Raw genomic sequence first — 72,089 nt, 5'->3', positions numbered from 1 at the left:
GTTCCCAGGGCACGTGTGATATTTATGATGTACTAAAAATGTATTTCTCTGGGTACAGCTGCTCATATGTCTGTGAGTACATGGGCATTATCAGAAGATGCTTCTCTTCCATATGTTGATGGAGGCAGAATTTCAGGGTGGCAGGAGCAAGCTGGGAAGGCAGGAGGAGTCCTTGCTCCCCTCTTGGCAGACATTGCTTCAGTGTTCTGCAGAGCACTTATCAAGATGAGGATGGCAACTCATACAGAACATCGGTTCTAGGGAGAAAACATCAGTTCATGTCGCTGCCAGTGATACAAACATGGTAAGAGATTTATCAGGAGAAGCCTGTCCATTTTTCAGAAATGAAAACTCACTGTTTTGAAGTAGAAAAGAGAGTGAGACCTATCTATCTCTTCAGGGAACTACAGCTGCCAGAAGGAAAGGTGTTAGATGTAGTTACCAAACCCAATTCTTTTAGAAGCTTCAGTGGTATCTAGGGAAGGGGAAGAGTTGAAAAGATTTGATTGGAATAGCATGTGTACAACATCTCTGAGAATAAAGTTCAGACCTTGTACTTTATTTCACTTAAAGATGTACTACAGAGTTTATTTGTGCAGAACTGGTGAGGTAAAGCTGTAGTTTTAGAAAAAGCAAACCATGGATGGTTCCTATCTTCTTTTGTTTCATACAACTCTTTGAAGTCTATATGATATTTCAAATACTGAGCTGGGATTCAGATGCCAAGCTCAGGTTTTAATACGCATTTGAATTAATAGTTCATATATGTAGAGCTAGACTACTGAAAACCTTTTCTCACAACAATATTTTAATAATGAGATCAGCTACGACCCTACACTGCAACCCCATTGAAAGAAATACCTACACTGTGCTTTAGTCTGAAAAAAAGGACATATTCTTGCTTTTTAAAAGCAAGTGTAGTAAAATTTATTTAGCACAATCATAGATTTCTTCTTTGCAGGGCATGAGGCTGCCTTATAGTTTCACCAATTTTATCTGAAGGGTGTGGAAAATCAAAAAGAGACGAATAAGCAGATAGTTAAACTGGATGGATAGACTGACTTCATCAGACAATGTTTGTCTGGCTAAAAACTCCCTTGCATCATTAAAAGAGTTCATATCCTCACCCTGTGGAAGTGGTTAGCTTTTAATTCATTCAAGAGATGCTAACGAAAAAGAAGGAGGTATTTTTTACAATCCCAGCCCCAAAATAATACTGCTAAACAATACATAATTCATATCTCTTCAGAATTCTGAATGTGGTCAGAAATAAATAGCAGCACAGCCATTTAAGAGCTATTCTCATTGAAAAAATGTAATTAATTGGTGTTATGCACAAAATATTTCTTTGAGGGGGGGAGCAGCATTGCTTTAATTACAAGTAATTGTTCTCAAAATCATGCAGCTCATAAGTTTTGGAGGCTAGACAGTGATTATGCATCAATACACTAATCTATCACCTTCATTATTTTCGTCATCTGGGTGTGATCATCAAGTTTTGGAGTGTAACCCAGACAAGAAACCAGACATATCTCATGCTTATGTTCTTTCCAAATCGGTTTGTTTTAGAAGCAGTTTGCACTGGTCATGCAAATTGCAGTGCTTTTCTTTCAAATAAAGACAGTAACTTAAATTCCCCTTTGTATATTATTAGATGATGACAATGGAAAGCATATTATTGTGACTGCACAATGGCCTGGAGGGCATTCAGGAGACCCCAATATTTCTACATTTTGCCACAGACTGTCTTTGTAGACACGAGATTTCCCTTTATTAATTTTGTTCAAACTGGCCAGTGAGCACACAGGGAACCAGCTACTGGACAGACCAAGCAGGCTGATTATCTCGTTGTTTTCTTTATCTTAGGCACCACAGTTGTGTGATTCCCACACTGTTCATCTTTAGGTGCTCTGTTACCTTGGGTGAATGGCCCAAACTTCCTCCCAATTCAGGAATGTAGGGAGCCTTAAATCATTATTGTTCGTGCAGCTTACTATTTGATCAATTTAAATGAAAGTAGCTACCTAGTCACAAATTATTGTTGTTAACGTTATTGCTATTAACATTACTAGATGAATGCAGAGCTCTATCTGTTATTAATTGAGGCAGGGCTCATCCCAGCCTTTAGTCATCCCTATCTGAGATACCACATAAGCACCCATGTAAATCAAAGTTAAGCAGAGGATTAAGTGCTGTCCTGAATAAAGGTGGTTTAAGTACATGCTTCCTGATCGGGGCATAAGCTGTTATTTTACTACCATCTCTGCAGTACTGCTTTTTCTACCTCATTAGAATGAGAGGATGTTTGCATAAATTTCTCATATTGACACACAAGACTATGCCTGTCTCCCTGAGAATTTGGAGATTTCTTTCCCTTTCCCCCAAATTAATAAGTGCTGTCAGCTGCATCGCTAAACACCAATTTGCTGCTTACCGCTAACAAGACCTCCACGTAACGTAGCTAACAGTAGTATCTCAAAAATAGAGCTCTCCTGTTCCCAGCATGTCTGACAAGAATACATTAGAGGCACCTGTCTCTGGCACCAATATTTTGTTTTCTCTTTATCTGCCTGGGAAGAAAGAAGTCCAAAGCAGTGAAATTTGCCTTGAAAACAAAGCTAATGTGAGCATGGGAATCTGTTTCCCCATCCTGCATCCCCTATTTTATTCCTCTCCAATTGTATGGAGATTTTAGAAGGTAAATAAACACTAACATCATATCCATTTGAGTGAAAAGCTAAAATTATCTTTTTCTTAATAATTTTCATTTGAAACAATCAGGGAGCAGGAAATATTTTAATTATACTTGAAACTATGAGACTGGCTCTGTGCTCACCATGTCAAAGACATAAATACTGCATTATACTGCAAATATACTGAAAATACAATCAAGCTTAAAACAAGTTCATTATACCCATTATTTATCTGGGTCAAGTCCAGTAACAATAGTACAATAGAAACTCAGAACTGTAAAATCTAGATATTCCTCACCCCAAAGAATATGAAATGGAACAATATGCTTCTATATCCTTTCTTCATATTACAAGAGTAGCTCTTATCCTGGTTTAAACTTGGATAGAGTTATCTTCCTTCCTAGTAGCTGTTATAATAGACTGTTGGATAGATTCCTTCAATCCTTAGTTTCAGACATTTTTCCTCTATACTTTGACATCTCAGGGTGATTTCTTGAATCCCTTCAATATCAGCAGAGGGAAATCAGTGTTTTGAAACTCAGTTCATCAAGTTAGATGTAGACGCCAGCCACAGGAGATGCTGAGAAGGTACCTCCTAAAAATGCCTGTTTCTATGTATTTACTCCAAAAGGAGCCTTAAGTGATGTAAACATCTGGATGGAAAAAAACTATGTTTAGCTAGACAAATTCCAGGATTCTGGGAGCTCAGATGAATCCTCAGACTTCACAGGTCTACTCAGCTGCTTTTATTAGGCTCTACCTCTGTCCCTGGGCATTAGTTTTATTTGGATGTCTTCTATTCGAAAACAACTGATTTGTGCTTTTATCCCTGTGAAAATGACACCGTAAGCTGACAAAGTACTTTCATTACATGAATGTCTGTCCTATCTAGGATACTTTGTGAATTTCTTTCGGCTTTCCCTAGCACAGAGCAGCAGATTTGAATAATCTTAGACATGGAGTTAATGCTAGATCTGACTCAGTGGGGTTTGTATTAAAAATATCTAAAATATATCCATTGACCAACAAGGAAATCTTGTTGGGTCTCTTAAGTGTGCTGTCATGAAGACACCAAGGAAGGCAGCACTTAAATCAATAATATTAATTTTGATTAAATCCATTGACAATACTTGGGAATATAGATGTAAAAGTATTTCCTTTCTTATTCATCTGAGAAATTTCACATGCTATAAGAAAGGAGTACCCAAACAACACATTTAGGGTGGGTTTATCCTATAATTTTTTGGTGTTGCTGTCATGTGAAAAGACAGACAGTCTCTTCATTCTCCTTATGATTTATATGGTGAGTCGAGTAGAATCTATTGTTTAATGATCCCTCTTATCCCAACCTGATGTTCGAATAATGACCATTTGTAAAAGGCAGCAACAAAATATATTGACTAATCAAATCTTCCAAAAAGATTGTTTAACAATTGTTGCAATTAATTACTATTTCATTATATATGTCTCTGCTCAGCTTTCTAGCAGGATTTTCAGACAAGAAAAGTGGCTTTCAAGAGCCTGGCAGTTCTAAGACAAACTTTGTAGAACTAGCTCCGATAAATCTTTGTAAGGTAAATACGTAACAGAATGACCTCAGACTAAAATTTCCTTCTTGCCTGTTTTCTTGAGTAAGGATCTAAGTTTGAAAAAGCTGCCTTGTTTAAATGAGGAGTTCACTTTATAAATAATAAGGTTGTATCCATTTTCTTTTACCAAGTTAGTCATCTTTTGACAATTTCATCTCCTCCTAGATCATGTCGCAATAAGGAATAAAGACACTTTATGGACCTAATTTTTCAAACACTTACTTCACTGTACACCAGAAGCACCTCCCTTGTAGTCATTAGGTCTGATTTCTCTCATACTTCATTCCTTCCTGGCTTCCAAAAAACATGGGGCATGGGAAGGGGCTGGGGAGCTTTTCTGACCCTCTCTTCAGGCCTCTTCAAGTTATGGCTTACAACAGTGCTGCCATCCTCTAGGCTCATGCAGGTGGAATATGGCACCAAGCATAAGGAGCCCAAGAACTGGAGAGTCCCTTTTTAGAATTACACACATTTTACTTGTGAAGAAAAGAACCCCACACATTAAAACTGGCCCTGTTTCTGTCCATAATCTTCTGTGTTCACAGTTGCTAAAGAAAACAGATCAAGTCTTCAGAAAAATTTAAATTTGATGAAAAAAGAAAAAGCTGCAGTGAAGGGACATTTTGATTATATTTAAAAACGTTTCAGTTGATTTAATGGTTGACTTTAGGCATTTTTTTTAACTGTGGAAATAGCAGTGCTTTTAAGATAATGAACATTGTATGATTTCTAATGAAATCCACATATGCATACATACATATATATATATGTGTGTGTGTGTGTGTATGTGTGTGTATATATATTTATATATGTGGTCTTTCTGCTATACATTTATCTGTCTACTACATAGATATAGAGTCCTCTTAAGCTTACTTAAAAAGAAACCAAATGTGAGGGAAAGCATACTTTTCAAATGTGGCTCTAATTGTCTTTTGTGTTCTATAGATCATTACTGATTGTTTACAAACCTTGTGTGGAATGGCTTTATGGCAATAGAGGGGGTAACATACCTTCATTGTTTATAAAATGACAGCTCCTAATGGACCATATTAGCTTTAACACAAACTACTAAATCCTTTTCATTAAATTATTCTGCACTCTGTTTTGGAATCTTGTTAGCTCAGGGAAGTAGGTGCAAACTCCTAAGGAAACATGAGCACACATTGAGACTATTATAGATAATGTTTATTAAATAAGCCTCTGAGGATGTTTTTCTTGGGTTGCTCTCAAGCATTTTGAAGGAGTCGTGTTCCATGTTTGAGGTCCCATGTTTCTTCCTCTTAAACTATGAGCAGCTGTAGCACATGACCTACTTCTGTAGAACCCTGTAATGATTTCCTTCCTTCAGTGGCTTCAGGAGTCCCTCTTCTGCCCTGTGAAAAAAAGGGACAAATATTTTAATCCAAGCAAAATGCTAAAGCAGGTTTTGTTGGTTTCAGGGAAGAAACTCAATACAGCTACATCACCAAGCGTAGGCCTCAAATTGGAACCATCTGGCCTGCAGAAGCACCATGAGATCGTTGGGAAAGGCATGGATATTTTTGCCTTGGGCTGTAACACATACACCTGCAGAATGGGTAGACATGTTGGCAGACAAGCTGGACTCGTGTAGCAATACAAGCCTTCTCTCACAGCACTGTGGCAGTGCTGGAGTTTGGAAATTTCCCACATATGTTTAATAAATGCAATCTCTGTACTCCATTCTCTCTGGATAGCAAGTATTCATCTGTGCTTGCCATTAAGTTAGTTCATACAGGTCTGCAATCCAAGGCACATGTCTTTTCACCCTCCTTGCACAGATAGCACCTTTGAAGAAAAAATAAGGACAAGGGAAGGAAGACAGTGAGCAAAATCATGCACTACATCTTAAGGCTGCCTCTTGCCTCATGTGATATTCATGTGAACTGGATTAGATTGAGACAAAATTTTTGTTGGTAAATATTACAGCTCTTGGAGAACACAAAAGAATGCAGGAGTCAGTGTAATCCATCCCCTTGGTGGAAGATTTATAAAATCTCTAAGCTAGATGCAGAAAGAACAAGAAGCCACACACAGACTCTAAAGGTCATGACTCCAGAAACTGGCAGAAAGAGGCAGTGTCCCAGCCCATCCAAAAAATGAAAATGCATATCACAGAAGCAGAAGGTGGTATATCCTTTGACTGGAATGTTATTAAATAATTAGGATCACAAGTTTTACCAGAGCTCTGCACAGTGCCCAGTTTTTCTGCCTGCAGGCTGGGGGATGGCAGAGCAAAAGACCAGAATGTGGCATTTGCACCTTTATGATCTGTAGTTACAAATACTACTTTGCACCTGCAAATTTGTACCCTGCCCCTACAGGCACTCTTCAGAGAAAACTCTGAGCAGTCCCCTGGGGCTAAAAGGTTAAGGCCCGTAATAGCTGGACATTATTACTGTGTTATTCTTCTTTCAGCAGTATAATGTATACAACATCCAAGGCAGAATATCTGCTGCTGGGTTAGAGAGTGTGGCTGCTCACGTTAAGCAGTAAATACACTGAAAGGGAACAGAGTTTCCCCCAACTTCCTCTCACTCCACCTGAAAATCACACTGAGTGTATCAAGCTTTCAGTGGGGAAAGTTTACACCCTGAATCTCAATCTGTACTTTCCCATACTCCTGAAGAAGTCCAAAGAGAACATTTCGGCTCAGCTCTGCTGTCAATGTACTCTATATTGCTAGCATGTGGAGTCACGTACATGGGCTATCCCAGCCCCGAGCCAGGGAATAAAATAGACAGAATGTGCACAAGATTGCAGTCTAGTCCTTCACAACACTGTATTCTGAGCACTGCTAGTTCCCTAGTTGTCTTCTCTTTAGGAGGTGCTGAAGTGTTTTCAGAGATAAATCCTCAAGGTGACTTTTTAATTGTTTCACTGAGAGTTACTCAGGAAGAGATAAAAGAATCCTATGTCCAGTGTGTAAATATCAAGGGTGAAATCTCTAGCTCTCCTCTCCTTACTCCTCTGTAAGTGTGAAGCAGCTCTACAAAAACCTACAGAACAGTGCCAGAGTAAAACAGATGATGGAGAGAGCAAAATATTTTTTCTGAGATCTATGGAGACATTACAGAGATTTTGTGGGCAGTCAAATACAAAAGGATGTAATACATAAAATGTAAAAGTGGAGCTATCTCAAAGGATAGTGGTACGAAATGACTTCTTCTTCAGTTTCCAACTCACTCTTACCTGATTTTGGGAAAGAAATTTGATGTGATTTATTGACACATAAGAAAGAGGGGGTAGAGTACATATTGCCGTAGACAAACTTCCTTTTGGACTCATATTTGATTTCCTTTTGCTTTTCACCATACCTTGGTTCACCTCTCCTCACAGCAGCTTCTCACTGCTGTCCACACAAGCCAAGGCAGCTTTGCCTAATATACATCTCCAACAGTTTCCAGTGCTGTTTCAGCAACAAGATGAGAGTTAATGAGGCTCAACACACTTCCTACCATACTTTATGGGGAAAACCCCTTGAGTAAGAGCAGGAAATCCATCTTGTAAGAATTACAACGTGGTCTCAGTTCCTCAACTAGAAGCTGAAGAGAATATTGACATTTTTCAAAATACCAAACATTAAGTGTGGGGGTTCCCCAGCTAAATATCCCTTTGGTGCAACAGGACAATTTTTCATTTCAGTGTCATTTAGATTTCTGAAATAATTTATTATGTACTTGAAGAATATTTCCCTAAACCAGATTCTACTACCTCTATTTATGCAGGCTGTGCAAAGGCAATTCCACTTCTGACAGGAAAAAAAGGTGCAGCTTGCTGTGAGGGAAGGAGGTAGGGCAGAATCTGACCCTTCTTAAAAGCCTTTCAAAAGATAGGGAAAAGTAAGAGGGCCCAGGTTTCACTTAGTGCATTTTGACAAATAACTAAACTACCTTGTGATCTCAACCAGTAACCCAGGGAGGCTTACCATAGCCTCGGCGAATGCCTTTAACAAACAGGAATTCCTCCATCACATTCTGGGAATAACAACAACAAAAAAAGAAATCTTTATGAGAGGAAAGCAAATGCAGCTGTGAATTTGGGGGCCAGGAAAAAAGGATTTGCAAGAATGAAAAGAGAAAAGTACTTTCCCTTAGCAAGTTTTTTCAGCCATCTGGCTCTTCCCGTTCTCCCCTCCTCAGTCCTGGGGGTGATGGTCCTTGCCGCACGCGTTTCCAGACACGCAGCAAACCTGACACATGGGCTGCAGCCGCAAGCCAAATGTCTGCTTCCAGATGTGCCTGCCGGCCCCAGCGGAGCTGCTCCCCCATCACACAGCCCACGACCCCGGGTTGGCAGCTAAACTTTCGCGGGGTACCAAACAAATAAGTGACTGCCCAAATCCTGATCCTTCTTTAGCTCTGCCTCTGCTCTCGTTTCAAACAAACATGGGAGAGGTGTTTCCTGCTTGCCTCGATCATGTTTCACAGCACTGGCTGTTCCCTTTCTGTCCAGACACAGGCATTTTAATTCCTGTGGAAACCACAGCATGGGATAGGAGAAGGAGGATCCATCTACACACAGGTCTCATCCCTCCACACAGCCAGATATTGCCAGAATCCACATCTGAATCCAAAAGCTCGTGAGCACTTGTGGCCCCATGATTTAGGTGTTGCTCAAGTGCTGCTAGAAGAGTAATGTATACACAGTTTACAGAAATTGAGCTTTTTTATGAGATGCTTTTCCCTTTCCATCAGTAAAGGCAATAGAGGGCTCTTTCTCCTCTGGAGTTTCAGGCCTTGGAGTTCATTTTGAAATGTTCCCAGTCTTTTGAGGTTGACGGAGTTCCAGCTATTGATTTTCTTGACTTGTTCATATTTACCATAAATATCTTGTTGAGAAAATGAAAAATAAAAACACATCTTCAAAACAGCAGAAGCTGGTGAGATAATGAACTAGACACAACTTTAAACAAGACACTTTAAGGACCATTAAACCTTTTTCCCCCTTTTTAAATTAGTGGTAAAAATTAAAAATGAAAAATAAGTGCCCCTAAACCTGAAGGGTGATAAGCAGTTTTTATGGTTGAGTTCATTACTGTGGTTATTTTGAAAGAGAAGACATTTTTTCTCTTAATTTATGAGCCAGACATGAGCTCTTTGGAGGCTGCAGTAAAAAGATCTTAAAAATGACTGCTAAAAGATGACTTTGCTAGAAAATTCCAGCTGGTTCAACCATATTCCAGATGCCTGAGAAGCTTGATTACAGCTTGACTAACTCTCACCTACCCTCATCAAAGAACAGCCAAGACCAGGATTTCCTAGGAACAAGCACCCCACCAGCAGCAGCACAGCAAGTGAAGCATGTGATGGGCTGGAGCACCATAAGCAAAGGCAATGGCTTTGGCTGTGGGGAAAGGTTGTGTTGCTGCAGCCCAGCTGGTTGCTAACACAGAGCCCTGGCTTGCTCCCCTCCAAACTGCAGAAACTGGAGCTCAGTTTGTAGCCCCAGTGTGGATTTTGCTAGTCTGCTGGTCTGGGGTCCCACACTTGCTTGTCACCATCTGCTCTGGAAATGGCAGCAAACCTCACTCACCCCCTTCCCATCTCCCCAGCCCCTTGCTGGGGAGGGCTGCTGACAAACTCACCGACAGGGAGGGCAATGCATGAAAGAAAACACAGAGCCGACAGAAAAACGAAACGCACATGGTGGGGAATAATATTTCATTTGTGCAGTAGCAGCCCTGCTCAAGCAGTGTAAATAAAGCAGGTTACCGAGATGTGAATATACCACTGTTTATAAATACTAGCCCTTCTGCCCAGAGACGTGCGTGAGGAGAGCTGGACACTCGTGAGGTCACCCCACCACATTTTATGATTTACATAAATCATGTCAACACCGTGAGCAGAAACGGCAGGCGAATGGTGCTGCATGAAGTGAACCATTCAGCCTCCTGTCACAGGTCTTAAAACAGGTAGAAGCTGTTAACGGGCCCACCAAATCTCTTAAAATGCAGAGGGGATGAGGGGATAATCCAGTCAAGGAAACAAGGCATTCACCCACCCCATGTATCTCAGCTGACAGAGACCTTCCTGAGCTCTGGGGAACAGAAAGCCAGCCAAAAATAGGGTGCTAGCAAAGGCCAGGAGCTAAACTTATGATTAATATTCACCTTCACAGAGGGTAGTGTGTCCCACCAGGCAACTGCTCTAATGAAGAAAATGCCTGCATGCCTGGCAAAAGTGAAGAAAACGCCCCAGATTTTGCGGCGTGTGGGACACTTCCTCCCCTTATTTACCAAGCACATTGAAAATGTGATTTTTCTGGCATAGGAATCAATATTCTGGGATTAAACGGAAGTCCCTCTGTAGGTTTGCCTTGCATCCAAGTACCTGTGGTTTGGGGGCCAGAGATGAAGGCAGTGGGGACAGATGCAGGAAAGCAATGTGCAGCTTCCTGTGAATTTTGTTCAACTCCCCAACAGCGCTATGTCTAAGTGGGATCACACTACACAAGGCCAAAGATGCAGCTAAGCATAAAAGCAGCGGTGACAAACAATTTCCTTTTCCTTGCGACTTCAAAGTCATGGATCTCTCTGGGGTTGTTCTAATTTCAGTGGACAGTAGTCCCTTTTGGTCCAATTTGCCTGTCTCAGGAGACAGATGATGCCATCAGGGTGGGTGCCTGAAACACTGAGGATCTGGCTTGCAGTCTTTAACTATGTCCAAATTTCAGCTCTAATAACATGTAATTATGTAAAATAATTGTAAAAATTACAATCACACATGAATCGTGTATAATTATGCAAAAGAAATGTAAAAAATGTAAAAGCGGTACAAAATCCTTATGATACACTGCTGGTATATGGACATGTGCTATTCACTACTCTTAAATACAAGTTGATTTAAAAATATTATTTTGACCATAAATCAACCGTGTTCTATGCGATTCCTGTTGGTCTACAGCTGTGACACATTCTCAGAGAAGAATAGATGTAAATATTAGGCAAAATTGGGAAGTGTTCCGCAAAGTGTTTTTCACTTGAAGATGCGGATTTGTCAAAAGCAAAGCCTTAGGCAGGAAATGGGATTTTTAAAATTAAAATGCCATATTCAAATACAATTGGAAAATGTTTTTAAAAATTATCAGAATATCCTCTTTCTGTAACTTTCAAAAGAAAATATGCAATTTTCACACTGAAAGTAAGTTTCTGTTTTGAAATTTAAGTAAAATTAGACCAAAAACATCAGGAAAAAAATACTTAAGTCAAAACACTTCAAGACTTACCAAAAACTAACATTGCAGAATTTTCTATCTGATACAAATTTTTGTGTTTCACTCTTTAAATTCAACTTCTGCACATGCAAAAATTGATAAATGCAAAAACCTATTTTTTTCACCTCTGCAGATCTATAAAAAATGTGTTTTCATCATTCAGATCACAGACCACACAAATGTGGTCACAGACAGATCATACAAGCGTACCTTTTCCAGAGAAGCATCACCCATCAAGAAGGCGGCGGGGAAGAATCTCAATCCTTCAGCCCTGGGTGTCAGGAAATAATCTCTACTCTGTTTCCCCAGTCTCACTCTGGAGCCCAGCAAAAGCTTTTTTTCCCTAAGGAGAAATGCAAAGGTGCCTTGCAGCTGGTGCCTTCCCCCTCTAGTCAGAGGTGGCACCACAGTGGGATCCTTTCTTGCACAGGTGGGTGACCTCTGTCTTCTAATCTGGTCAAAGTCACAGCTTAGAGAAGCAGGTACCTGCTACCTGAAATGAAACCCTGAATGAAAATGAAAATATTTGGGGATTGATACTGTGCCTTCCTGACAGTGACGTCTTTTCAGGGGCAATTAAATGCTAAGCATCAGTCTGTTAAATTTAGTGGCAATTTCAGTGGTATGTGGCATCAAGTCAAGGACAATTTCACTTTCAGGGCAGCTTTTATTTCATGTTTTGAAACTGCAAGTGCTTTTCGTTCAAGAGCAGCTTTTGTTTGAAATAATATAGCCTAGCTGTTTCTCTGTGGTCCTGATCCTGCATCTCAGAAAGGACCTCCCTCACATCCAGAATCCTACTGATAATCAGGTATTTTCAGCAGGGAGACTGATGTGCCCTAAACACAGGCTGAGGCCTGCTGTGCATGTCTGTCTTAGTGTGGGGAGGTTTTTTAAGATCCAGAGTTTTTCTCCTTCTAAGGTCCCCAACCCACCTGTTGGCAAGACTGAGAAGAGTCACCCGCAGGATTTGACTTCAGACACAGACCCAGATCAGAGGTTTGCAAAGGCATTTCATTCAGGCATACCATTGGGTTCCCTGTAGGAGAGGGTTTGTGTACCCACTCATCCATGTCTGCATAGCCATATTTCATCTGTCTACAGGCAACAGATTCCCTGAGTTGCCTTCCTTAAGACTCAGGTTTTATATTACCAGGTAAATTTCCTTTCAGTTTGATTTGCATGGAGCAAGAGTGACATTCTGTGGCCAGTTAGATTTATGGCAGTATTTCCTCACTCTTTTTCCCATCCTATAAATACCTCGGGGTATAAACCATCCTCTTTTGTTTTGTTTGTGGCTTCTATCATAGTTTGTGAGAAATAAATATAGAGGAATTCTCAAACACATTTCTGTGGCACATAATCCTTAGGGACTGCTTTACCATGAATTCCTGACAAATTCAGATGTCTATGTACTGATTACTATTTTATGAGAGCAATGCCCGATTATAATGTAAGAAACCAGAAGCATGAAGAGACTATGACATGCTCCTCGGGCTCCACTCTAGCTGGCTAAGCCTGTTGTACTTGGAAGGGATGAGGAAACCATGTTCCAAAACCCCATAAAAAAATAAAGCGGAGTGCTGTTAAAAACAAAGCAGTGGGCTTTTTAGGCACTTATGTGCTCCAGATAATACACCAATGACACTAAATTGAACTCATTTAGCTGTAAACATGATATTACATTTGACAGCTTCCAGTGGTAAAATCCCAGACAGTCCATGCTGAGGACAAAAGAAACAATATGGAAGGAGAAAAACTCATCAAAAAAGAAGCCACAAAAGGGCCAATGGGGAAAAAAAATACCCAACAAAACCCCAGCATTTTTCAGTGGTTACAGTCATAACTCAGCACAGACACGCATGGTACCAAAAGCAACCTGCCCGGTTTAAACAGCGGAGAGCAGGCGCTGGAGTTTATGTTGTTCCCCTGTTTATTAAAAACGGATGGGAGCACTTGACAGAAAAATCAAACTTCTGGTCACAGCTCATTAATCTCTGTTGTATCTGTCAGATATGTGTGTCTAGAGTTTCAACAAGGCTCTAGAATCAAGATTACTGCTGAGCTCTGTTGTTTTCTCTAATTTTGAATGAGGGGAAATGCTGCCAATCACCCTAGGCAAGAGGCGAGCGCAGGGCCATGGCTGCAACCCTTTGCAGCCGGCATCTCCCTGCCCAGTCGTTTGGATCTGAGTTCAGAGGCAACAACTCATCTTTCCCTTCCTCACCACAGCCAGTTTTGGCTGGCTGCCTCCCCTCCCTTTCCCCTGAAAACCAGACTCATTGCCCACCACCAAAGCACACGCCTGTCAGTGTTAAGGTGATGACGAGGTAGATCTGAGGCAGTGGTGGATGCTCCTTCACCCCTGAATTCTGCTGTCATACACAAAAGTGGTAATCCCATTAATCTACTGAAGACAGTGGAGCTCCTCCTGTGTAAAACCAGGGTAAGTGATGGGCTCAGCAGGCCTAGAGTGGGCTCAGCAGGCCTGAGACTAATATGGTATGAAACAATTAGCTGCAGATGGTATAGGAATCTCGTTTTCTGGAAATACAGATTTTGCCTGGAGATTTTTCTATATATATTGGATTTGTCAAACTGATAATGACTTGAACATTTGGAGGGAGAGGATAACCCACCGCAGGGCCAGATGCAGCTGTGATGGGGAGGATGGAGGATGTATATTAGCCTCAAAATGTGTCTGTCTCCCCATCACGTTCCTATGCCAATCTATGGGGTAGGAGGATGGATGAGGCCCTGAGCAGAGCAGGGCAGAGGAGCTCACCCGCTGCCTCCCCTTATGCTGTTACTTTTCTTGTTTGTTTTGGACATTGCTCATTTCTTCACTCATTCTTTTCTTCTCCCCTTTCTTCCTCTTTAAATTGTCAGTGCTGCCGTTTGCAGAGACAGAAAAACTGATGGGCACTTAGAGGCTGAGGCAAAAGATTTAGCAGTGGCTTCGCTTAAATGCAAAACACAGGCAGTTGTTAGAGGAAGTTTCCAGCTCTGCCTGCCAGAGGACAGGCTGGGGATTCCTTTCAATCTTGATACCACAAGCACTGTTCTTCAGGCAGGAACAGTGGACTCACACAACACAAGCATAGACACAGACAGAAAAATAGCAAAGAAAATATGATGTTTTACCACTGCAGGTACTCCACTAGCAGACTGCCTGACCCTCACTGCTCACCAACTGTATATGGCAGTAGCAGCACTGTGTAAAAGCCACGCTTGCCAGCTTCCTTCTCAATGAAACACATGGAGGTTTCCTCCAAGGGATGTCTCTCCTGCCTGCCAAAGTCTGCCCTCAAGATCAGCCCTGCCTGCTGTGCCAACTGCAGGATTGCAGGCATGGCAGCCACATGGTGTTTCAGATCATATGGAAAGCCATATTCCTGGGGATGTTCAGACATGCCAGAGAGCCTGTCTGCATGGCAGTCAGCTGGATTGGGAGTGGGCAGTAGGCAAATGGCAAAGAGCAGCACTTACCCTCTGTGCTGCAGCTCGCTGTTTCTGAGAAGCACAGGCACAGCCCAGTATTTCAGCCTTAGGAGAGCTTGCCCATGCAGAACATTTCCCAAGACCATTTTGAAGATCAGATTTATAAAGCTAGACCTACTAAGAAACAGAATGTCTTACTACATCTTAACAGACAGGGTGAATCCAGTTGCCTGCTAATCTGCCTGCAATGTGGTGGACCCTGCTAATCCCAAGAGCAAATTCCCATTGTTTTAATGTTAGCTCCTATCACTTAAAATATTTTCCAGTGGGTTTTTAGGAATCCGGGTTATTGGACCAAGAAATCTGGGTCTCCTGACCCGTTTATTCCTGCAGACATGTGAGTGGCTATTCCAGTTACTATAACTTGCTGTTGCTCAGACAAGACTGTGCATCTCTGTCTCTCTCTATACACATATACATATTTGCAGCATTTCTGAAGCTTCTCTGTATTTAACACTTAATTTTTTTCAATAAAGGGTATATGATGTAGGAGTCATTTTCTACAGCGACTTCAGCACTTAAGCCTGGATCCTTTAAGCTATTCAAGCAGTTATACATATATATATACACACATCTCAGCAGGTTAGATGAGTAGCTTCCAGTGAAATCTGCCCCGAATTCCAGCTTTGCCTCAGTTGCTTAAGTTGTTCTCTTTGGATTTAGACACTGAGATGACAGGTACCTAAAACATGCAATAGCTGGATGACATACATAAGGTAAAGATGGGTGTTTGAACACTGTAGGATGCAGGATCATCTTTAGCTGAGGAACAGCTTAGGAAAAGCCCTCCTAGGTATCCTTGGTCACAAATAGCCCTAGAGTAAAATTGTCAGTCAGTATATGCTGACAGGTTTCTTGTTACATGCTTGGGTATGCAAAATTTCTTGTGCAGATACAGAAGGCACAGCACAGGGAAAATCTCCTTGCTAGCCAGCTTATTGGGAGCCAAGTCATAGTAGTGAACCTCTACTGTGAGCAGTGCAGGTCAGCTCAGGTGTAACCGAGAGGAAAGAAGGGACCCACACATCAACCTGGCAGAAATAAGGGCTGGTTTCATTGAAATAGTGGGGGTATTTTTAACGGCAGCCTGTCAGGAAGCTATACTGTATTCCTCAAAAAGCAGTTGTAACTGCTGCCAGATAGGGAATAGCTGAGAGGGCTTGTTGGGCTGTATCGCTTCCTGACTTTGTGCATTGGTCAAACAAAGTCACTAACTATGGACCCAGGATGTGTTATCTTCTTCCATCCTTTTAAGTGTTAATTTTTTTTTTTCTAGGAGACATAGAGAAAGCTGAGCTAACAGACCTGCTCCAACTCTACTCCTGTCTCCAGGATATAGACAATACAGGAGTCCTTAGTGTCCTTTACTGCATGGTGTGACAGCAGCATTCCCTTTATTCTCAAAAAGACTTTGTGTCTCCTTGGACAGAATCACAGAATCCTAGAAGGGTTTGGTTGCAAAGGATCTTAAACGGTCATCTAGTTCAATCCCCTGCAATGAGAAGTCAGGAGGTTCCTTTGGTGATGTAATTTGGTACTGCTGTGTACCAAGAATAACATTTTTAAGCATCCACCATGTCCCTTGTCTTCGCAGTTTCCTTTCTTCTCTCTTGTTGGTAATTTTTTTGCATGCATCTGTTATTTGAACAAAATAAAATGTTTTCAAGTGAGTAAGTATATAAAATCAAGTTACTTGTAGTATGCTGGAAAGGTTAGTGGAAGGCAATTACAAATGTTTTAACGCTTAGCAAAATATAGCTGAAGATGTTATTTGCTTTGAACTGCAAAATCAGAAAGCACAAACCCTTTTGTTATTTGAGATGTGTTACTAAATAAAAAATCTTTTTATGAAGGGAAAGCTAAAAAACCCAATGATATTCTATTCAGTTACTCTGAAACTGCAACCTTTCCCTCTGCATCTCTGTTTCTACCATCAGCCATAAAAAGCCCTTCTTCTTAGCACAGAATATATCAACTGCAGGTCTCCAGTTAACTCAAGTGTGAAATGTGCTTGATACCAAATGAATGGATGATCATAAAAACAGCGTTCCTTTTTCCTGGAAACAAAAAGCAGTGGTGATACATATTGCTTCTGTTTTCAGCCAAAGACTATAGTACCAGATGGCTAACACAACCGTAACAGCTAGCTGCATCTGGATTAAAAAGTTTGAAGGGTGTGAGCTAATCTTTAAAAAATGCCAGATAACTTTTCCCTCTTTAAATCATGCTACTGCTCACACCATCCTAGGACTGCTCAAACATGCCTTAGTCATGTTCATTAAGCATAAATAAACTGAACAAAAGGCGAATAACTATCTTGGTCAAGTCAGAGGCCATCTTTTGGGATATGATCCAAGATCCACTGAAGGCAAGGGAAGATGTCTCACTGTTTTTTGTGGCCTTGAAGCAAGAGCATAGTGGTTATTTTTCATTGTCCACATTGATTACAGCTGCAGATAAAACATATACTAGTTAAGGTTCTTTTCCAACTTGTTTCTTTACATGACATGACTTGGCTTTTCAAACTCAAATGTACTTTTTCCCATGACAGCAAGATGTTTGGGTAACAATGGTTGTAATCCGAATACTGATCAGCTAGAGAAGAAATATATCTTTTTGCTCTATATGATTATGAGATACCTGAAACAATAACTTGTAGTGATGCCCTGGGCTTAGCTACAGGTACTTGCATTGCAACAGTAATGTACCATTTCAAATTACTTTTATTTCAATATCTTTCATAATCAGCTGGGAATGAAATTAATACACTGTTGGACAGGAGAGTTTGCAGTGGCTTTAAGGAAAAAAGCATTTTTATTTTGTGAACAGCAAGGCTGAAATGTGTGGATGATGGACTCAATACAGAGCCACAGTTCTTTTTTTCCATTTACTGTGCCAGGCTACCAAAGTTCTGAGTGCTAGCTCTTGGGCTGGTTTTGCTTTTCTTCCCTCTCTCATTTTCTTTCCTGTAATAGTAGCAGCATACCTCAAAATTCCACAATTTCTCACCCTAATCTTTGCTATATTGTCAGACAGTCAGTGGGAAGAGTTTCACAATTGTTTCATGGTGTTAAAATGTCATAACCATTCCAGTATTTTTTCATGTGAGAACATCTACAAAACTTCATGACTCACCCTACCAGGACAGAGAAAGAGAAGAGCCTTGCAATACCTTATGCCATTCCTAAAATGTTGGCTATCCTAATGCGCTCAGCAGTGACATTTGTCTTGAAAGGTACCCAGTAATAGCAGGAAGTTCGCACACAGTCTTCCTCACAGATGGTGAGACCTGCCAGCAGTTTTATGGCTCAGCAGTGAATGGCTCTGCAGCTGTATGGGCATACCTGCTGGAAGGCTGCCTGAGGGATGCAGACAACATGTGCAGCAAAAAACCCCAGCGCCACTGGTGGCTTCCTTTGTTTAATCTTCCTCCAGCAAACAAAAAGTGACGTGGCTTCAAAACAATGGGAGGGAGGGAGAAAAATAAGGGGAGAGGGTGCTACTGAAAGATTTAGTTAAAGTCTATTCTTCTCTGGTATTTCTCAGAGTAGGGGTCAATGGTTTAAGCACAACAGGCTTGATTCACTGCCTGGATGAAGCAGATGGGGCAGATCGCCAGGCAGCAGCTTCCAAATAAAAGCTGAGGAAGGCAGCTTTAACTTTCCCTGCAGACCAAAGGGCCATTATAACAGTGAGAAAGTGGGACCTGACCTGACTCAGCCTTCACTTCCATCTGCTCCAGAGAATCCTTCATACAGCGGTTTGGGTCAGAAGGACCACCTGGACTATCCCTTTCCTCCTCCACCAGCATCTTGGAGATCCAGTAGAGGAATTGACAGACGATCTGCACAGGAGAATACAGTGATTGCCTAAGACAATCAGCCCCAGTGTGTTGATTTATACTCTCACCTGGAGCCCACAGTTTACTGCAAGAAAAGGTGCTGCACCAGCAACTCACAAAAGGTCCTCTTGCCTGAAAGAGAAGAAAATCTAAGAATGAAACTAGAGACAGCATTGGGAACACAGACACTCAGAGGGGAAACACAAAGAAAACAAGAGCTGACATTGTTCAGCATCATGGCCAGCAGCCTCACTGTTGCTGTAGGGGTTGTAGACCTTGAGATGCTTTTAAAGCAGAGAATGAGGTAAGCTTGCAGACATCTGCTGGGAATTCTTCCTGAGAGAAAGATGAGCAAAAGGGTAAAAGTACTTACTTGGAAGTGCAATAAGTGGGTAATAACTGTGGTTTCATGGGACAAGGATGCAAGACTTAAAACAACACTAGGCAGTGAAGATCCAAGAGACTGGAAACAAGCAGCTTTGTATCAAGAACCAAGATGGAAACCAGAAGAGAGAAGCAAAAATACTATGTCAATATGCAGTCTAGAAGAATTATTTTTTTCAGTAGAAGTCAAAATATGCTTTTGTGGCATTCAGCTTTCCATGATTTAGCTATGATGATTATAGCTGTTTTCCAAGGCTCATTTCCCTTCTCAAACCTGGAATAGACCCTAAGAAATCCCTCAGGGACCTGATAGAGGAGTACCTGGAATTAACACACACAGACAGCTACTTCTTTTTGAGGTTTTCATCATTGATGATCTTAGTGTCACTATCAGTCTACAGAGAAGTCTTCATTTTATATTTTTTCTAGGTTTTAGAGACCTACTTTGAGCCACTAGCACCCATGCTGTTTTCCAATCTTTTGTGAATCTTGAATTATGAGTGTGCATGGTGATACGCAGCTCTGATGAAAGGGTATTGTACAAATTCCTATCCCACGTATGGAAACGTGGATAAATCTTTCCATGTCTCTTTGGGCTCATGTATCATTAGCAGATAGTGTGAAAGAAAAATAGTTAAAAATAAAGCATTCAACACATTGTGTGTCCAGAATATTCTACTGTCAGTAAAGTAACACATATTTCTATAATATCTTTATTTCATTTGTTGATTGATAATTTTTTCAGTTCTCTCACACCAAACTCTCAAGTCTCTGAACAAGCACCACATAATTACCTTTCATATGTCCAATATCTAGCACTGCCTGTGCTTTTCACAAAGTTTCCTAGACACCAAAACAAAGCATTCTTTAGTACGTGCTCAAGAGCTTTGCTCTCATACATCACTAGCTGGGCATCTAGTTCCCACATAGTTCTCCGCTCTACTAATCCTGAAGAAAACTACTCTTGCCCAATTCCAAAAGGATTTTAATTTGGAATTCCTGTTTTCCATGGGAGTTACGTATGGACCAGGCTACAGATATTCAGCCACAATGAAGAGAAATGTGCAAACTACACCTACTGGAGAAGAGAACAATGATGATTTGATTCCATAGTCCTGGGACAAGAAGAATACTAGAACTAGGTAAAGTCATAATTTCTGCCTTCTGCCCTGTCCCTGTACCTTATCATCAGCATGTAATTCTTCAATTACCTGTGTATTGCAGTGATGAAACCTTGACTATTTTGACTTCAATGGATTTTGAAGAACTGGGTCAGAATGCATGTATGACAGATAATAAGCCTTAACTATAAAAACAATAAAAATGCAGAAGGTGCTATCTGTGTAATACAGTTCCATTAACATATCACACTTAAAATCTTAATTTTGGAATTTTCTGAGGTAATTTTAACTATGCAGTCTTCACTTTACGTTAAGAGTCCTCCTTGTATAACACCCAGGGTGGCACAGCAAGTGTAGAAGGAGCTGCAACGTGGGTTTCTGAGCTTAGTGACTTTAACCTCTGCTGCCTGAGCTTAGAGATGGCAGACAGGAGCGACACAGGGTGCCAGCGTGGGTTACAGTAGCATATTCTTTAGTTTTCCGCTACTCGCACCCTTGTTTTCACAGCAGAAAAGGAAGATCAACAGGCCTGAAGGAAATTGGGTGGAAGTGTTCCTAGACTCAAAATAAAATAGTAAGACTTATTTTGAGTATTAAAACACATATGCATATATGGGGGTTGGGAGTGAGGAAAAGAAAAATACTCAGCATGGGTGTTAAGGAGAGAAAAACAGTGTCTGCTTTGACAGTTAGTATTTGGTGCCCTCTTCTGCACCCATCCGTATTTTTGAAGTTCTTTAGAATGAGGAGAAGAGCATCTGTCTGTCGTCCATTTCTACATAGCAGTGCTTTGCTGCAAGGGGCAGGGGGTCATCCTAGCAGATGTCAGCCATCGTGGCAATGGGAAAAGTAGAATCTTTTTTAGGTGAGAGGAAATGAGTGTGTTAATAGAGAATAAAAGGCTGTGAATAGAAATTAAAAATATTTAACTGAGATCTCAGTTATGACAGCTAAATTATTATATTAATAAAAGAAGGTTGTATTTTGATTGTGACTGAAAAAGAAGCATACCATGTATATAAGGTATATAATCAGTTTAATCATATGCTGATCCCAGGACAATCTCATTCCAACATTTTATGAAATTACAAATAATATATAGCACACACAATTCTTCATAGTAATTTAAATGTCACTTTGCTAAATGAACTTGAAGACAGATTTGCACTTCTTGAATGCAGAATCATTTCAATATTAATTTCTATTTTTTCCATTACTGAAAGATAATTTTATGCTAGAATTTCAAATACTTAAAACCAAATGGTTCACTAATTCTGGTCTCAGCTTTTGAGTCTCAGTTTGAGTTTCAAATTCAGTTGGAAAGTTTCCTAACTACCTTTTTCTTGAACTTTATTTTATCCGCAGATGCATGAAGCATTGCAAACATATTCTTTCAGCATTCTTTACAAGTCTGCCACAGCCTGGGCAGCTCTCGTTTCCTGCAAGATTATTCATTTATTTTGAAGAGGAATGGTATGGAGGTTATAATTGTGCCAGCTCACAGCCCCTCTGCTGAGAACTGAAGAGAGCAGTATCTAAATTATAGATGTTGTTATGAAAATGACAAGCCTCAGGTTCCTGTACAACAGTCCACCTGAGCACCTCACCCTGGGCAGAGTTACTCAGAAACATCATGTGAGCAAGATATAGCAGACTGAGGTCTAGTTTTACCCTTCCAGGTATGTTTCTGTTCCTGTTTATTGCTGGTTGACTTCATGAGAAGAAATCCATTTGACATTTTAAGATTTTCTTTCTTGGATACATAGGTTTGAGCAGCTGCTGCTAACCTCCCCTACAGTTTTGAAGCCAGTTTGTTTTCTGTCAAGTTAAACCTTAGAGCCAAAACTGTCAAACTTGGGTGACTACATTCCACAGAGAGACATGAAAGCAATTGGCCAGATTTTTGAGGATGGAAAACATTCTGAGTTTGGATCAACTTAGCACCTCCAAAAGTCAGGCCATTCATTTAAGTGAGCAAATATATATTTAGATTCCCAAACAGATTTTTTTTTTTATTTGGAATAGCTGGATATTGTTTTCAATTTCCTCCAACAGTGAACTACCATTCTCAGTAACCTGTCCTGAAAACTGTTACCTTCTTTCTTATTTTCAAACTTTGGAGTAGAGAAGAGACATGTTTAGTGCAATGACTAAGTTTTATACGTATGTCAGAGGATAGATAAAATAGGGTATATCACAGAAAAAGGCTCAGGAAAATATGCAGACTATTACTCTAAGCAGGCACCTGACCTGAAAAGCAGCAGTCACAGTGCACCCAGGCAAGCTCATCCTGAATCTGACATTTTATTGTCACTAAGCAGATCTGAGCAATATAAGGAAATCTTGCTATACTAGATCTGCATCTTACTGTGCAGGAGGGCAAATTCCGAATGCGAGAACATCTCTGCAAAGCTAATTTTAGCCTAAATGTTGCCCAAGTTTAACTAGGGTCCCAACTTCAGCATGGTGAAGCCTGTGGCTCTAACTGGCTGGCCCACTAATGGATGCAGTCTAACAACGGATCTCCCTGTAGCAGGGACATATGTTTGCTCCATGGGAAAACTTCAAGGGTATACAGTCCTTCAGTGCCTTCTGCTCATCTAAAGAGGTCAGCCTTTTCTTATAAACAATTAACTGGGGATGTTTTGTTTTGTTTTGTTTTGTTTTGCAGCTTGCTCCAGTACAGAAATCCATAGGATGCCCATCCACAACTGTTAGTATTACATACAAGCATAGCGTGGACAAAACAAACTCTGGTGTTATTTCACAGTGTGGTTGCTTTCATGCAAACAGAGCTTATACAAACAGAGTAATTCAAGCACAGATAATTCATGTTAACTCTTCACTGAAGGCACATCCATCAGTGGCGCATAGGAAGTGATTTTACCCTTGCTTTGTTTTCACTTAGGTTACTAATTAAGAGAAGTTAATCTAAACAAGTAAGAACTGGATTCAGTGTCAGCCTCATGGATTTTTTTTTAGTTTACATAGATCAAATAAAATTAATTAATGCAAACTTCTGGAACTTTTCTACTGAGGACAAGATTCTGTGAAATAGAAAATATGAGCACAGATTGCAAAAATAGATTCCAGAGCTTACAGCACCTCTTTTTGTGATGCCTTATACTTTTATATCATTTGACCATCTGCAGCTAAGTGGAGCTGGCCATTTAACAAAGGGACTAGTCAGGTCACTGAAATATGGAGTTGCCCTTTGCTTGTGTTTGGATAACTCAGATGGATAAAACATTGCTGAACATTATTCAGGAATGACATCAAACATTTTGCCTCTGTACACAAAAAATAGCAGTCTAGACTGAGAGGAGGCTTTCAGCATTCTTGTTTTCTACTCAACTTTGCAAAAAAAATCTTTTTGAATTAATTATTGAATGAAGGCATTTAAAAATAATAAACCAATGCTGCATTTAAATTGCAAACAAGGATGAAGTACCTGTGGAAGGAGGAAGGACATTTCTTCCTTTTACCATGGTACCTTACAGTTTTTGAAGGTGATTAACTATTGAATGCTCTAATATTAAAAGGATTCTAAAAAGGCATTTTATTGTGAGGATTCCTGATTTAAAGAGGTGCTTCAGGAAGTAATCAGCTGTTTTACTATCCTGTTGAGATAGCTATCTCTGACACTGTAAGGTCAAGTAATATTCATATCAATGTAAGCAATGTTATGGCATACAATCTCAGATTAAACTGTGTGGAAAGCAGCTTCTAACATTGCATCATCTACACTGTAAAAATATATGCCATTAATAGAAGGTACTTACAAAGACAACAAACAAATACGATAGGTAGGCTGTTTAGGAGAAAAAGGCTAATATGGTGTGTCATCACCATATTCCCCTAACCTAACAAAACAAAATAACTTCGATGAGTTAAGAACATGATGTCAGAATAAAACCACTTGTGTTTTCTTTTTCTATGTCAGTCTGTACACAGCAGATCAACTGCCTTGGCATTTAAACTGCTTGCCTCCTGTCACACTGCATCAACCAAGACAGGCAGAGCGACTTGTGCTAGAAGTCTTTTCTTTGAAAAGAAGTCTTGAAGGGGGTGAATTTCAGAGGAGTTACCTTGATTTTGGAAACCATTCCCTGTACCAACTGGTTTATCTAGGCTATTTTGTTTGAGTCTGTCCTTACAGATTTCAGTAGTTATTCTACTAGGCCTGACAACAAGGCTCTGAAAAATCCCCTTTTTAACTCAAAACATCATCCAGAATCTAAAAGCTAGAGCAATATTCTCAGCCCAAAACTCATGAGGAAAACACTCTGACCTGCTTCCTAAGGTGACTCAGCACTGATCAAAAAACATAGGTTCCTGAGGAGGAACAGTTTAATTGATCTAATTCTAAATCTATAATATTCTGCTTATATATACAGATGAAAGGATTGAGCCCAAGATCAAAAGTGTCTAGGAGTTGCATACTGAGAAATTAGCTTGGATCTCATCTGAATAGGGTGAGCTCTGGAAGTGTGTGTTGTCACACAGCTCCCCACAGCTCGGGGCAACTGTCACCTTATTTAGTGTTAACCACCTCAGCCCCTCAAGGCAGACTGTCATCCCCTTCTAAGCCCAGCCCACCTAGCCTGCAGCATGGGGACAATACCTCCAAGCAGAGGCAATACCTGTGCACAGGGACCTCAGTGTCATCATGAGTCTTAAAATAAGTAGATGTTTTCTCCTAAATGTCCTAAAGCCAGGACACAGAAATCAGACTCATTGGCCTATGTCTATGTGATTCCTGGTACTCTCTTACTGATTCAATATTTAGGGTTATATATTGCTAAGTTAAACAGTGCCACGCAAAGTTCTTGGGTAGGCAAAGTCCATCAGCTATATTGTAAAATTACAGCTGGAATAGTTTAGAATAGTTGGAATAGCTGCAAGCACAGCTTTGGTCTCGCCATATAGGACTTCCCCAGCCATATTTCAAGATTTAGTACAGCCCTGGCACCAATTCCAGCAGCTGGTGTGGAGGTGGATGCCCTTCCCTGAAGGGTGACTTTATTAATGCAGTTGCAAGCCACTCTGTGACAGCTGGCCATAGTGCCAGAACAGGGCCCCAGGATGCTTTGCTTAACACCAAACACAGTTTAAGCACTTGCCAGGTGAAGACATACTTGCCCTCTTCACAAAATCAGGACCAGATGTGAGGCATTCTCCAAAGGTTTTGAGACACTGAGAGAATGGATGATGAAGTGCACCACTTCAGTCACCCTCAGTACTCCAGCGCACTCTCTGACACACCTCTGGAGAGCAATACTTTTACATGGCTATCAGAAATGGAAGGGGAAGCACCACGAAGCACAGGTTTGCTGCTGTTATAGGCAATATAAAAAAGAAAAGGTTATACATCTTCCCACCTAGGTGCTCATCTCCATAGTTGTAATTTTCAGATGAAAGGATATGTCCTGTTGCAGTCTTAACTTCCAGTAAACAGAGATACGGTTTTTAATAAATGCATACTGTGGCCCATAGAAAGTACAAATCATGTCCCTTGCTACTATGCAATAAACCTTCTGGATACCTTTTATTTAATTAATCAATGCATAGTGAGATTTTTATTTTAACATCAAGTCACTCCTTAACTATTAGAGCCCACTCCCTGGAGAGAAATGTCCCCAATTATCATAATTATCATATAGTTCAGCTCCTGCAAATTTTATATCATGCATTTAACTTCTGGCATCATAAAATGTGAAGTGCAAAGCACACATGATGTGCCCTCCTTCACAGCTTAAGAGTAGCATCACCTACTTCCTAGATCTGTGCCCTTTTTGTACTTTCGACAGGGAATTACATTAACATTAGCCATTCTTCTCTGTTGCTGAAGTAGGAGAAAACATTTCTTTGCTTCAAAACTACTTGCTATAAACCTTTCCTCCATGATAGCAACCATTCAAAAACTGTATATTCAATTTTTAGAAAAATTCCTGGAGAAATTTCTGAAATCATCATAACAGGCTCGTTTGTAAACTTTTATTTTGGAGATTACACGTACAGAAATTTCTCAGACAAGTTTCCTACCTACAGACACATTTGTTCAACTTGCCTGACTTTCTCCTCACTCATCTTTAAGAGGTAGGAGCTGTCTCTGTTACAGTGACACTGACATACCAGGGCTACTCCCAACAATAGTGATGTATTAAATGCTTTCCAAGAAAGAATGCTTTCTCTGCAGTGGTAGCCTATTTACTGCATAAGTTATCCCAGAAATTCATTATGTGAATAGACTTAATCTTCTGGGGTTTCTTCAGAAGTTTTTCAAAATATTTACTTGAGGAAAGATCAAGATAGATCATAGTTGGAAATTTTAAGATAATCTTGCCACTTGAAATGTTGAGTTGCATTTTTTAATTAAAAACAATTCTTCTGCATTTGCTACTTTTTATATTAGATGTTTTGAATCCTCGGTTAAGCAACCTAAGGATGTATTTAAGATTTTTTCCTTTGCATTTAAGAATAAGAGCTTTTATTCCTAGTCTTGTTTATTTAGGTGCTTTGGACACATACTATAGCTTCCTTTCTGCCACAGGCTTCTGTCTCACCATCATCATCCATTTATTTTTACTCCTAAATGAACATTTGGAATTGTCACTTAAGAGAAAGCATATTTTGTCAACGTCCTTCTCTGTTCTACATTACTCAGTTCTGTTTATTTTCTTGCCATATCTTCACTTACATTTCTTTAAATATTGATTTAGAAATTCTTTAAATCTTAACTAAGAAAAAAGACAGACTTCTTTATTGGTTTGTGTTAGAATTGTTCATAATGTACTATATATGCCCATGCAATAAAATAAATTTTAAAAAACAGATTTTGTTCTAAATCAAGAAAATCTAACACAAATAGAAGCATAACAGCTTGTTAGCAGACAGTGAGAATATTGCTGTGACACAAAAGATTCTAGATTTTTCCAAAGACAAGTAAAACAATGAGACAGTGGTGTGAAAAGGAAGAATCTTCAGACATGGATTATGGAAGAAAGCTCAAGAATGTGGGTTCACTTGGAGCTACCAAAAATGTTATTGTATTCCAACAGTAACGTTTTTATAGATTAAAATCAAAATGATAACTGGCATTTTAAGGAGAAGTTATTTTGAAAATATGAACCATCTCATTATAAAATTAGTTTTGATTCTTTAAACACATTTGGCTTCCATCTGCTACAAATTATAAAGCAAACAGAGAATAGGTACAGAAGACAGAATATTAATTACTCTTTTTACTCTTTTTTTAAAAATTTATGGATATGATCTTGTTTTAGTATAAACAAACACTATATATTTTGGTATAAGGAGAAAATTTTCAAGTAGAAAGATGATATTTCCCTGCCCACTCCCTTTTACAGCTCCTCTTTTGGGTCAGCTTGCTCAGACATCTTCAGCAGGGTTTAAAAAGGCTGCAAGCTGCTTGTACATAACTTCATAACTTCTACCCCAACTATGTATTGGCCAGTACCCACAAAAGGTAGGTAGATTTAACACCTAATCACTAGTGTGCTTGCCATCCTGACAAAGCGACTGATGACTTCCTGCTGGCAAGACAGGCATCAGACACAGGGGAAAAGGCGAATCTCCAGGGCTCCTGAGGATGGTCTCTCAGCATGGCAGAGCTGCCATCTTCTACCACAAGCCGAAAGCTCCTGGCCTGAAAAAATTCCATTAATTGATCATGGAAATTCTTAGGACCTGGTTTGAAATTCCTTCTCGTGGTTCACGGCACTGAACAGTGTGCCATTAACGGCAACAGCTTTGCTCACCAGGCAAGAAGTTCTTTAAAGACATACGGCAGCAGAAACCTCGCCTTGGCTCATTGCTAAAATTAATTTCAAGAGAATGGAATCCTCCCATTTTTGCAAATATGTCCAAATAGGTTCAAAAGTGCAGCACTATTTACATTGAATTTTCTTATAATCTTCCACCCTATATTCTCATTATTTTGCTAACCTTAACTTCTGAGGATTCCTAAATTTTACATTTTTCTGAATACCGTGCCCCTGACCAGTCACAGCACTGCCACTACTTAGTGATAGTGATAAGCTGTTCTATGTATTTGATCAGCTAAATCTAGAACTAAACCTTAACTGGGAGATTAACTGAATATTGAATAGAAGGTTTGAGAATTTGTGAAAGTCGTCCAATATTTGAAGGCAGAAGACTAATTCAGATACATTGATTTTTTTTGTTAGATTTGTTCTACTACTGGAGTAAAGAAGCAAAACATCCTCTGATTTTCAGGATGAACATAAGAAGAAAAAAAAATATATTTTTATCAAGAATTCCAAACTATTCCAATTTTGTACATCAATATTTGCATTAATCTGAGAAAAAATTGAAGACCAATGTGTGTGTGCAAACATTCTCAATATAATTAGAAGGTGCTTAACATGCTATTAGAGTGCAAAACCCTCTTTCAATAAACATAAATAGGCAATTTAAAGTAACAGTTAAACTACATATCATTTGCAGAAAATTTAAAACAGAAAAAGGCAAAACAAATTTTGTTTCCCCAAGCCTGCTCCTCATTGCAACACCAGTTATTTTTAGTCTCCAATAAGGTGTTTAAAATTTGATCTGAGCACTATTCCGAATGTACTTTACCAAATAATTACTCATTTAATTTCATGAAACAGAAGAATTACATGTAGTTGACTCATCTCCCCTTTTATTTTTAATGTTTGAAACTGTAGTTTTTATTTTGAATAGTATCACATTTTCCCTGAGAACTTCACTCAGAAATAGACCTTCTGAGGCTTCTTGCATTTAAAAACTGTATTTGCTCAGAACCTCTATATTCTAACAGAAACTCTACTGAAATTCCAGTCTGATTCACTTTTTTTAATGTATTCAGAAGAGTGGAAAACTAGCAGTCATATCCCAGGGGACAGCGAAGTCCTTTCCCAAGAGATATTTAACAAGCTTATTCATTTTGCTGTACTTTAAAAAAATTATTTTCTTTTTAAGTAAATGGAAATAATGTAATCTGGTTAAATCATATTGTATCTATAAGTACAGATTGACCTTTCCATGTAACTTTATAAATGACGGAGAAGGCTTGGCCAAAGAGACAAAATGTCTGGCATCTTTAAAATATGCTGGAGCCTACTTACCTCCACTAGGTTCAGGATAATTTGCTGCCAGCCAACCATGTCCGGCTGTATTGTGGCAGCACATTATAAATGACACATGACTTATGTCATCAATAAGTAAGTAAATCAGTCAGCTTGTGACTATGATCACAGAAGCTGGAGTTTCCTTCTCTTTCCCCTCTCAAAATCTGCAAACTTTCTCTTCAGTATCACCTCTGATTTAGAAACAGACTTATCAGAATATGAGAAATACAGTTGCTAGCTGCAGATGTTCAGATTTAGGCTGACATGCAGTATTAGATTCTCACATGCAAGGAGGTGATGATTCAGACAGTTTCTACTGATACTTATAATAATCTCAATTACATGTGCTATTTCATGAGTGAGATCCAGACTGTATCATTCATCCTCTTAAGTGATTTCTTTGATGGCTAAAGACAGCAGAGCAACAGATGTCAAAACAGGAACTGCCTTTCTACCTGTAGGTCAGGTTGAGAAGAGCAAGTATACATTAGTGCTTCCTACTCTTCTCAGGATTATTTCCCACAGTTGGAACTTGGCTCAAAGTGCTCACTGTCTGACAGGTTCTCCAGAGGCAGGCAGAAAACACCTGTAAGTAAAACTACTTTCCAGGTGCCAGCTTAGTTCTCCAAGAGCAGAGTACTATTTCTGCAGTTGGGTTATCTCTTGCACTGATGTGGAATGCCAAAGAAGCTTTGCACGCTTGCGTCCCTCTCCACCATATCCACACAACATTTCTGTGGATTAAGATCCTTGCTTGTGCAGCAGAACAACTTCCAGGTGTCACGTTGACTAGGTTTTCAGTACTGGCACCCACAGGGTAGACTGTAGGTAGTACCTTGCTGCTGCAGTAAGAGAGCAGCCAAAAACGATCAGTTCCTTACTCAGAACATCTGGGAAAGACATCTGCAATATGTTAGATAGGTGGTTTTGCTGGACACTTTATGGTCTTGACATAGATTCAATACAGGCACATTATTTGCTTGTTTCGGTAAGTTTTACAGCAGACAACTGCAAACTATTTTCTTTGTTATTTGAATATAATGGTTAGAAAGTAAGAACAGTGATTTGTGGTGGGTTTTTTTTTTCCTTAATCCAGATCCAATTTGTCATTCTCTTTCCTTGTTCTTTCTGGTAAAGATGCATTGTATTTATTTCTTTAGATTTTTCTGTGGAAACCCTGATGACTCAGAAGCTTCTGTTGCTACAGCTGCTTTAAAACCTGAAACAATTTAAGTCATAATTTCTTGTACTTCATTATTTCAGAGACTAGTTCAAAGCCTATTTAAAGTAAAGTTTCCTTTTCAGCTCTGAATGGGATAGTATTTTAGTCATTAGTTTCATCTGAATAATCACTTGGTCCTCTTTAGAATCTCCAAGAAGCATGGGAAAGTGCAAGGTGCTGTATCTGCCATTTCCTGAACTCCAAAGACACTGAGAGGACCACTTCTATTATCTAACTGTTCAGCTCCCATCCAGTTCTCAGAAGGTGAATGCAGTCTTCTGTTAGACTGGTTTGTGGCCAAGGTGACCACAGCTTCCAGAACCTGGTCTGCTCAGCAGGATCAGCTGAGTGTCTGGAATCACAGTACTCTATGGGACAGTGCTTGGTCATTGACCACCATGCACCTGCATGAATTTTAATCCAGCAGGAAAGATGCGAGGCCAGAGGAAGATATGCGCCAACCTTCAAAACAGAGAGCTTGCAGTCTGACAAAGATATTGATGGAGCTCACAACCTCCAGCAGCATCCATAAATTGTAGAATGGCCAATTCCTCATGTTGTCCCAGGAGGGCAGGCTCTGAGATGTATTTTCTGGTTATCTGGTGAGGCAGACAGGACTTACAGTGTCCACTCCCAGCCTACAAATGAATCTTGAGAAACACACACAATCTGAAATATTACTGTTTTCACCTATTTATCCTGAATATATGTTTGTACATAGCCCTTAAAAGAATCACTAAACTGAACAGGTTCAGTAATGGGGATAGCAATATATTTCCTTCTGTGGGATAAAGGAATAAAACTACCACTGCCCTGTGACCAGATGAGGGAGATTATTCGCATTTCTGGTTTTCTTTTGGGGTCTTCCAAGCAGCAGTGCTATACAGGGAAGGTGGCCCTAGTCAATGCTTATGTGACTTGATCGAGGTCACTTTGTCTCTAGGCCAGACCTTAGGCCTCTTATTAGAAGCATAGGCACAGCTTCTGGATATAATGTCAGCTCTGACTCAAAAGATGCTGCTAGGATCAGCAATGACTTTAGTCTAATTATATTGAGACAAAAAAGTCTGATGCAAACCCTAGGCTAAAGAACAGCTCCAAATGATTCTATTATTGAAATACTGAATCAGCAATAGCAACAGTGATAAACACATGGAGGCAAAGTGTATGGTAGACAAATGACAAAGACACATTACAGACTCTAAAAGCACTTGCCAACTAAAAATAGGCGTAGACACTGCATTTATATATCTTTGAGCTGACTCTGGTATTCATGTGGGATAAAACTATCTTCAGATGCCTCTTAATTACATCCATATAAGTTCTCTTTCTTGGAACTGTTTAAATTCAGTGGGGTCTACCCAAGCACATAAATTATGGCAGAGCTGGAACATCATACTGCAGAAAATAATGTTCCCCAAAATGCCTTGCAGTGCTCTATGATACCCACAAACTGTGGGGGAAAAAACCCCAAGCAGCAACCTTCAGACCATGAAGAAAGACAAAACAGATGCAGGGCTGTGATCCAAAGTGCAATGAAAATCTGGGTAACACTTCTTTCATGAAGAAGGAAAGTTGTGGTGAGGAACAAAACAGGGGGCACTGCTTTACAAGTAAGGGTCTCTGGCTACTCTTGATTGACTTTTCCTAATTCTATGCTCAGTCCAAACCACTTTCACTATAAAATGAAATAGGATGCCTCTGTATTTGGTGTTGTCAGGTAAATTTGCTTTATTTTTACATTTGATAGTGTTGGAATAAAGATTCTTGAAATCTCTCTCACTACAGAGTTGACTGACAGCCCCCTAAGTGCTGTGCCTTTTATAGCGTAACATAATTGACAACCCTTAGGTAGCTGGCGTATGCAGTCTATGAAACGAAGTGTGCTCGTTCCACATCTGAAGAAAAGTAGGTGCAATGAAATAGCTGTTGTTATTATTAGCCTTTTAAAACAGAATTTATGTGTTTGCATTAAAGAAAGCATGACTTCTGGATATATCAGCCTCAAGCCTTTCAATAGTGATGAGGAAGATCGATGCAAAACAATTTCTGTGTCAAAAAGCACACACATGTCATAAAATATCTGGAAATTACTTAACTGGAACAGAGTTAAAATACTGCTGAATTGTCTGCATTTTTAACATTCATTTTGCTGGTTTTTTTTCAAACACATACTGATCAGCTTCTGAAACACAAAGCTTTCTGCCACGACACTCTTCTCCAGTGCTCTCCCTAGACAAAAACTCCAATTTTTTGTTCAGCGCTGGACCTGGGTGTTCCTAAACTTCCCTGGGCACAAAGGCAATCCAGCAAGTGCTCCTAGTTAGGGTCTAAGAAATGTTCTTGGTATGTGGATACTGTAATATCCTGAGATTCTGTCACCCAATCAGCCCCTGTTGATTGCTGTCCCTGTTGGCACATGTGCCCCAGAAGCCCAAGTACTTACAGCTTAAGGAAGAAAGGCGCAGGGGAAAGAGAACAGAAAACACTCTATAAGAAGAATAACTTTACTTCAGAATTCCAAAACAAATCTACTCTTTTATTTCTTTTTAGGGAAAACAAAAATTTAGGCATCTCTGCAGAAATGGATTTGGATTAGGGCATCCTGCAAAGTTTTAACCCTCCTACAACAATTTGCTTTGCCTCCTCATGGATGGAGTCCCCCATGTCTGCTGCAGGTTAGCTCGTCCTGTTGTAATGCAGCAGATCTTGCTTCATCAAGTTCTGACCTCTTGTCCTGCGTGTATTTCTCTCATATCTAAGCCTAAGATACACTCTTCAGCTCATTACCAATGAGGAGACTTTTTCTCTGTATATCTGCCCTGTCTTTATACCTCATCACAGTCTACAACTTCCTTGTGAGGGGATGAGGAGGGGCAGGCACTGATCTCTTCTCTCTGGCGACCAGTGACAAGATTGGAGGGAACAGCCTGAAGTTGTGCCAAGGGAGAGTTAGGTTGGTTATTATGAGAATGTTCTTCCCCCTTAGGGCAGCTGGGCACTGGAACAGGCTCTCCAGGGAAGTGGTCACAGCACCAAGCCTGACAGAGTTCTAAAAGCATTTGGACAATGCTCTCAGGCACATGGTGTGACTCTTGGCGATGGTCCTGTGGAGGACCAGGAGTTGGACTTGATGATCCTGATGGGTCCCTTCCAGCTCAACATATTCTGTGATTCTGTTAGCACCTGTCACTGGTAGAGTGAAGCCATCAGACTCAATGGATCTTTAGGCTGCCCCAGATCCTTGCCAATTTTCGGACTGCTTCTATGAGGCAGTGAGCTGCCGTCATACGTCTCCAGCACTGCCACTTTGGACTAGAGCTCAGCCCTAGGTTTGTGCTTAAGAATTTGCATATACTACAGATGTGCCCCTCCAGCTATCCCCAACCCATTCATGTGACAGGCTCAGCCTGGTTTCCTTAGCTGCTTTCAGTGATTTTTCACTTCAGAAACCACAAGCCCCTCACAGAGGCAACCTTTTCTTTATGTCAGCCCATCCCCAAAGACAGCACTCCAAAGCTTTGAATAGTCCCAAATGATATGCTCACCCCTCATTATCTGAGTCTAAAAACAAAAGCAGGTAATGTGCTGCAGGCAACAGTCCCCAGTTCTGTGATTGCACAGAGCATGAATAGCAGGTTACACAAGGACATGGGTGATCAGGCTAACACCTGAAACAGGTCCCCAGAGCAAAACATTGCCCAGCTGGGCTCAAGAAGGACATCCCTGCCACACAAGTGACTAAAGTTCCTCAGAGGGCTTAGTGAAGCATTGGGGTAGTTTGCATGGATTAGGTAAGCATCTACAGCCTGCCAACTAAACACAGAGACAGAAAGAGAAGCCCTTTGGAGTTAATCTTGGGATAAGTAGATTAAACACGGTTTTCTTGCATTTCCCTCCACCCCTGTCTTAACAAATTTTGACAGAGGGATGAGGTGCAGGTGGTTGAGCATGTAAATAACCTCTGCTCATTTTTATCCTACCTTCATTTGTGCTAAAAAATTATTTTGAACAAGCAAACCCAGACCCCTGCCACCCAAGCAGGAGCAGAATCTTTTCACTAGAAGGAATCTTTCTGGAACATGTTAGCCATGCCTACCACAGAAGTACATTTCCTTCAAAGCATCCCAAGCAATAACTACATGTACTCCTGATCAGTCTAGAAAATGGTCACTCAGGGATCTCTGTACAAGTGTCTCCTAGGGGCAAGCAAGCACAGGCAAACTCTTTGGCAGAAGCAGGATGGTTGGGAAACACGCCTGAAATTTGTGCGAAAATCTTCCACCTTGAAGGGGAAGCCATCAGTTTCTAAGGGTTGACAGCTCTAATGATCCAAGAGAAACACAACACAGCCCTTAATTGCTGGACTTCACATACACCACAGTCTCTCTTCAGCAATATGCAAGAGCAATTCTGTAACCTCCAGCTGAAACCATGGGCTGTATGAACCTCAATGTCCTTGAAATCATGCTCCAGATTGCAGATGCATTTAGGATTTTTCTCACAGTGAGCATAGGAGTAGAAAAATATAGGAAATCAAGGAAGTTGTATTTACATCAACTAGTTACCAAGAACAAGTGGGCGATATTTTATAGGTGGCCTGCTCCTCAAGCTTAATTGGTGATTAATTATATGTAGGGAATAAAACCCATTCACTCCAGCGGTGCTTTGTTTCTGTAGAGCTGACGGGGTGAGAAGTAACAATTGCTGCTCACAGTGAGGACTGAAGAGCTCCTCTGCTGCTGAACAAAGCCAAGCTGCGGGGCGACAGATGGCAGATGGGATTCACCGTAGGCCGCAAAGAGGCCATACTCATCGCTGGCATTCTCCACCCCTTCAGCTCTGCTGGCTGCTCCAGAAGGTGGGTCAGTGGGACTGTGACCCTGAACCAACCCCCTTTTTCTCTTCTGAGAACCAGCTAGCAGCTAAATGCCATCCCAACACACCCTGTGACTGAGAGCGTGACTGCAGTTCCCAGCGCTTGGCCAGGTGTGCACAGGAGAGACACTTCACTGCTCTCCTTCAGTGCAGCGTTCATGGCAATCATTTGCACGTATCCATGTCAGTAAAACTGTGGATGTTTTCACTTTCACAGCTGGCAACTGCAAGAATGAATGCACCTTTCCAGGCAGCTCCTCCTTGACCTCCCTGTGTGGATAACTTCCTTTGCCCACGGCCAGTTTTCTTATAAGCTCTTTTATAACCCAGGAAATCATACTTTCATCTGAATGGGGGGAAAAAGGGCAATCCATGAAAAACTTAACAAAAAAATAAACCTGGAAAAGCAGAGATTCATTTCCAGAATTTCCTCTCAAATAGTAACTTCTCTTAAAAAGAAGGTTCCTATAAGTCTAAAGAAAAGCTTAAATTCAGTTTTTAATTAATTTCTACTTCTCCCGTGGTAGAAAAAACAACTGACAAAATCCAATCACCTATAAGGGTATATCATATGTAACTCAGAGAAATTAGGAACATTCTCAAGCTCCAAGGTTCAGCATCCAGAGACACTGCCATCACCTTGGGAGATGACAGGATTGACAGCAGCCTCCCCTCAGCAAGAGATGACTGCTGTGTCTCTAAAATATTTCATCCAGAGAATGGCAACAGAGCTGGTGAAAGGTCTGGAGCACAAATCCTATGAGAGGCACCTGGGGGGGCTGGGGTTGTTTAGCCTGGAGAAGAGGCTGCCCAGGGGGACCCTCTCACTCTCCACACCCGCCTGAAAGGAGGCTGTAGCCAGCTGGGGATCAGCCGCTTCTCCCAAGCAACCAGCGACAGGCCAAGAGGACATGAATTTAAGCTTAAACCACCGGGGGAGGTTTAGGCTGGACATTAGGAAGAATTTCTTCCCAGAAAAGGTGATTAGACATTGGAATGGGCTGTCCGCGGTGGTGTCGGTGTCGGGGTCGCCGTCCCGTGAGGTGTTTCAGGAAAGGCTGGACGCGGCACTCTGCCATGGTCTGGCTGACACGGCGGTGACTGCCGCGGGCTGGACCCGCTGACCCCAGAGGTCTTTTCCAACCTAGTTGATCCTGCGATTTCTTGATTTTTTTTCCCCATGGGAAAAACCCAAACAAACCAGTTCAGGGAAAGGTAAAATCTGTTTTTGTTACAAATCTCCAGAGCAGTGCTGTTGCCCCAGACACGCTGCAAGTCCCAGCTCTGCGTACTCGAACAGGAGTCCTGCTTTCAGCGCTGTCCCTCCGAAACAGGAGGCTGCGCCGGGGGTCTCCTGCTGAGCTGGTGGCCACTGCGAATGCAACTCCAGGCATAAACCACCACTCTCCCGACGGGGCTGGATTTCAGGAATGCCGACGCGCCGCTCAGCCAAAAGCGGCGCCAGCTCGGAGCCGCGGCCACAGGCTCCGTGGCTGCAGCAGCGCGCAGGCGCGGCCCGGCCCCGCCTGCCATTGGGCGGGCGGAGCGCCGCGGTCATGGCGGCGGCCGTGGGGCGCGTGCTGCGGCTGTGCCTGTGCCGCCGCTGGGGCGCGGGGCCGCGCGCGCAGGTGAGAGCCGGGCGGGCGGTGAGGGACCGGGAATGGCCCCGAGGGAATCAATGGCCCCGAGGGGCGACATTGCCTGGGAGGCCCCGGTGTGCTGCTGCCCCTGCTCCTGGGCCGGCGGGGCTGAGGCAGCCCTGCGTGGGGAGTGTCGAGGGCTGGGTCGTGTGTTCCGTGAGCCGTGTTTGTTTCCCTTGATGTGGAGCAGAAGAAGCTTGGTTAAGCCTGGAATTAACAGAGCGGTATATAGAGCAAAGCCAGCGCAAAAGATGGCAGGTTTTAGGTTGATAATTTTGAATGATAAACTAAAACACGAGAAGTTCCACCTCAACATGAAGAAGAACTTCTTTACATTGATGTTGGCAGGGACTGGAGTCTCCCTCCCCGGGGACCTTCCAAAGCCGCCTGGAAGCATTCCTGTGTTACCTGCTCCAGGTGACCTTGCCTTGGCTGGGGGGTTGGACTGGATGATCCCAGAGGTCTCTTCCAGCCCTGACAGTGCTGTGATTCTGTGAATGCTATTCGGTCAGCAGGTGAGTAGATCATGAGGCACAGAATCACAGGAAGATTGGGGTTGGAAAGGATCTTAAAGACCATCTAGTTCCAACCCCTGTGCCATGGGCAGGGGCATGTCCCACTAGACCAGGTTGCACAGGGCAAGTCTCTGAATACCTGCAGTGGAGAGAGAAATGTGCTCCACAAGTCAGGTAATTTCTGATTAAGCAGAATCGTTTTGGGGGGTAGGGGTGTTCAGCTGATTGCCATTTAATTAAAAAGCTTAGCTGCTGTCAGTATTGTTTGTGCAGTGGTATTTGATACACCTGTATATATATTTAATCAGTGAGCAGCAAGTGGATAAAAAGGCCTGCTGGTAATGCTTTCAAGTTACAAAGTAATTTAGGATAATATGGGCTGAAGAACTGTTGGTGACTGAACTAAACCAAACCATGGGTTAAGAGAAGAAAGACGCAGTAAGAAAATGAAATGTAATACCGGAAGGAGCAATTTGAGCTATTTATAATGTTTACATCTAGATTAACTTTACTCATTAGGGATAAAGACTTGGTGCCCATGTGAGTAGTTCTTTATGCAGCAGTCAGGAATACATGCTCTTAAGGTGTGTAAGGAATTGCAAAGAATAAAGCTGCAAATATTCTAATACTTGATTTCATTCTCAGTTGGAATAGTTTGTGTTGCTTTTGTTGTCGTGTGTCAAAAGTGTGATTATGATAGTAACTTGGTTTTTCTGGTGAGGCACATCCTTAAGTTTTAAGATTTGTATTGTAAATGAGAGAATGTTCTCAAAGGAGGAGTCCCAGAGGAAGGCAGAACCGGAAGGGGCCTTGAGGGATTATTTATCTATTCTTCTCACCCCCAGAGAGGGGATCAGTACCTAAGCCTGTGGCTATACACAAATTGTCTAGCTGTCTGTGACCCAAAGGATATGAAGAGAACTAATGGGAGACAGGCCCCAGAAACCTTAGAGACTCTTCTGTCCATTAGGTGTAGTTAACTTGTGGAACTGTTTGGTGAGAATGTTCAAGATGGCAAACGTTTGTGTGACTACAAAAAGCAAGTTGAGAAACTTGGAAGAACGTTCCACTGAGCACCATTAAAAAAGAAGATAGTGGCTTGCCTGAACTACAGATTGCTGGAAACTAGGCAAGTGCCCTGGGAAAATAGCCATTACCTGTTTGTTCTGTCCTTGTGCCTCTCATACAGGCTGTGTTTGACAACAGGGTAGAAGCTGATGTGTCCGTGTTCTGACCGGCTATAACAATTTCTTATGTTAAACACTTACCTCTCCTGACTGTTTGGAAAATTTTTTATGATGCTTGTCCTAAAAATACCTTGCAGTTGTTTAGTTCATTACTTCTTGTCTTAGTGAGAGAAAATGTTTGATTTCTTAACTTTAAAGTTTCTTGCATCGAGAGGCAAAATGGAAGAGGAACTTTGTAATTCCAGTTCCCTTAGCACTGACTGAGCAACAGGTGTAGTTTCCTATTCTTCCAATAAGCAAATGGCAGAGATGTAGTGCTAGTTATAAAGAAAAAAGGGTCTAGCTTGGTTGCTATCTGTCGTTTACTCTGATGTGATTGAATAGCTATTCTGAGCAGAAGAGTTCAGAGTTCCTGTTTAATTTGATTGGGTTGAGTACTTTATCTAAATCACTGTGGATGTTATATGTATCAATATCAGAAAGAGCTTATGGTACTTTGGTGACAGACTTTCAGAACCACATACTTGAAATGTAAGAGAAGCCTTTTTTGCAGTTGTTAACTAAGATACAACTGAAAATCCTCTTAGTACCTGAAAATTTGAGCCTAAAACCAACCAGATCTGAATTCTGTTCCTTGTTCTACACATCTGACTTGCTATGCATTGATGCATTTAGAGCTGTTTTTTACTTCCCCATGATACAGCAAAACTTAATATGTAGATTTGGTTAAACATGCACAGAAAGAAGGTTTTCTGAGCAGGTGAGGTGCAGTTCTGTGGTTATCTGCCAAAGGACTTAATTTTGAAAAAAAAGTTTCTTCTGATTAAATACTTTTGAAATCAAGTATAAAAAATAACATCAAATCACTTCTGCATATTTGCTGACATCTTGTGATGCTTTCCGATGTGTTTTGCAAAATGCTTCTGAGACATCAGTCTGATACTGGTTCACATAATTAGTTTGTAGGCCAACTAAAATCTAAGGTTATATCAATGTTGTTTTAAATAAATCAATTAAAACACATTTTTGTGAAACAGTGCTCTAGAAATCCAGCACTCACTTACTGAGGAAAAAGCAATTCTTCAGCAATTGCGGTGGCTCTAGCATTTAAATTCTGTATAATTGCTGTGTAAAAAATTATTTTTCTTGTGCAACAAGTACACAGAGGACTGTCTTGCATGTCTGCTGGGTTCAGTTGCAGCAGCTGTGCCAGTAGCTGGAGTATTGGACCATACCGATGTGGTTATACAGCTCCAGTTCCATGTCTCTTAGTGAAGTCCTACCCCAGACTTGTACCCCAACTTCTTGGTACAAATTTGTTTGGGCACTGTGTGGTTTTTGAAAAGGAGGTGGTTGAAGTCTGCAGTTTAGAGCATGGAAGAATCATGAAAACGGTGCAACAGTATATGTGCCATGTCATTTGGTGTCATCTTCTGCCTCTGTAACTGTGTCTTGTTGTGAAACGAACAACTTTTGGGCTTGAATTTAAATCTCCTGACTCTAGTCCACCTTTCCTCCCATTCTAAAAGTATGGGAAACTTGACTTCTCTGTTTGTTGGTTTGGTTTATATCCCTGTAACTCCAGTGAAGCAAAATGAACAGGAGAGTAAACACAGTCCTAGTTACTTCTCTTCTTGGAAGAAAATAGGCCAGAGAAGTTGAAGTTGTCTGAAAACGCTATTTTTTTTTTCTAAGGCAAATTTAACATAAGCTGATTTTCTATAAGTTTATGGTCTCCCTATAAAGTCAGGATTTGCCAAACAGTTTTAGTTCTAGGTTGCTCAGGTAGGAGTTGGGAAGGAAGGGTTAATCACAATGAGTTGTGTCCAGAAGTAAATGCTTTCCCTTCTCCCATGTTCTGGTGGAAGAGCATATTATTTCATGACCATTGTTAATGAGCATTAATATTATTTTTAAAATGGTGAGGCGGCTGTTTCAGTAATGCTTTATGAAATGTGTGAGAAGTGAATGCAAACCTCTGTGGTTTCCTCTGCAAAGTAGAGGAGCATGCTTTCTTGTTTGACTGAAATGCCAGAAGCATTTAGCTGTGCTTTGCAGTTTCTGCCTGTGCCACCCATGAAATAGTGCTCTTATCCCAGAAGAGGTACCCAATACAATAGATATTAATTTACATAAGAGGCTGTTTTCTAATTATGAACAGTTTGTGTGTCCAGGGACTTTTGATTAGTGACGAATTGAAACTAGGGAAGAATATGAATAGCTTGAGGGAAGAACGACAAAAATGAGAAAATTACAATAGAAATTGACAGGAATAAGATGAAAGCAATCTTTTTTAAAGTATTCTGTTTAAAGCATACCAGAGAGAAAGCTATTTTGGGCCAAGTAATAAGGAATCATATGTTCATTAACAAGAATTACAAATAATTAGTTACTATTAAGACAAGTTAGACAGAAGATGAATTGAATTCTTTCCTGAGGAGTGACTAGGAGAGAAGAATAGGGAATACATGGAGATACCTTTGCTTCCCTGACTGCTTTATAAGGAAATCACCAGAGCTTTGCCTGTGGAAAATGTGTACATTTAAAATTTTGATTATTTTTCTTTTAATTCTGTGTATGTCAATGTTTCCTCACAGGAAACATGAATATTAAAGAGAAAAGAAAAGGGAAGAGACAAACCAGGATTAGTGCTGCATGGAATATATATAAGCTCTGGAGAAAATGAAGAAGCAACAGGGTCTTCATCACCAAATTCTACTTTAGACCTGTTTTAAATCTTTTCTAGCGGAGGTATGTGTTACTTTCCTGAGGTTCATGCCCTGAAGGGCAAATCTTTTCAGGTAAAAGCATAGAGGGTCAGTCCTTTCTGACTCATGTGATATTATTCAAAGATTACCTTCTATATCAAACCTGGTTGAATTCATGGGACTTATCTTGCAGCCCAGACATGGGCTATATACAGGTTTAAGGCTGCATATTGTAGTCTTCATTTCAAATTGAAATTTCAAGGTGAGTTGTTACATTTTGTGTATTGAACACTGGCACAGGCTTGGGTGGGGAAATTGGTCATGCGCAGCTTTATGTATGTGCAGCAAATTAGATGAGTTGGATCAGTTCATCCTGGACTGCCAGATGTCTAAAATACCAACTGGTTTCTGTGAAAGTACAAAGAAAAGCCATGTTTCATTTCCTTGTAATGTAGGACTTGACCGTGTAATGGAGAACACCAAAAGCTTCTTGTTACAGAAGTTCTTGTAAGCTAACTGACGTTGCTAACAGAAGGTACAAATTTGATCTGCTTTTCTGTTTGTCTTGCAAATACATTTAATGTAATCTTGTTTTGATGAGACATGTGTTTGTATTGTTGTGGTTATAACTGGGTTTTGAGATTACTGTTTTATTTGTGTTAGTTACAGGAAGGTAGCAAGTATTTTATTTATATCAGCTGAGCTCAGAAGGGTGAAATCAATCAAAGTTCTCAGCATGTGTAAATTGTGGTTTGAAGACAATTCTTATGACTTGGAGAGCATTGAATAATTTCGAATACTACCTTTGTTCTCTTCCTTGTAATCAGAACCCTATTTCACATTGATGCATGTGTTTGGTTTTTAATGTTTTGCTGAAGGTAGACTGAGGCTGCAGCTCCCAGAGCATCAGGGGCAATTTAATCATTTGCTCAAGGAAATGAGGGTAAAGAAAGGACTCCCTCTCTACTTTCTTTTTCCCAGTTGAGTGTTTCAGCCACCTTCTTGTTGCAGCTTTGGCAATTCTCTGCAAAGTGATCTCTGAACTGCTCAGACTTACCAGCTCAGCTGGGAATTGCCTGCTTGATGAAGCAGAAGTTAGTGTTCTGGCCCGTGTAGGCAGCTGAGTTGGCTTGCAGAGGAGTCCTGTGCCAGAGCTGGCACAGGGAGAGTAAAGGGAGTGGAGCAAAGAATGCTGGCAGGGGTGAACGGTGCCATGGGTGCTCTCTGCCTTGTGAGGCTGCACTGTCTTCTCACAAAGCCTAGCCTGGCATGTTGAAGGGATGGGAGTGAAGCCTTTCAGAGTACTGTGTGATGAACAAAACTTGGCATTTTTCTGAATCAGAAGTGATTCTTTTTCTGTCTTTGCTTTTCTGTCTCACATTGCTTTCTTTCTTGTGATTCCCTCCCTCCCCTCCCACAGAAGACCACACAAATAATCAGTTCTCATTCAGTTCATAGAATAATTAAGCTGCTGAGAACTTTAATACTAATGTTGAAGAGCCAAAATAGTGCATAATATTGACACTGGGCCAGAATTGAGACATTACATGTCTGTCAGTGGAGCTCCTGTTTGTCTGGCAGAGAGCATCGGTGAAATTAGTCATCTTAACAGCTGATTGTCTTCATAGAAGTGAGATCAAACCTGTGTGCCTGAGAAGGTACTTGCCCTCTGAGTTGTGACTTGAGCTGGTACTGTGCTCAGTAGTATTGGCTGCTGGACTACCGTACTAGTTTTCTAATTGGTCTACTGGAGACAGTGAAGTAGCTTAAGAGCCATTCTGGCACCACAAACAAGGAAGGAGCATGCCTTGGCCTTTCCAGAGCTTTTAGCAGTATTTGGTTGGTGGCTTCTGAAAAGTCACTAGACAGCTGCCCCACATAGTCTTATCATTCTTGGTTGTGGTGCCATCACTTTAGGTGAAGGCAAAACCTGCTTATTTGCTGGTGTTTTTTTGTTTTCTTTTGTGTTGGGATCTGTTGATTAGTGCTGTTCCTTGCTTTTGCTGGAGGATGTTCCTGACTTAGGGTGTGCTGTGTATCCTTCCATCAAAAAAAAAAATCTTCTAAATTAATTGTAATGTGTGAAAATGTGAAGGTTTTAGAATGTGTTTATCTGTTCATGGACATTAAACCATTGGAAGAAAATGGTCTAATGAGTAATAATGCTTTTCCTGACTTATTGCTGTGATATGTTGAATCTTGTTATAGGTATGAATAACTTGCTATAGTATTCATGCATTCATTTTATTTAGTGTTCACTATGCCAGAAATGTAAAATAAATCTCTCACTTTATTTTTTTTTTTTTTCTGTTAGACATTAAGGCTGATCTGTACCACTACAGCAGTGCAGAGGAAAAATGCAGGAGCCTCAGGACCTGAAAAGTACACAGAGGCATTTATTAAAAAACAGATTGAAGAGTTCAACCTAGGAAAGAGACATTTAGCCAACATGATGGGAGAAGATCCAGAAACTTTTACCCAAGAGGATATTGATGTAAGTACAGTTGCTCTGTTGGAGAAGTAATTTACTGTAGAGTTTCAGATATTGAAAGCACTTTACTTCAGCATGAGCCCCTCAGCTCTCTGTGAATTTTAATCAAACTGTCAGAATAAGCAAGAATGCTGCTATACATTGCAAGCATTGCAACTGTGACTGTGAATAGGCATTCTACTTATGCTACCATGTGAGGTCAGACATCCCAGTATAGAGCTGCATACTATATCTTGTTAAAGCACAGTAGGTTCTTTTTAAAAGTGCTAATGGATAATCCCCTTGATCTCAGGTTATAAGAGGCACTGTAAAGGTTTATGTAGCATTTCAAAACATTTACACACAATTTGACCTGCTGTGTATATTTAGGGTTTTCTTCTGTGATACAGTGGTTGCTGGTAACATATATTAAATTTTATAGGATATTTTATAACCAATGCACTGGTTTAGCTTGAGGATTTTAATGTAGATGTGAATTTAAGCTCATATCAGTATCTACAAACATACTGTTTTATTGTCATTCTCTCTCATGACTGGCAGATGGGTGGCCTTCTTTTTCTGTCATTTAGGCTCATGTGAAGATAAGCTCCCTTTCACTCAGAAAAATGTTTTGTTGCATGAAGGTTTCTTTTTTTTTCTTCTTTTTTTTTTTTTTATGTCTCACCTGGCCTTCACTTCTGTCATATCTGTCTTATTTTATCATACATCAGAGGTAGGAAGGAGAAATGTCATTTGGTGACATTCACTCTTAGGTGAAGCTGTGTGTAGTCTCATGGCTCAAGTTTTCTTTGCACAGCAGCAACACTACTGCTGTAGCCAATGCAGCCCAGTGTGCCAGCAGATCCCTTAGGATAGAGGTAGTGATGTGTAAGTGTAAATCAAGAGGTGTCCGTGGTTCAGTTTTTTCAGGGAGAGGAGATTTGTTTGTTGCCTCTCTCAGTGGCAAAATTCTGTCTGTGTAGCTGTGTCCATTTAAAAGGTTTTGGCAGTGTGCTTGTGCCAAGAAATGGTATGTAGGTTGTGACACAGGCTCATTTCAAACACGTTTGACAGGCTTCAAAACTAAGTTCTAAAAATAGGCAGTAAGGTAAAGTGATCCAGAGTAATGGCCTGTTGAGAAAAAGGCTGAAATGAGACTTGAGTTTTATCAGGTATCAGAAAATCCATAAAGGCAGCTTGAGTTCAGGTCACAAATCCATAGGAAATCAAGCTTTGTGAGTGCAAAGCTATGCACTGATACTGCATCTGCGTAGAGACAGGAATCTCTCTGCCCTTCTACAAGCAAGTGCCAGTGCAGGGACCCTGCCAGTCTAGGTGTAAGTAGGTAAGGTCGACAGTAAAAGTATTCATTGAGGTCAGCAGTAATACCAGGCTGTTTCTTTACATTGGCTATTTTATTTCTCTGCAAACTGTAAAATTTCCTTTCCATGTATTTTCAGGTGGTTTTTTTCTTCCCTTTAATCATGTTTATTTTTTTGAGTTACTTTCTTGTAAACTAAACATGCACCAGTCTACCATGTCAGAATACTTCCCATGTTAATACGGTACAGTGATGATGCTGATAGTTCAGTTTGCCTGAAAGGTTAATGGGAGGAGAATTTATTAAGCTGTAGTCTGACTTCCTTCCTTCCTTGACAGTGTCTAGGGGGAAGACTTCTACAAAGCAAGAAATACAAAATGACCGTATCTATGTAGTGGTTCCTTCTTTATAAAGCCACAGCACTATGATCATTTGCACAACATTAACTAAACTCCACCATTAGTAAAAGCAGATTCATTCTGGAAATTAGCTTTTTACAAATGCAGTGCAGGTGACAAGTGTGGGACTGCTTTGCAGACTGCTTCTGAAATGATGGAGAAGTGGGGCCAGAAGAGTTGTTTTGTTTGGTGATAGCAAATATCTGCAGTTTGATTTCTTCATATTCCATCAGGTGTTGGAAAGTAATTAGAGTGTGTAATAGTGTCTGCTATGCATAATTAAATTTCTGTTATAAAAATATAAAAGCTCCTTAAGCACTGGCAGGAGAATTACCAAGCTTTACATTTTGAACAGCAGTAATTCTTTCTGATGAGTACTTATATACCTCCATGTCTTCTGCTGTTAATCAGTCTTTGCAGTGTGTTTCAAAAGTAGACATCCTAGGATTCTGTCCTTCACTGGAGTTTTAGGTAGAGTTTAATAAAAGCTAAACCTTGTGAAGTTTTAAAAAAGGAAAATAAGTTGACTTGCTAATCCTCGGATGTTGTGGAAGCAGAATTGCCTCTTACTGATGCTTTTATTTAGGACTGAAAAGTTAAGCTGTGCATTACAACAGTATTTCTGGAGGAGAAAAAAAAATCCAGCAAATTGATATATAACTCTGCACAAGTCTACCAATTGCTTTTTAATTGGTATTATAGACCTCACTCTGAAGCTAGGATGTTTTATTCTCCTATGTGTGAATATGTGCTATGAAGTTTTTCTAATTGATTTGCTTTGCCCATTCCATTTGATGTATCATTTTTCACAATATTTCATAATTTGTGCTCATTTCTAATGAACAGAGTCGTTAGGACAGGCATGTCTAAGTACAACTGACAGCTAACATTAGGTGCCAGATGCAGTTTATAAAGCTATGTAGAACTGCAGAGAACAGTTTAAATAAATTAGCACCTGTACATTAGTCTCACTTGCTGGTAATTTATAAGCGAATCAGTAGAGATGACATTTAGGTAAGTCATTGATCAAGTTAACAGCTGCATACCCACTGCCCAGCTGGGATACCTAATTAATAGAGATTGCAGTCCTGACCTAGTGCTTTTCCCTGTTTGAGTCTGTAATCCTTTTATTTTGTGATTTAACTTCTAACTTACCGTTGTAGTAAACAGCCCACAGCCATTTTCCACTGTCAGTTCTGTGATATTCCACTTTAAAGCCCAGGAATCTAAGTAAGATTAATACAAGAACAGTGTCTTAAGCTTCATGACCTATTTATATGCCAGTATTTTTATTATTCATTTTTATGCAGTCGCTAAATGCTCTCTCAGATACGAGCTCATCATAAAGCAATACTCTTTCCTGTAAGAGTTAGTAAAACTCAAAAGCTAAAGATCTGCATTCATTTTTGCTTGTTGTCTGTCTTATGACTTAATAGATTGTTGTCAAGCAGATGGAATAATTTGAACGTAAAATATATGTTTTCCTCTACTAGCATTTATACTGTTGGAAAAATACCAGTAAGATAGTTAATTGTGAAAATGTTAAATGTTGAAAGACTTAATTCCTCATCAGGTTTCTTTCAAAAAAATAAGGCTTCTTTCATGAAAAGTTGCTTGTATCCAGTTGCTTTTAAAGGTGACTCGGCACATCTCATTTCTAAATAATGTTCAAATTTTAGCATCACAGAGTACTAGAAATGAGTGAATATTGGCAAATGTGAAATGTCAGAAATGTTATTCAGAACAAAATGTGTTTCAGAACTGCCTGTTGTTTGCAAGAAGAGTGTCTTGTCCAGCATTGTCCTTACAATAAATAATGGATTTTGGATTTATTTAAATAGTTGGAGCTAGTATGCTTTTCCCAACTCTTTATTTTTTTTTCCCAGTGGAAGCAAACTCTGCATCAGTGTTTTTTTACTTCTGCATCAACCTGAGCTGATGACTGCTGTATTTTTTTTTTACTCTTTCTAATGCTGTTCCATATTTTGAAAAAATGAAATGAAGATAGAAATAAAGACTCTTTCAACAGATTTTTTTTGATTTTTTTCTCTGCAAGCTCATGACAAGACATTAATTTTCATTTTGAAAGTGATTACATAGTATAAAAATAATGTAATATTAAAAAAAGGTAGGGTTTTTCATATAATGACTTTGGATTGTTTTCCTTGTTTTGGTTTTTTTCCAATGATAGAGTTAAAATGGTATGTCACTTTGGACTTGAAACTTCTTTCTGTACAAGCTAGAATTTAGCTGTACATGAACAGTGATGGGGGCAGTTTCAATAAATTTTAGTTGTTAGAGGAGGGGTTTGTTTTGCAATATAAACTTTGTTGTGTCACTTTTTTTTGGTGGGGGGGCATTGTGGTTTGTTTTGTTCTTAACCTTTTCTGTCCTGTTAAATAAAAAAAAGATGTTTCAGAGTTAACATTTTGTGTCCCATTTTTGTTTCATTCATTCCTGGGTTTACCCCAGATATTCTGGATTTTGGATGCTGAAAACTGTTAAAGAATACTGCTAGTGTGGTTAGAAGGAAAACAGCTGTTCCAGAAAACATTTCGGTCTGAGAGGTGATGAAGTACAGTGACTAAATGATGTGATTCAAGAGGCACAGTTTAAGAAGGGAAGTGGCTCTCTTATGATCAAGTTGAGGAGTAGAAGCTGAAACAGCTTTTGCTCAGGTGTTTCATTAAAATGTTATGGCATAAAGTGTCACTTCTCACTTCAGTGTTTTGATGATTAAAATTTCGTGTATATTTAAAAAGGAATGAGCTGGTTTCTTGAGCCTGCTGCCAAAAAGGGTGCTGCTGCAAAGGAGCCCCAGGGTAGAGGTGGTGTTTGTTTGGTTTTTAAAATTTTTTTTCTTCTTTCCTTTTCCCTAGAATACCTTTCTTCACTGGATGCTACTTAGATAATTGTCTTTGCACATGTTTTGAGCAGTGGGAATAGTGGAATGTTTTGTGTTTGAGCTTCAATAAAAATGAGCGAGATCAATTGGAGAACTGAACTGTTGAAGTCTTCTATCCCAGTATGGGTCAGTCAACCCTATTTGAATTAAAGTATTGAATTCTTAGTTTCTCAAGACATTGGGTAAAAGAAAAGAAAAAGTAACTCTTACTGACCCAGCTAAACTTGTTTGATGCAGAGTTAGTCTCTGATGTGCGAGAAAATGAGCAAACAACTTCTTGGCTTGTAGGGAGGTGTTAGAAAGGAAAGGATGATCAGAAGTCAGAATGTGCAACATCCACAGGGAGGAAAAAGGGTGAGGGTGTGGCAGGTACACTGAATTTACATGACGTACACATGCAGTGTGCTGGACAGATTATTTAATTAATTGGTTTGTGTGTTTGAAGGAATGCCAGATTTTTTGGGTTTCTCTGGTTTTTCGGTTCTTTTTCTTAATAGGGATGGAAGGTTGTACTTGTTATTCCAACTGGCTTGAATTCAAACTTGAAGCTGCAAGTGAAAGATATTTTCGTCCTGTGGGCAGTATATTGACTCTTCTGGTCCTTCAATAAATTATGATTTTAACAGGATTTGTTTTAGTTTGGTACAGGAAAGTTAAGTTTACCAACTGTTCAGTTTAAGAAATGTCAGATGTAAACAAGCTATCTTGTTACTAAGGTGTTCATTATGATCTGCTGTTTTTAAAGGTGTGACTACTGGGTATTTTCCTCTTCTCTGTGTGGATCAACAGTGAAATTCAAAATGAAAGATTTTCAAATCCTTAAAAGACATAATTAAATTTTTTAGTTACTCGTAGCAGAAGCAGACTGTAACCATGCCACCTTTTTCAAGTAATTTATGTAGTTGTTTTTGGAAACATTGTTGTGTTATTAAGTACCAGGATTTTTAATTGGGATTTTGCTGAAAATAATTATGGATGTTTCACTTTTAGAAAGTTGTGGTTTATTTCCAAAGACAATGGCAACAGTGTGGTTTATCAAACAGAATGTGAAATAGCAGCCCCAGAACCTGTGGAGTCTAGAATGGGGGAAATATATCTTGTATAGCTGACATGATCACACTGAGAAAGTAGTTCTTCACATTCAGCACAACAGTTTCTTTAATCTGGAGTTCAAATCCAAATAAGCACTAAAAAAAGGGTATGGGCCAGGACCCTTGTGGTGAAAACCACTTCTGGAGTGGGAAACTGCAGTTAAATGTACAGGTTTCTTGGGAACTTTACTGCTAGCATTTACACCTTGATTATAAAATTTTAAGAGGGACATTCACCTGCTTTTTTCTGTTCAGGAAAATGCAACTAACATGCAGTTAATTCTCTATGGACTTTTGGTTTGAGAGTGGAAATTCATGAAGGGAAACCTATGTTCCATATCCGAAGACATTTTAAAAAGATTTCAGGAAAATAATTTCATGGTTATGTGCTTCAGCTGCAGTTTGGAGAGACTAATTCTCATGTAATTCCTCAAATTGATCCACCATCTTTTTATATTGCTAGTACAGGATTTTTTAAAAAGATTTCTTTTCTACAAAAATGAAACATTTGCATAGACAAAATCAGCTTCTGTAGATGAAGTTCCCAAGAAGCAGTCTGACTTTCTATGTAGTTGGTAAAGTACAGCCTGAGAGCCTAGCTATGTAAAATTAAGAAGAAAATTCTGAATAAAGCTGAACTGAAATCTGTTGCATTCCAGGATAGTTCATCCTTGATTACTTTCCCATAAAAAAAGAGAGGAGTCAGGAAGACTATTTATTTCCATTTTGCAACAACAAAAAATAAGCTTATAAAATGAGCCATTCTTCTTTGGTTAGTTGTTGTGTGGAAATCTGAGAGTAGATGTTAGTATTTCTTAATACAGTGTGTGTTCATGCTGTAGTGTGAAAGAAATGAGTATACACTTAGCAATAAAATAAACTTTCCAAGAAGTAGAAGGTCTCAGATGGCAGCTATTTTTTTCATTGTAAATGTTAAATTGTTATGTTTGGCATTTATTGAGGTGTCACAGTTACAGTAACTGTTTTGGCTGAGATTCTGGAAATGCTTGTATAAAGATTATGCCTTAAATACACACACAGTCAGTCTCAGGACCCTGTAATAATTCCTTTTAATATATTATATAAGGTGTTGGTTTAACATCATTTGGCTCACAGTAGATTTCTCTCTTGTCATCATAATTAATCCCCATTTGTTCATAAATAGGTGTTCACCTACTGTGTGTATGCATAAAATGCCCATTGACTAACAAATGGGAATACAGTAGTCACTAAGAGAAACAAAATTACCATTTTATAAAATCAAGTTAAGCCTTTTGTTTGCTTCAGAATTCTGAAAATTTCTGTTCAGAATGCCAGTAGGGGATTAATGAAAGTAATAGGTTAGGTCTTTTTACACTCCATGCATATTAAATCTGTTGAAGCACTGACAAAGCACTCCAAGTCTATGGAAAAAATTATCAGTAAGTAGTAGCCCTAAGGTAGCCTAACTAACAAAGACCCATTCTTCTTGAGAGAAGATTTTAAACTCAGATTTTATTGTAATTCTACTTTTCTGTACTGTCTAATGGAAATATAAATGAGACCACTGCCAGAAGGGTTTATGTGGTTGGTCCATTTTACTGTACAAGCACAGTATTTCTGTCTGAATCTCTGCTACCCACTGTCTGAAGATGGCTACGCTTGCCAGACTCCTACATCTGGGAACTTTTGGTGGCTGGCTTTTTCTGGTTTGTTTTTACAAACAAGTTAAACAGCTCTGACAAATGCATGTTTTTGCATTATTAAATTATGGTTTAGTTACATTGAAGAGGAAGAGTAAGATGATATTGAACAGAAATGTGTGTCAGGGCTTAACTTTGTAAGTTGCTTTGCCTTACAGTTTGGCCAGAATGGTTTGGAATATTGATACACTAACTTCATTTGTTGTAGGCAAATAATGCTCATTTTATATATCACATAAATACAGGTAAATATTGATTAAGTAAAAATCAAGTATGTACCTTGTACTTAGTGAAAAGAGTAAACAATAAGTGTGTACTGAATGTCACATTTTTTTCTAAGGTGTTTTATCAAACCTTCAGATATCTAAGGGAGAAAAAAAAAGATGTCACTTGAGTCTTTCTTCTCTGGGCAGTTCAAGTTCAGCAAAGATTTTAGTGATTCACAGTTGTTTCCAAATGCAGTGATCAATGAAATGCTTATTTAGGCTATGTAAAATAGCTATTACTTCCACAACAAACATGGCTTTTCAGACTTGAGGAAACTATGTCTGGAAATTGTAGAAAGTGGGATTCTAAATGTTTAAAATTTGGCTTTTTCCTGTTGCCTTAAATAAAATTTCTATGCTTGGTCTGTCAGTAGGCGCGGATAGCAAGCACTGATATTTTCAGAAAGATAAATAGATAAGTGTTGTGATTTCCTCTGGAAGTCACAGCACTTGAAATTTTACTGGAAAATCATTGCGTATAAAGGTGGTCTTTGCACTTGAATAGTTCTGGTAAGTTATGATAAATGCATTCTATAAAAACTAAATTTGACAGAAGAAAGTTCACTCATTCCGATGCAGTAGAGTGCAGCCTTTAGAATGAGGTTTTACTTCTGACGATTCCAGAGGAAATGATCTGCTTTTCTTTTCAGCACATCACATATGTGTCATATTTTCTTACTGATTTGGTTGCCTACTGTACCAAAGTTATGCTATTTTTTTGCATAAGAAAGTACGTAAGAAATGTTTTTGATGATGCTTTTGTGGGAAAAAAGTCACATACGAGATCTTTCTTCTTGTTTTCAGAGAGCAATTGCCTATCTCTTTCCTTCTGGCTTATTCGACAAACAAGCCAGACCTCTGATGAAGGTAGGATTTCTTGTTACATTTCTGAGTAACTGTAGCATGTTATTTTGAGTAACTTTTTCCTTTTGCTGATATTTTTTCATTTATTTACAGCATCCTACTGAAGTTTTTCCAGAGCAGAGAAGTAAGTGTTCTTAGATACTTATTTTATTATTTCTAAGTATTAGGATTGTTGCATATGTAGAATTTCTTATTTTTATGGATTCTTTGGCTCTTTTCCATACGTTCCTAATGACTGATAAGACATGAGCAGTAAAATTCTATTCTGATATTATGGGTTTTACGATAAAAGTTATTGGTCTATTATCAGTCTAGATCGGTTCTGATCTTCTCAGAAATTGCGTTTACTGACTAAGATAAACGTTTTTTATTGTTTAAAAATAAGCAATAAATAGAATGATGTGTAGAATCTCTTGAAGTCGTGGGAAACCCTTTTGTTACATTCAGTAGCTTTTTGTCAGAGCTGTCTATCACCTCCATAAAATATTAATTAATACTATTTTAAACCGAAAGTTTTTTTTGTAACTTTGCTGCTCTACAAGATTAAAAACTACAGGTTTAAATTTTTTCAAATAATAGGCAGAGTGGAGCCACTCCTAATCAGTTATTTGACCTTAAAGTCCTAACTCTGCATGTCTGTCCATACTGTCTTTTGTCTTGCTCCTGAGACACCATACAGAGTCCCAGATGTCAGTGATATGCAGTGTGTTGGTCAGTTCACTAAAATCAACAATTTAATTTTAAATAGAACATTAAAAAGATAAGGTCAAAACCTGTTGTCTGTTTTTGACTAGTATTTGGTATGAACTGGCGTGGGTGTGAAATTCTACATTCACTGAGCTATCAGGTCCCTGATAAGCATTTCTGATTATCATTAAAATCTTAAAATTTTCCTTCTTTTTTCCTGGTGCTGGAATAATTGATACTTGTTTTTTGGGGGACTTCGTGTCTTTGGAAAGCAGTCAAAACTGTCTGAAGTTGTGGATTTTCAGCTTTTAAATGGTATCATGCCTTATTTTTCAACTTCCCTATATTGTGAAGTAAAAAAGTAGAAAGTGAAAGGGTAGGAGAGAGTTAATAATGTAGTGGTTTTAAAATCCAAGGGATGTTTTATGGAAGAACTAAGCTACTCTTCTATATGCTTTCAGGACTGAAGCATTCTTTGAAATGCTAGCAATATCCTGAGGACTGTAAGAACAAATTAGTATAAATGTTTAGTTTTGTATTTATATCTAAAAATAACACATTCAATAAGTATCTCTTAAGGCAGCTTTGTCTCTTCAATGTATTGCGTCTTCAATAACTTTGAAGTACAAAAATTTTATACTTTGAAAAAACTGTTGTGAAAACTTTCCAACAAAATATGGTTTCACAACTGCATACGTGGAAAATCACACTAGTAGTATATGTGGGTAAAAGTCCCCTGTATTCTTTCTTTTCTGCTAAGTTTTGCATCTTTACATTCAGCTTCTGAATGTATATATATCTTGATGTTTCAACTGTGCTTATCAAACAGGTTTCTGGAGTCTTATCTTTGCCTTTAGTTTACAGATAGCTTTAATTAACTTCACTGAATAAAATGGCTGTGGCTTTCTCTACAGTTCAATTTGTAAAAAGCTCTGAGGTCTTTATTTTTGTAATTTTTCTTTATTTGAAAGAGATCTTTGTTATGTTATCTAAGTTTGCCTTTTTTTTTTTTTTTCCAAAGTCTAAATTTGACTTTAAATAATATTTTGCAATGAATAAAACACGCTGGATATGCTGAATTAATATGAAACATTTGTTTTCTTGCTGAACTAATTATATAAACTGTGGGATAGGTCTTTGTATTTAAATACCCCAAATGTAATAACACAAATGTTTTCCAAAGTCACCCAAGTTCTGAATATGGTTATTGCCCATAAAAGACAAGTGTACACACACTTAGTTTAGCTTAGATGTGTTATGCTAATAAAAACATTCTTTGTTTCTGCACTGTTTTTTTCAGAGCTGCTAATCTTTCATTTTTCAATGTAGATTTCAGTTGTCTCTTTGTACTTCTTTTTACACTAAAATGTATATTTCTATTTGTAATACCACCTATACAATCTTTTAGAGTTGTACTCGAGGGATTTCCTTATGTAAAATATTATTTACTATTTTAATGTTAATTATTATTTTATAATTGCAGAGGGGGATTAGCTTTAAAAAAGATTGCCTAAACTATTAGATTTCCAGGCAGATTGAACACCTGTAAAATGTCTTTGTTCTCTGATATTTAAAAATACAATCAGTGTTATGAAAGAGGTTTATAACTGCTGTTAGATACAACGGATTTTTTTTTTAGTGATTGTATATTGCTTTCTTGTCTAATCTTGCCTTCCATTAGAAATCCAGTGGGGAGAAGATGGCCGACCATTTCACTTCCTCTTTTATACTGGCAAGCAGTCGTATTATTCATTAATGCATGTAAGTATGTTATCTGGAATAAATAATGTCAGCTCCCAGTCAAGTGCATGTTATTCTAGAGGAGCCACTCAGGAGTTCCTGGGTTTAGTTATGTTTTTACAGTAGGCCATAATATCACCATTGAAGCTACAAACAATGTATATTTTTGTGTCACAGTATTCATTATTATGGACTTTTTTATGTCACATTTAAGAGAACACACTACGTAACAGTTCTTCCTTTAATTTTTGGTTCATTTTACAGTTTTGACTATGGACTGGTTTTGAATAGTCTGAACATTTTCCTGTAGGCTCTGTCTACTTGGTAGCAAAAGATTAGTAGTGGAGAATGCCCATACAACAAAAATGGCTAGTTCTAGCAAAGTTCATTGTAGAATAAAAAATAGTTCTTTTTTTCCTCTGTGAAGGGCAAAGCTATAGGAAATGTTATTTGTGCTGACATTTAGTGTGAAGAAAATTTGCATTTAAACTGCTTAATTGATTTTTCTAAGATGGTTCCATTCATGCAAACTTAAGGCTTTTTCTGATTAATATGGTTCCAGGAGTAAAGGATCTGCATCTTTTACCTTTACGAAAAAAGCTGTGTCTAATAGAACACCACTAGACCCTCCCTGAGTCTTGACATGGGTTGTGAACAAACCTTTCATATCTGTGACCGTCAGTAGCACAAGCATTATCTGCATCTTTAGAAGAGTCTATGGGAAAACATTAGTGTTTCTCACATGTACTTATAGAAGACAAAAGCATTAATAATGTGTAATGTAATAATGCAGAAATATTTAATTGGATATTCACATCAGATTTTGTTTCCTCATTAGATAGTTTCAAGAAGTTGGTTCTGTGGTTAGTCAGTTGTCAGAAAAACAAACTTTATGGTCACAAATTCAGTGCACAGCTTTACTGAGTATAGTGTTTTTATTAGAGTGATCTGATATTTATTTGAGTTCTGTGTACCCAAAGGACAAAATTCCTCTTGTCAGGTACATTTATTTCTCTGGGAGAATAAAAAACACCCCCACTTTTTTTTTCTTCCCTTTTTTTTTTTTTTTTTTTTTTTTTTGTTGACCTTGGGCAAATGAGCTTCTTGCCCTGGCAGAAATGAAATGAATGATAAATGTAGAGAGTGTCTTTGCTGAGTAATGGAGCTGCAGCATAGGCTTTCCACAGAGGTTTTCTCCTGCACAGCCCGAGGCAGCCCGAGGACCCCTGCTGTTCATTTAAATAGGTATGTCAAATCTGCCTCCAAACGCCGCTGGTTTGATCTGTGGTAATATTTGTGAAGGTTCCATATGGACTTGAGCCCCCTGCAGTGCTAAGAAATAATGTACAACGCTTCATGGTGCAGACGCAAATTTTCTCTGAAAAGGGATGCAGTGCTGCGGTTTAGCTGTCGGAGAGGATGATGGAGCTGACGCGCTAGGCCTGTCAACTTGTTACACGGATGGGTTGCACGCAGCAAGGCTGTGGAAAATCTGTGCCTTTTAACTTTTCTACTTAATCACGGTTGTAGCATTGCCTTTAGACTGTATGCTACATTAATTCTCTTCCTGCCTTCTGCCTTTCATCCCAAGTTTCACGGAAAAAAGTAAAGCATGCAGGTCTTGTAGAGGAGCCTTATCAAACAGCTGTCATCTGACAAGCCATTTGCATTTGTTTTGGCTGAAACAGAGCAACCCAAGGGCAAGATGTTTTGTTGCATTCCATCATAATGAAGAAATTACAAATTTTACAAGAAGCACAAGTTTATTTTTAGCTCTTCCTAGCAGTTAGAGTGTGCAAGCTTGGCTTGGAAATCTCTGAATGTATAGTGCACGTTTTGTTTCTAAGAGCGTGGCAACCACCTTCAAACAAATGGCCTTGACAAATGCATTTTTCATTAGTATAGGATACTTGAGTGTTCTTGAACTGTTTCTGAATATTTTCATTAAATAGTCTTCTATAAATGTAAATCCATTAAGTGAGATTTAACAGGGTTTTTTCTAAGTTGGCCGAATGAAAGCCAAAATCTGCATGAAATTCCCAACATTGTTTTAACCACTTATTAAACTAATGTGTATTTAACAAAATGTATTCCTAAGTCTCAAAGCTAATTAATTTGTTCAGAAAAGAGTTGTATGTTAATACAGCCTAGTGTAAGTAATCAATCCGATTTGAAGATGTCTTTTAAGTTGCTACATTAAATCTAATAAACAGGATAAACATATTATTTAGCTTAAATTTGTATGCCATTAATTACATAGGCTCATGTGGAACTTGAATTTTATTACCTGTTAGTTATATAACTGGGCATAGCATTATTGTTTAGTTAGTGCTTATAAAACTATTGTCCACTTACTGAAAATAAACTAACTTTGTGTGTATTATAATTGCCAATATACATGTTTGACTTTCAATATGAAATGAACTGTCATACAAGATATTTGTTACATGCATTATTGTTTTTGTTCTGCTTGTTGAATAAAGTTTAGCTATAGGGAAAAGGACAATTTATTTTTCTTCTGATAGAAAAAAGACTGTTTATTGCATGAAACGCTATTTTGCAAATGTTTGATAGTGCATTTTATCATCATTTCACTTAAAAGTTTTTTAGAATAATACAATTTTTGTAATGTGCAGAACAAGACAAAATGGTATCTTCATACCATTGTGCACAGGAAAATAGTAATTCCATTTAATCATGCATGTACATTTTTTGGAAATATCAGGGCTTATGGATTGAGGTAAATACTCTAACAATTGAGCATTTTAACTCTCAAAAATATTCCAAAACTTAAAACCATTCAAAGTGTATGCTGAACTCAAAACACAAGAAACAAAGTAAAGTGCAAACTGAGGTAAAATGTGGGCTCTGCAGCATATCTTAAATATAATGTTAATAAAATTTTTTCCCCATAAAAATCTCTTTTAGGTATTCATTTGCTGATTTCTTCCCTATTTTTTAATGCAGAGTAAAATATTTTTTTGTTATTTTAAGTGTCCTTGTAGAAATCTGAAATTTGATCTCTCGATTAGAAATGGAAGCGTTTCAGTGCATAGTCAATCTTGTAAAATCAGCTATTTTGATTGTGTAATAGCTGAGTTTACAAGGCACACAGATGTGTACAGTCATGAATTGGACTATTGAATCCTCAAGTGATTAGTAAAATCTTCACCTGCCAGCTTTGAAAAAGCAAGTGTGTCTTCAGAAGCTTTCTTTAGCCGTTGGGGAGTGAAGATTTGTCAGATAAATTATTGGGCATTACATGTGATTCCTGATTTTGCAAAGGCTCATCCACATACTTTACTTCACACGTGAGTGGTTCTTTCAGTCTGTTGGCTTTATCTCTATACAGAGATAAGATTCATGCATCAATTTTTTTTTTTTTTTTTTAGTACTTCAGACCAAAATTTTATGAGAGTTGCAAGTCCACTTTCATTGCCAGAAATATGTAGGAAATTATATTTAACATTTCTTTTACGCTTGGAATTACTTTAAAATGCTACTTTTCAATGTTGCTTGACTTCATCTCCTGTGTAAAGGGTTCTTTGTCTGAATAGACATGATTGCTGTAATTTAACTAGAACAGTTTAAAGAGATAAGTTTAATTCTTAAAAGTGCACGTTCTTAAAACTTAAACAGGCTGTGGAGTGTTGGTGTTCTTTGGGATTACCTAGGGAGGGTCTTGAGGAAAATTTTATTGTTGCTGCTGTTCTAAACCTTTTTGTTATTGTAAGTGACAATTAATTTCTTAGGCTAAAAAGTGGTAGATGGTAACCCATATCTCATTTTATTTGGCTGTGTTTATCAATCGTTTCCAAATATGACAAAATCCTTAAGTCTTCTTCTAACTTGTGTCATGTTACCTGAAAATACTTGAGTTGCTGTTTAGAAGCAATTCTGACTGTAGTCAGTCTGTCTTAAGGTCACAGCTGTGATTACCTCCCTGTGTCCTTTTCTAAGGAACTGTATTGTAGCTGTTTTGAGCTCCTGTTCATGTATTTTTGCTGACCATACCAATAAATAAATATGTATGCCAGAATGTGTTGGAGGAGGATGGGTGATTGTGAGGAGGCAGACAGGAGACTGCTTTTGCAGGTAGAGTGGTGACACCCTCTGCCTTTGAAGGCAAGAGGTAAGTCACGAGTAGCAGTGAGGTGAGAAACCTCCATACACATTTATAAGACCTAATAACCCAGTATGTCTTCTGACCATCTGACACCAAAATATCATCTGTGTCCCTGGCTTGACTTCTTCCAAATGCAGAAACTTATGGAGCTCATCAGAATCAATCTCTGAATCTGTTCCAGCTGAGCTCTTCCCAGTTTGCTGAGGGACAGACACAGCCCTTCTTCCCCTTCTCTTCCCTCACTCTGTGGTCCCAAGCAGAAGCTTCCATACTCATTCTTTACCATGTCTTAATTACAGATACCTAAAAATTGCTTGTTGCAGATGCACCTCATGCTCTCTAACCCAAACTGTGTCTGCTTTTAATGTATAGGCAATAATTTTTGAAGCCTAATGGTCAGCTCTGAATGGAGTTGTTAAGATTACTAGAGTGATGTGACATAAATTTTGCCCACAGTAGTGATACTGTATCTTGTTTCCTTAGAGGACTACAGTTATATTTGAGAGGTTTGGAAATACTTGAAAATAGGATTTCTGCTGTTTTATGCCTGTGTTTGTGGATAAATAAACTTTTTTTAAGTTGAAAATTTTTCCTAGTTCCTATCTGACACAATTACCTCACGAAAGATAAAGGATTTCTGAAAGTATTACTGCTATAATATATGAATTCTCATGCTGTCTCAAAAGTGAACTATTTTGTAATTAAAGATTTTTAACTGTGGAATTATTTAAAAAATATTTTGTTCCACTGTGCTATTAAAAATGTCATCAGTGACCTACGTCAGAGACTTCAGTGAGTTGTCCCTATTTAAATGCTTTGAGTGCAGCTCAGATAACAATCTGTTCTTTGTTCATACATTTTTAGTACAAATATTTTTAGTGTGTGTGCAGGTGTATTTTGTATTAGTGAAAAAATGAACAGTAGGTGTTTATAACTAAGCAAGGGGCTTCTATTTTTTGGTTATTTTTAAGCTGTTGCAGATATTTCACTGCATCCTGTTATAAATCCCAGTTTTATGTTAAGAACTAATATTTCATTAGTTAATATCTGACAGCACAGAGATATCTCATGTTTCTTTCTTTACTGTTTTTTTCTAAGTAATACAAATAAAAATCCCCAAACTATTGTTTCTTGTTCCCATTAATTCTTACGCTATTGTTTCTCTGTAGTATTTGCTAAAACTCATATTAGTGCAGTATAGGAAAGTGACTATAAGCTTTCTATTTCACTCCTAAATGAAAGTAAATTATTTGGCATAGAAGTACTTGGTTGCAGTACAACTGTCCTGTTGTTTCAATATAATTTATAATTATTTCTCCAAACAATCCTATTTACCTTAGCATTTGGATCACTTTTGTAATTAAGAGTATTATAAGTTATATTTTAGAAGAAGTAGTCTTCATAAGTTTCTGAACTGAAAAAAACCCCTAAAAATACTTCATTTAAAATGTGTTTCTTCTGTAGTATTTTTACTGTGACTTTTTTGAGTATTTTCCCTTTTTTTTTTCTTTTTTCTTGGAGTACTAAATCACTGTCACACCATTGTTTGAAAATTATAACATAGCTAAGAATTTTGAGAAAACTATTTTAAAATAGTGAAAATTCAGAGTAGGTCCATTTGCATAGTTAAAAGAATGGAAATGCTTACTATGATAAATGTGCAACTTTGTATCCATGTAGACATGCCAGGGTAAGGTAAGAAGTTGTGACTGATACAGACCACCAGTAAATCTGACACTTCTGCATGTACAAAAATCTAACTAAATGAAATTAAATACATCTTAAACCTTGTCAGTATTTTGAGGAAGTCAAACCAAAATGTGAATGCACTGATGAAATTATTGTGCAGTATGGTTTGGAGTTGCATTCATTATACAAATATAGTTGTCTTTCTGTATACAGTTGAGATTTTTTTTTATAAGCACATGTAAGAAGGCAACAAACACTGTTGCAGAATTCAAAATCAATCATTTTGAATTGCACATGATTTTTTATTCTCAGAGCTCTGCTTGTTTTCTGATCTCTGTATTTTAAGTGTTTGAAGAATAAAGCTGTTTAAACATGTGTTTTAAGTAGCAAAATTTAAATATTAAATGAAAAAAAACTCTATTTAAATACTTCTTCCATTTACATTTAAGGAAACATATGAAAAATTTCTGAATGTTCAGAAACATCAAGACCAACAGACAGCTCAAGGCCTTCCTCTTCAGAAGGAAAAAAGGTAAGCTTCCAATTAAGAGTGAATATTGGTAGTAGTTTTCTTAATGTGCTTTCATATTCTGTTTTGGCACTTCTGGTAGTTCCCCACGCTAGCTGCCTTCTATTCCACAAACACTTTTTCAGGCTTTTGCTCTATTCCTTGTGTATTATTTGTATGGTAATTTCATGTTGAAAAGTTTTACCAGATATGTGTGGTGCACTCATTTCTCACTGTTAGAATAGGGAAACCCCATCTACTTCTCTTGCTCTTTAAACTCTCTCTGCTCTTTCAGTATTCTTTGCTTTATAAAAGTTCTGAAGTGTGATTTGAAAATAAACATAAAATATCCAGAATTCTATGTTTCATTATAAAACGTGTATTCGTATATATGAATGTTTTATATATATATATATATATAACATATATTCTGTATGATTTTTTCTAATTATGTGTTTTATTAAAGCATTTAAAAAAAAAGAGGTAAACTTTTTATAAAAAAATATGGGCTTTTAAAGTACCAACTACATTGTTCCTGCTTTTAAAGTCTCAAGACCTTAGGCTGAGCTCTTTAATAGTCTTTAATTACAGTTCTTGAATATTTTAGCTTACCAATATTTAAATATAAGAGTCTCAAAATACTTAATTTCACTATTCTTCTTCTGTTGGCTTTGAACAGAAATTATCAAAACCTAGAAATTTTAGAAAAGCTCATTTGGCTAGTTTTCTTTAATTATCACCACTATTAGTAGTTGAATTTAGTGTATGTTTTTTTCTGTTTAACTTCCCTGGTATGCACAGCAAGCTCTTCATCTAGTTAGCCACTGGACAGAAAAGCTCCATGCCAACCAGAATCTATGGGAAATCTACATTTGTTGGTTTCTAGGTGTATCCAGTCAGGATATGCTTTTAGGTGCTGTTTGCACCTCTTAGACATAGTCTTGATTTTTTTGAGATTTCTGCAAGGATTTTATATTAGAAAATTAAGTTAAGCAAGTATTTAAAAGAAATGGCTGCAGCTAAGAAGTTTTGGTTTAGACATTTACAGCTTTTCTGTATAGTTACTTTTTTCCCAGTCCCAAGTTGTTTTTAATCTTTGTTCTTGCTGTGCATTTTCTAGCCAGATTTATGCATTGCTCCAGGAGCACATCGTGTTGGTTTGTCACTGCTTCATTTCAGCCATTTATTATTTATGTTAAGGAAGAGAAAGAATTAATTTGCTGAGATTATTTCAGTTTCTTAAATAACAGAAGTTCATGTTTCTTCATGATATAAATAGCATTCTGTGACCCACAGAATGTTTTATTATAGATTTGTGTTAGGTTCTGAGCAGACAAGAAAACAAATGAATTTAGTTTCTTGCTGCATGCTGCTGAAAAATAGCCTGACTCCTTACAGAGCTCAGCCAGTGGATTTACTGATGTGAAAAACGACCTAAAGCTAGTCAGAGATTAAAGGCTTTTTCCCTGTTAGGTTTGTAAAGCTCAGAGAATTTAAAGAATTTTTGATACTTACTTCTCACCTCGATATGGTACTTCCTCTGAGATTAGTCTGGATAGGATAATTTATCTCCTACGTATAGGTAGAAGGTTGGTGGGAAGGGCTGGGTCTTTTTGCTTTGAGAGGCATGGAGTTTGGAGTTTGGTTTGGGGTTTTTTTCCCAGAAAATAATCTATTGTGAATGCATTCTGTAATATTAACTGTAGGGTTAGGACCTGATCTGAACTACTGAGCTTTTCACATGCAAGAAATTTTTGCCAGCTACAGTGGCAGTAGCAAGTAACAGTATGTAAATGTATGTATATACTTCAGTCTGTCAAGATTGGAAGCTTTTTAAAATTAGTGTTAAAATCTGACTTGTTTCTAAATAATCCTTTCTCATGTCCTGACTCAGAAAAGTATTAATATGCATGCTTGAGAAGTAGTACTCCTTAAAAACACCTTCAGAAGGAGTGTTTTACTGAATCACAGCTTCCTCCATGCTGCTGAAAACACTGTTTCTAAAAATCCTGAGGAGTTAAGAAGCTAGTTACATCTTTGCCTTAAATTTGCCTAATAATGTTATATATTTTTATGGCTGTTTAGTTGGTCACTTCATATAATATATATTTCAAAGATTTACTTCAAGCATTGGTTTTTCTTTGCTTTAGCATCTCTGTATGAGGCTGTTTTCTTAGAAATTTCTGCTTTTGCTATCATCAGTGCAGTCACTGTGCTGAGCAGCTCAAGATTACACAGTAGATAGAACACAGGGTGTCACTGCTACGTTAGTACTTTGACTGTGCTTACTGCTAGTGCCGTTCCTTATATTGATCAGGAAAGTAAAGACCAGTGGCAAAAGAATTTGATTTTAACATTCTGCCTTTGATTTTGCCCTTTGCTGCTAGTAACCAAATTTTTCCTGGCAGCAGGCTTTTAAAAGTAAGTCATACACTGGGTGGAAGATCACTTCCTATTACAGTGTTACTCTAACTCAATGTCTGACTTCAATAATATGAATAATGCATAGCTGATACTCGTAATGGTCATGTGGTTAATTCAATACATGAAGTTACCATACCTTTCAAAAGGCAAGTCTTTTAAAATCAACGTAGGCCTTCTCATGTTTACTATAGGAATGGGATCTGCATTCATTTGTAATGGAAAATGTATTTCTGAATGAAGTGTGACTGAATGTGTGGTCTTTTGTGATGTAACTCTAATTGCATGGTTAATTAAAGGAAGAATATATGTGATATTTTAAACAGAAACCTGGCTGGCAGCAGATGGCTGACTAAGATTGAATTGGAAGAAATGTTGTTAGAAAAAGTGTCAGATGATGATGTAAGTAATTAATCTTCCCAATCTTAAGGAGGCTCATGTCTTAAAAGTGTGGACTCTGGGTGCATTTTTGGATACTGGAAAGGTGCTATGCAGAAGGAGGTGCTCTTCAAAAGAGTTTTCTGTCTTCTGATGAAGTCTGTATGTGTTCACAGCACTGTCACATTCATGTTGTTTTGTAGTGACTTGTTCTGTATTGTGCGAGATAAAAAAAATCTCAACACTCTTAAGGACTTTCCATTGCTATTACCATAATTTAGTTTTTCTCCTGTCAACATTGTGAGATCTAGAGCACTCATTCCTTGTTGTCTAATTATGTGGTCAGGAATGGGTTATAAGAATTTATTATAGAAATAAATGGTCATTTATTGTGCTTGCAGATGAAAAATAGGGCTAGAGCTGCTGTTACTAATTGTAGACAAGGTGTAAATATGCAACATGGGGAGATACAATGGATTTGTACAATAGTAAATCTGCACAGAGTTAAGTTATTTAATGTTAAGGATGACATGGTAATGATAGAAAAATCACAGATGGCTTACTGGAAATAAGGAGCCCTTTTTCTTAGTGGCTGACTACACAATCAAATAAAAAAAAAAAAAACAAGACAAAAAGCAGTATAGATCTGTGCTTTGATACAGATATCTCCTGTTATATTTTCCTTGGTATGAATATGGTGGGAGAGAGGAGAGTTTGCAGTTTCCTCAGTGTCTGCAAACTGTATCACTCTGTAGGTTTGGAGTCATCCTTTACATCTATCTCTGGGGGTAAGACTATTCATCCCAATAGTCATACACTTCTTTTTCATGCAGAGCTTTTCCCTACAGTGCCCTGTAGAGCATTAGATTTTGTAACAGCAGGTTCAGTCTATGTGACCAGCTTTTGGAAGCTTGAATATGGCAGTACCAGAGAATGTAACTCTATTTTTCTGAACATTCCAAGTGTTTTCTCACCTAGAAGCAGTGTTCCTCAATCTTGTCTGTCCTGTGAACAACAGCTTTGCAAAAATAGCATAACAGCAGCAAACATGCCCTTTGCTCAGCTGTCATCTGGAGCAGTGGCATGTGATGGCTTCCTTGTCTGTGGGAGTTGTGAAAAGGTCTTGAGTCAGTTTGTGGTCCATAAGCATAAGTTATAAGTAGTTGTTGTAAATTCTCCCTCCTGATAATACCCAGGAGACTTTTTCTACCTTACTCACAGTAGAAGCCATTAAGACTTCAGCATTTTCAGTAGCTCCTTCATTTGGAATTTTTCCTCTCTAAGTGGCTGGTCTGCTTGTACAACCAAACAGTTTGGTGTCCTTCACTGCTTGATTTTAGTACATTCTGTACATTAGTACATTTTACCTCTGTAAAAGTACATTGCAATAAACTTAGAAAAAACCCAACTAACAAAAAACCTACACTAAACCCTTCTATATACTGGCCTCTCCCATGTAAGACCACAAAGCCTGAGTCTATAGTAAAATACATTGTTTAAATATATTTGAAATGTCTCAGTATGAGCTGCCATTCTTTCTGCTCAGATTCTTACCTTTTACCACTGCAACAAAAATTTCAGTGGTGTTTACATTATTAAACAAAATCAGAGTTATTGAATTTTTTCCACTTGCACTCTCCAAGTGAAAACTGTTGGAAGCTTTCTACTTCTATAGTCTCTATAATTTCATATGTTTTTATTTCCATATTTCTGCTATTCAAAGGCTTTACCACATGTCTGTGTCATATTGTTAGGTAAACATAGTTTTCAAGTGGTGTCAAAGTTCCAGGGACTACTATTAAGTTAGAAGAAAAGTAGTAATTTTGTGCTAGAGAAAACCCCTGTAAAAGAGAGAACAAATGCTTGCAATAACTGCTTGTAAGTAAAAAAAACCTTGAAAAATCAGGTTATGATATCTATGTGAAAAATCCATTTTTGATGGTATGATATCTTTATATCTGGTGACAGCTGTCTGGAGCTCCTGCCAGTAACACTTGGTAACAGGACATCCCAGCTTTTGATACAAATGGGTTAACACACTGGTGTGTACTCTTTAATCACATGTTGAAGAACTTTGGAGGGAGGTATAAGGGGGAAGGAGAACCACACAGTAGCAAAGGATAATTTATTTCAAGAGGTTGCCCTTTAAGTCAAGTATCTCTTGAATTTTTAAATACCTTGATTGTTCAGTTTTAAAGGAAATCATAAACATTAAAGTAACTCAGCTTGAACAGCCAAAGATAGGCATTTTTTGTATATGTTATGAAATATAATCACTTATGAGATTCAGTTCAGTCAAAATTATTTCCAAATCAGTTAATATGCTGGCTTACTAAAAAGCAAGTGAAAATCTTTTCCTATTTTAATAAGACAATAATAAAATAATTAAGATATCCCTCCAATTTTTTTTTCCTTTTTTTTAAGTGAGATAAACTTAATTCTAATATAGTAATTCTTTATTAAAAGGGGGTTGGCTATGCTTTGGAGTAAAGTTTAACTGTTTTCTGAAGAAAGAGCTAGATGTCTTTAGTCACACAGAAAGTGATGCAACTGCATGCTGTTCTTAAATCAGCATGTAGGTGCAAAAGTGTCATCTTGTCAGAAATCATCAATAAAAGTGAAGTAGGAAAGATCCATTAAATAAAAATAGAAAGTTTTCGCAAATGCAATTACACTTGCATACTTTAATGAAGTCTTGTTGTCTTACAGTATTCAAGATTTATTCAACTCTTAGAAAAATTGGTGGCATTGCCATGTGCTGACATCGAGGAGAAGTATATACAGAAGTTTTCCAAAGAAGTTCCTGTGCAGATGCTGAAAGTGGTTATTGAGCCCTTGCAGCATGACGAGCGAGGAGTTGCCTTCAGCACTGGGGAAGGTAATCATTTCAAGTTGATTTGTAACGATGCAGACTTTTTTCCTCTTCACACTGCTTTCTTTATATAATGTACAACACTGCTGAAAATGTCACTACTTCATTTTATATGCTCATTTATATGTATACTGCATGTATAGCTGTTAGTGATGTTATGGAACACCAAGCTAAGACATGGACTGGTCAGAAAGTACAAATTTTTGGCCCAGACTCCTATAATCTGTTTTTTTATATGTATTTTTATGCAGTGATAGCTCTGTAAAGAGGACCCCATTGGGTTACAGGTTGTAGGATACAAAAGGACTTTGATTTTTGGGCAGAGCTGACTGCTGAACATAAAGAGTGGAGGACTGCACAAACAAATTTGAATAGTTCCATGGATGTAACAGTGTTGTTGCTTAGTATAAAAATGGCATGCTTAGACTCGTAAGTAACCTTTATCATGCCTTTTGTAGGCAGTCCAGCAAAGGGGAACTTTGAAGATGCAAAGAATAAATAGCAAGGCATTTGGATATTTACAAACACCTAGGAAAATGTGAAGAGGAAATTTCTAAATATGAGACAGAGATGGATAATGGGATATTGATCATTCATACCGAGATGCAGGGGATGTTAGACAAAAGCCATGAAGGTCTCTGAATCTTCTAAACATGGGCTGTTATGTTTTCATTGGAGAGACACACAGCTGGAAAGCAATATAGGATATAGGACATGAGTGATTGCATAGAAAAAATGTGTAGAAAATACTGATGATTTTCTGGACAAAGCATGTGTGCACACACGCTTTATGCTGTATATTTAAGAGGAATCTTAGAGATGATGGGTATAATGCAGCAGATGATAATAAGAACAAAGGTCACAGAGAATTTGAGGGGCAGAATGGCCAGAGAGCTGCTTTACATGGTTTGTCTTCAAGATTACATGACAATAAAGATGTGAGAGCAGCAAACCATGATTTAATTTGCGCTGGTTTTCAGTAGTATCTTCAGAACAGTAGTTAATGAAGTTTGATGAGCATGCAACCCATGTGATTTAAGAAAAGCCACCAGGTTTAATAAGTTCAAATCCAGTCTTGTTTGTGCCCCATCACCCCCAAAATGAAGAAGAATATCTTATTTGTTTCATAATTCCTTTATCAGAATGATTGCTTCCTTCCTTTGTGCTGAAGGAGATTGGTTTCCCAACACAGACTTCTCCTCCACTTAACAGACATTGATTAAAATATATTGAAAGATAGTTGTTCTTTGTTTGCATTTTTTTTTCTTACGTCGGCCTGTAAAACCAAACAGCTGGCACTGTATGAATGTGATGAGATTTGCTTAACTACTTGGGCATTTGAAGTTCTGGAGAATATCGAAGCCTCATAAAAGTTGTGGTTTAATTCCTTTAAGGTAAAAGAAAAACTGCCACAGCTACTGCAGTAGTTTATGACAATGGGACTGGAAAAATTACAGTGAATGGAATAGACATTTTACATTACTTCCCAGTGCTGCAGGACAGGTGAGAGCACTATGAAATGCTGTATTTTACTGTAATTAAATTATTCCAGCAAAAGTAATGCCATACAGTTACACGTTGATGCTATGTTGATTCTATGTTCTTGTCTCTGTATAACTATCTGTTTCATACAAATATGTCTTGCATTTCCTCCTAATTTTCAGGAGTTTACTGATAGACAAGCCTTGCTCTGTGCTCCTTGCCTCACGTTTTCTGAAGGGATGCGAAAACAGAGAGCATGGACTGTTTTAATAGTTCAAATTTTAGTCCCCTTAGAAAGGGCTTGAAATTTATTTTAAAAATTAATAATAAGCATTATCATTTCTAAGTGTTTCACAAGACATTTGCAAATTGCATGCATGTGTAATTACTCTGGTATACAGTAACACAGTGGAAGCAAACAAGGTGAGGCTTTTTATATAAAGCTTCAAATTTTGGAGAATGTGCACAGTCTGATATAGAGAAGACTTCTCATTAGGCTGGCATAAAGTTTCTATTCCTAATGTGATTTTTATTTTTATTTTGTATTGCGATTTTTAAGCTCAAGAATAAAGGGAGAGGTTGCTCAATTTCAATATCCAGAGCTGACGGATCTTGGCTTCCTTAGAGAAGTAGTGGAATAAAAGTAGTAGTAAACTGAACTTAAAGTATGTACCACTGGCAGTTGGAATATGCTCCTAGCTGCTAATTTCCTTTTGATTTGGATGAGATATGAATTTCTTTCTGGATCTCTGCCCAAAAGTTAACTATGTTTTTTAATATACAGTGATAAGAAATATGCATAGCATAGAACTTTATGCACATGAATTTTTTTATTTTTTATTCCTTTTTTTTTCCCCTTAGGGAACAGTTATTGTTCCCTTTCCAGTTTCTTGGCAGAATTGGAAAACATGATATGGTTTGCACAGTCTCTGGTGGAGGAAGATCTGCACAGGCTGGAGCAATACGTTTAGCCTCTGCAAAAGCCTTAAGGAGTTTTGTGACAGAAAAGGAGGTGGAATTCATGAGGCAAGGTAGGAATTGAAATTATTTCAATGTTTCTTAATGTGTTTCTGGTAATTAACAGAATTAATACAAGGATCATTAAGGATCAGATTTGAGTAAATAATCCCAGTGAAACCTCGTATATTATATGAAAGGGATCTGCATTGATTTATAGACTGTTTTCACTTGTTTCCTAGCATCCTCTGTGTACATATTGGATGACTTCTCAAGCGTTTTTCCATCTGTTCATGACCTCTTTTAGGTCTATTAACCAGCTTATATTGCCTCAACATAGAATCACAAAACATGAGTGTGTATTCACTACTAAATAAATCTGGATCAGACATTAGTGAGCTGTAAGATACCGAGATTGTGGTTTGTTTTATTTTGCTGGTCACATCTTGTTCATGTTTTAAAAAGTTTTCTTCTCCAACATAAACGCTGGAGGGTGTGCTTTGAAGAGAGAGTAATGAGCAATGTTGGCTTTGAAGAGAGAGCAGCATACTGCACGCAGCTAGCCAAACCAAGGGAGATTCTTTCCTCTCTTGCAGCATTTAGTGTTTACAGGTTACCTAGGATGATAAGATAGGATTTATTTAGATAACTGCAGGATTTGGTGCTTCTCGGTGATGAGATGTCTATGCTGTTTCAGCAAATACAGTGTTATGAACAGTGAGCTTTTAACTATGCTCTTTCTGGACTAGTAGCAGGAATACCTGCCTGTATTAGTGGCAGAACAGCTGTGATCTTTTTCACTCTCTTGCCAGGCATGAAACAAAAGCTGTGTTCATGCTTTGCAGCAAGTTTCTTTGACTGTACCTTTTCAACACTGGCAAGTATAACTTGCTGGGAAAACCCTTGTAAACAGACCTTGTAATGAGTTTGATATCTTTACTGAGATCAGTAATTGTGAGCGTGTTTGGGACATTGCGAAATATACTTTTAAGTATAGTGATATGTATAAATGTATTTGTACTTACATATAAATATACCACGTAACAGTGGTCTTCAGAATGGGAAATGTGCAACTGATCTATTGGGATTCAATAAGAATGTGCTGTATATAATTCATAAGTGAATAAATACATATATTTGGGAGTACACACTCAAAAATACTGTTAGGACTGCATGATCAAAAAAGTCTGGAGACCACTGCTTTCAGGGCCGAAGTAATATGGCTAGATAAAAAACAGTAGGTGGTTATTTTAGTGGTGTGTGAAGGAAAATGGATGAAGTTCAGTAACTAAAGAGAAGTTAAAGTGTTAGAGGATCTGATGACACTCAGTGTTTTGTGGTTCTGAACCTTTAGCCCTCTAGATCCTACAAATCATACTGTTAGTGAAAGTCAGAGTTATTTTACTCACATGTAGCATACCTGTAATATTAACTAGTGGCAGTAAATAAATGGGTGCTTTTCTGTGTTTTGTAGCTGGATTACTAACAGTTGACCCACGTGTGAAGGAACGAAAAAAGCCTGGTCAAGAGGGACCCAGGCGGAAATTCACCTGGAAAAAGCGATAAGTCTTGAGTATTTAAAGAGTGACAAAGTGCTACCACAATTTCAAAGCATACTGATTTATGATTCAAAAAGTGTTGTATGAATATATTTAGTAATAAAGACCTTTTTTCCCTTTATAATTATTATGTCTTTTGTTTAAAAAGCAACAAACAACTCTAAATTTATTTAAAGTTGTGGAAAATCATGGTGCAATTTGATGGAATGCTAAATCTAAAATAGTCGCCAAGTGCCAGCTTTGCATCTTAACTTCAGTGAAGTCAATAACAATTTATAAAACTGTTGGTGGATTATAACTTCTAAAAATCAGTCTATTTGTTTAATGATTGGGCAGTTTAAATTCTGAAATTAGGCAGCTCCTAACCAGGTATTTGGAGATCTTCAATGTGCCTCCCTTTGTGCCTTGCAGGTATCTGAGCATAAGCAACAACTTCCTGCCTAAACTGTGGTGGAGTTGAGAAGCCAGTGAGAATAGTACTGACAATTGAGGGGATCTTGAGAGAGGAACTGTCACAGAGCATAACCTTTGCCTGTGGAATCAGTTGTCTCCAGGATGCTTCCCCAGGTTAAGTAGGGAGTGATTCAGAGCAAGTACCTAAATTTAGTTTCTCTGAATCATCCTCTGGAGGAGTCAGTTTTTCTGTTCTACCCCCAAATGCAGAAAGAGCTGGAGGGATTAAGCTGAAGTTGTCTTTTAGAGCACTCTTCTCCACCCCTTAAATCTCAAGGGGCCTGTTCAAGGAGGCGTGTTCCGAATATGGCTAATGCACAAAGATAGCATTGGACACTTTGCCAAATACAGTCATAACTTTTCTGTTTTAAAATCAGAAGCAGAAGGTGATGACAGTGCTGCCCACCTTCTGTCTATAATTGTAGCCTTCCAAAATAGATTAGTGGTTACAGCGCTCACCAAAAAGCTTAAGGTTTTGGTTTATTGCCAGCTTCCTTCCTGGGACAGAGGTAAATACTTTCAAGGAAGAGCATATCCTTCATCTGTCCTCTAGGAAGTGGGCCACAGCAAAAAA

At 38.5% G+C, this 72,089-nt stretch overlaps 1 protein-coding gene across 1 annotated transcript; it reads left to right on the top strand.

Annotated features, from left to right (window-relative positions):
• The first annotated feature begins 37,103 nt into the window (after nt 1-37,103).
• Nucleotides 37,104-71,183, top strand: MRPS9 (mitochondrial ribosomal protein S9). Its single transcript, XM_041468589.1, has 11 exons — nt 37,104-37,224; nt 43,961-44,140; nt 52,584-52,646; nt 52,737-52,767; nt 55,012-55,091; nt 61,335-61,417; nt 64,141-64,216; nt 66,902-67,070; nt 68,459-68,567; nt 69,408-69,577; nt 70,978-71,183. The coding sequence occupies exons 1-11, from the start codon at nt 37,153-37,155 to the stop codon at nt 71,067-71,069; spliced, it is 1,125 nt and encodes a 374-aa protein (XP_041324523.1). The 5' UTR covers nt 37,104-37,152; the 3' UTR covers nt 71,070-71,183.
• Nucleotides 71,184-72,089: the final 906 nt, after the last annotated feature.

Source organism: Pyrgilauda ruficollis, unplaced genomic scaffold (assembly GCF_017590135.1).
Source record: "Pyrgilauda ruficollis isolate IOZ18807 unplaced genomic scaffold, ASM1759013v1 scaffold22, whole genome shotgun sequence".
NCBI classification, from domain to species: Eukaryota; Metazoa; Chordata; class Aves; order Passeriformes; family Passeridae; genus Pyrgilauda; species Pyrgilauda ruficollis.
Note: the sequence above shows the minus strand (reverse complement) of the source record. Positions and strands in the feature narration are given on the sequence as shown.

Bases quoted from the DNA above. Each gene is read 5' to 3' on its own strand.
- MRPS9 (XM_041468589.1), top strand. From the start codon at position 37,153: ATGGCGGCGGCCGTGGGGCGCGTGCTGCGGCTGTGCCTGTGCCGCCGC. The intron at 37,225-43,960 runs GTGAGAGCCGGG...TTTTTCTGTTAG, and splicing joins GCGCGGGGCCGCGCGCGCAG to ACATTAAGGCTGATCTGTAC. The intron at 61,418-64,140 runs GTAAGCTTCCAA...TATTTTAAACAG, and splicing joins CCTCTTCAGAAGGAAAAAAG to AAACCTGGCTGGCAGCAGAT.